General features: G+C 38.3%; 2 protein-coding genes, 8 non-coding genes and 1 pseudogene across 10 annotated transcripts; 1 reads left to right on the top strand and 10 right to left on the bottom strand.

Moving 5' to 3' along the window:
• Positions 1-24,781: 24,781 nt before the first annotated feature.
• On the bottom strand, positions 24,782-24,876 carry LOC141609919 (small nucleolar RNA snR60/Z15/Z230/Z193/J17). Its single transcript, XR_012527822.1, has one exon. It is a non-coding gene; the product is annotated as a small nucleolar RNA snR60/Z15/Z230/Z193/J17 (small nucleolar RNA).
• A 280-nt stretch (positions 24,877-25,156) lies between these two features.
• On the bottom strand, positions 25,157-25,241 carry LOC141609922 (small nucleolar RNA Z43). Its single transcript, XR_012527825.1, has one exon. It is a non-coding gene; the product is annotated as a small nucleolar RNA Z43 (small nucleolar RNA).
• Positions 25,242-26,073: 832 nt separating this feature from the next.
• LOC141609946 (small nucleolar RNA U31b) lies at positions 26,074-26,158 on the bottom strand. The gene has a single exon (XR_012527846.1). It is a non-coding gene; the product is annotated as a small nucleolar RNA U31b (small nucleolar RNA).
• A 33-nt stretch (positions 26,159-26,191) lies between these two features.
• On the bottom strand, positions 26,192-26,319 carry LOC141609941 (small nucleolar RNA snoR77). The gene has a single exon (XR_012527843.1). It is a non-coding gene; the product is annotated as a small nucleolar RNA snoR77 (small nucleolar RNA).
• A 128-nt stretch (positions 26,320-26,447) lies between these two features.
• Positions 26,448-26,550, bottom strand: LOC141609926 (small nucleolar RNA snoR1). The gene has a single exon (XR_012527829.1). It is a non-coding gene; the product is annotated as a small nucleolar RNA snoR1 (small nucleolar RNA).
• Positions 26,551-26,613: 63 nt separating this feature from the next.
• LOC141609917 (small nucleolar RNA snR60/Z15/Z230/Z193/J17) lies at positions 26,614-26,708 on the bottom strand. The gene has a single exon (XR_012527820.1). It is a non-coding gene; the product is annotated as a small nucleolar RNA snR60/Z15/Z230/Z193/J17 (small nucleolar RNA).
• A 73-nt stretch (positions 26,709-26,781) lies between these two features.
• LOC141609930 (small nucleolar RNA U83) lies at positions 26,782-26,864 on the bottom strand. The gene has a single exon (XR_012527832.1). It is a non-coding gene; the product is annotated as a small nucleolar RNA U83 (small nucleolar RNA).
• A 187-nt stretch (positions 26,865-27,051) lies between these two features.
• Positions 27,052-27,146, bottom strand: LOC141609920 (small nucleolar RNA Z43). The gene has a single exon (XR_012527823.1). It is a non-coding gene; the product is annotated as a small nucleolar RNA Z43 (small nucleolar RNA).
• Positions 27,147-44,962: 17,816 nt separating this feature from the next.
• LOC141605921 (rho guanine nucleotide exchange factor 8-like) lies at positions 44,963-47,223 on the top strand (annotated as a pseudogene).
• Positions 47,224-47,790: 567 nt separating this feature from the next.
• LOC141605920 (ferredoxin, chloroplastic-like) lies at positions 47,791-48,504 on the bottom strand. Its single transcript, XM_074424847.1, is given in 2 exon segments — positions 47,791-48,174; positions 48,176-48,504. Coding segments are annotated over 2 exon segments (444 nt in total). The 5' UTR covers positions 48,425-48,504; the 3' UTR covers positions 47,791-47,979.
• Positions 48,505-49,530: 1,026 nt separating this feature from the next.
• On the bottom strand, positions 49,531-66,557 carry LOC141605919 (putative N-acetylglucosaminyl-phosphatidylinositol de-N-acetylase). The gene is made up of 9 exons (XM_074424846.1): positions 66,538-66,557; positions 65,549-65,613; positions 65,103-65,173; positions 64,569-64,633; positions 64,280-64,324; positions 64,101-64,181; positions 50,691-50,739; positions 50,381-50,541; positions 49,531-49,803 (listed from the first exon to the last, which is right to left on the bottom strand). Exons 1-7 carry the CDS (start codon positions 66,538-66,540, stop codon positions 50,725-50,727), a joined length of 345 nt encoding a protein of 114 aa, XP_074280947.1. The 5' UTR covers positions 66,541-66,557; the 3' UTR covers positions 49,531-49,803; positions 50,381-50,541; positions 50,691-50,724.
• Between the last annotated feature and the right edge of the window lie 5,532 nt (positions 66,558-72,089).

Raw genomic sequence — 72,089 nt, 5'->3', positions numbered from 1 at the left:
AACACGAACACTCCGTCTGAAGGGTCCTTTTCCAGAACATTCACCTCGTCGTCAATTGGCAAGATGAGATGAGAGCAGTCTAGGGTCGGCTCATCGTCAGAGATGGCGTGAATTCCCAGGGGATTCGTTTTGTTGTTTGGCTTAGTTGGTGGGGGTATAGGCAAATCTCCCTTCACAATCATGTCTTAAATGAGGTGCTTAAGTTTGAAGCAATTTTCGGTATCATGCCCTTTCCCTCGATGATACTGGCAGTAGGCGCTGGGGTTCCAAAATCGGGATTTCTTGGCGTCGGTCGGGTCCGGGGTGGGCCCGATCGGTTGTAACTTCCCTTGGTCCATGAGCCTTTTCAAGGCACTTGCATAAGTCGACCCTATGTTGGTGAACACTCTCTGAGGGCATTCAGTTTTCTTGGCAGATGGTTCGACGAGGTTAACCTCATCAATCTTGTTTGTCTGACCGTAAGGCCGAGATCCGGTTGAGGTAGATCCCTGATAACCCCTGCCAGTGGTCTTTGCTAAGACACCCTTTCGGAGGTCGTCCTCAATACGTGTCCCCAGAATCTGCAGATCTTGAAAAGTTTTGATATTCTGATACCTCAGCAGGTTGGCATAAACCGGGCGGAGGTTGTTGACAAATTTTTCCACCAGAGTTGATTCACTCGCCATCGACCAACCGAGTACTCACCCTCCTCCAACGGGTTAGGAACTCAGTGAATCCTTCCTTGTCGTTTTGGGTTAGCACCTCGAGAGTACGGGTGTTGGCCTGGATTTCGACGTTGTCGGCATACTGTTTGGCAAACTCGACCGCAATCTCATCCCAAGTAGTAAGGTTTTTCGGGTCCAAGGAGTAGTACCATTGACGAGGAATCGGCTCCAAAGAGGATGGGAAGATCCGGGTAAAAGCTCTGTTTGACCCTCTTGATGGCCATGTAGTCTTTGAAAGCACGGATATGGTTGAGTGGGTCCTCCACTCCCTTGAACTTAGGAACATAAGTTAGGGTGAAGTTGTCAGGTAACTGGTCCCCAACAGGTTCGAACCTTCGGTTATTTTCAAGGTGGATGTTGTTACCCCGGGCTAGGAGTTGTTCTTCCAAGAGTTTCGGCCTCTTCTCGGTTTCAGTCAGAGGTGGGGTATTATGTTCCCCAATTTCCTTGGTCTCGAGGGCGTCGATACGGGTCTCGACGCGATCCAGGGTGACCTTAAGAGCGGTAAGCAGGCTGGCTAGCTGATCAGTTGTGACATCCCTGTTGTTGTCATTGTTGTTGGGGTTGTGAGATGAAGTTGAAGATGGGGCCATGGCTCTAAGGCGTAAAAACGGCTCAAATTACAACTCAATCGACACGGTTCCAAGATCGAACGCAGACGACACGAGGAAGAGGACGAGACAAAGATCGACTCAACAAGACGGGGTGACCGTGTGTGGTCCCTCGGTGCTGACCCAATTTATGACGTGACGGTGTTTGACCGAACCTTTGACGCGAGTCCAATCATGACGGCGTGACGCCATTGGACGGGTCTCGTGGTGAGACGGCTCATAAGTAAAGACCCATAAGTACGTTTGCTTTGACTCGATAGACACGAGGCGGAATTGGAATGGTGGACTGAAGTTTTCGAAAATAGAAACTTTCAAAAAGGTTCATTTGTCGCTTTAATGGGCGCTTAGAAGATAGAGATCTCCGCAAGTCAATCGGTTGAAAAGGGTTATCTTAAGTTTATTTGCAAAAGACGGTTTGAGTTTGAGTCGGCTCGGAAAACAGTGCATTGTTTCCCAAGACGGTTTTGAAATTCAAAATTGTATGTTTTGAAAATCGGATTTGAAATGTTTGAAAAAGTCTCGGGGACGGTGCATGGTCATCGGGATCTCGAAAGTGTCTCGAGAAAAGGGTGTGTGCTTTTTCTCGAGTTTTGAAAGAGCCATTGTCGGCGCGAAACGGGTTAAAGTCCGTGTCTAGACGCGGCGATTATAACGGCGTAAAAAGGTGGTTTGAAATGGTTATGCAAAAACCAGGTTTGAAAATCGTCATTACGACGGCCTAGAAAGGCGTGTTGAAATGGTTATACAAAACCGGGTTTGAAAATCGTCATTACGACGGCCAAAAAAGGCGTGCATCGGTCGGCGAAAGACCGTGGTTTTGAAATGGCCATTATAACGGCGCGAAAAGGGTGTTTCTGAAAGTTTGAAAATGACACGGAAGGACTTATGATCAGATAGCACATAAGCACTCACAGTTCATTATATTATGCATCATGCTGACACGGGTTTTGGCTTAGAAGGGTGGGTTACACACCAAGCAATCAAACCCCAATTTGCAGAAGGAATACCAATCCAAACAAAATGTGTAAGGAGGGTGCCCTAGCCTCGTGCTCGAAAGTGATGAAAGCTCTTTGACGAAACAGAAATGTGTGACGTCAATGGTATGCTTGACTCAATCAGGATTCAAAACACGGGGATGAGGAAACTCACGCCGACGAAATGAGCCAATTGGTCGAAAAGGGTTAGGTTGTGGGCCCGGACAAGGAACCCGACCGTGACCGTAATATCAATTAATGCATTCCAACCAAGACCTCGTTCGAGTCTCACCATCTAGGGATCAGAAAGACGTAAGTGTCCTAGTTTTCCCCAACGGAGTCGTCAATCTGTGGACATGGCCCACTTGCAAGCCCAGCCGATCTGTGGACATACAGCGGTCTTTTGAAAGCCACGCTCGGCAGCGTAAAAATGTCTTCGACCGGATCGTTTTAGATCGGTCGGTTTCATCTCGGTAAGGGTCTCGAAATGATTAGAGATATTCGGAGTCTCCACCAAGCATTTGTGGGATGCCTGGAACCCGTTCGAATTCCACTTTATACCTCGGTCAAATCGAAGCACAAAGCAGCGTTTGACATAGGTACTAAAGATAAGGAAATCGTCCCTCTTTAGCATCTTATCTCTAGAATGGCTCTCAAACGCCCGGATAAGGTCGTCCACTATCCAAAGTTTTTGAGTAAGAGGTGAAGGTACGTATTGGAAAGCCCTTTAATCAGACACCCAATCCCGCCCGCGTTTAGCGGCCTCTACTGATCGATCTTGGTTGGTTGAATGCAAAAGTTGTTAAAACGGTTTAAATGCATGAATGCGCATCCAATGATTTAAACCTAACATGTGAGCTTTCTAAGTCGGTTGATTTAATCCAAGTATCAAGTATAAGATGTCGAGTTGGATTAACGATTGATTTGCATGCAAGACGGAAATTAAACATCCATTTACCGTATTAGGTTTAGGGTGCATAACGTGATCCATTTGTCTTAGTAAGGCATTTTGCAAGTGTGGTTTTGAATAATCAGAATAGTCATCTGATCCGTCCTGTATCCAGGTTAACCGGAGTCGGGATCGTCCTAGACTAATGCTGGAAGGGAACAGGTCCTGTATCAGACAGCTATATGAGGCGCGAGCCAGCTGGCGATACAAGGGGCCTCCCCCTTGTTTTGGAAATGATAAATGAAGAGCCTGTTTAGGCGCGGGTTAGTCAACGGTTGATATGCCGTGTTCTGACTTTTTAGAAAACGTTATAAAACGTATTGAAAATGGGTATTTGAACCCGGTTTGATTTGAAGAGGTCGTTTTAGACCGCATTTGTTGATTTGAAGAACTCGAATCGAATAATCATCATTGTTTTGATAATATTCGGTGTCGGGTTCGGTTTGACAAACTTGACATGAATAGTTTTGAAAATGATTATGGACTAATTGTTTTAATTCCATTTCGAATGTAATTAGTCGATACTCCTCATCGTACCCGGGTTAAAATCCGGCATGGTATGTAGAACCAAGGATGATTTCGTGTTGGTGACTAATATGTTTGCTTGAAAATGTAAAGAAATGAAATAAAAGGCTTTAGAATACCTTTAAAATGTCATTAACCAAATATTATCACCGAAAAACGGATTTAACCGTCATGGTATGAAGAACCAAGGGTGAAAAATGCTTTATGGTTAAAACATGTGAAATGAAACAAAAGGTTTAGAAAATACTTGAAATGGTAAAAACCGATTACAAATATGAAAAATGGGTTGAGGGAAATGACGAGAACAAACACGGTTGATCTAAGTCCGAGCACCCCATTTAGCGCGAGCCATTTGGCGACCTAAGGGGCTTCCGCCTCGGACCAAAAATCGGTTTTGGCTCGTTTATCCCATGTTGTGGTTCATGTTATGCATGTTTTAGCATGTTAAAGTCATGAAATAAATGAAAACATAATAAAAGAGGATTTTTACACCCTCATACTTACATGCTTGGTTATGGCGAGTGACCGACGTAAGTGTAACAACTTGTTTGATCGGAAAAACTTGGTTTAAAACCGTTTTGGTAAGTAAAGAGTGTTTTAAAGGTTTAGTGATGGTGTAGTGGTCGAAGTGGTAGGTCAAGTGGTTTTAATGCACGATGACGGTACCAAACAATGTGTAAGGCTCGTGTTTACGATCGGTAGGGGTCGTAAACACGCGTCGGATTGTGACTTTAGAAGTCGAGTCGAGAATTTTAAGGGAGAAAAGGGGGGCGGACACTCGCGTAAGTCTCAAATGGGTGGCATTTGAGGGGTATTTATAGGAGAATGAGTGGTTGTGTGAGTTTTGAGCGACGTGGCCCACGGGCCGCTCAAAGAGGCGCGAGCCACGTCTCGGCACTTCGAGTTGTGTTGTCACTATCACAACAAACGCAATCATGATTTGTTCTATCCTAGGTTTTGTAGTCACATGTTTGGTACTTGACCAACATGAATCCGGAAAACTTAGCATAGAAGGCTTGAAGATATTTTGTTTTTGTGGTTGACTCGGTTTGACTCGTTGTTGAGCCTGGATTTGAATTTTCGAGTCGGTTTTGGTCCGTGTCGGTTTTGACTCTAGTTAGTGTCATTGAGACCCCGTCGCCGTGCATTAAACACTCCAGATATTTTTGAAATGTTTTGAAATGTTTTGTTTTCGAAATCGTTTTAAGTTTTCCGACGTAAAGTTGTACACAAACTGTCGATCAAACGCTACGATCCCAAAACATGTTGTAGTCCGATAATCATCGGGTGTTTGTTGGAGTCTCAGCAGATACTGGGTATCTACACCCCCACTGGTAGGGTTGGTCCAGTGGGGAGTCGATGACGGAGATTGATTGGAGTGGGTGTGATTGTGCGTGTGACTGGTTATGCTGTGTTGTGTCGATAAATGTTGTTGGTTTCGTTGTGTCTTATCTCAGTTACTGACCTTGTGTGGTTGTCTTGTTTGTTTTATGTGTCTGCCGTGATCCCTTATGGTGAGCAGTCAGTCTTGGCAGGTGTTGGTGTGGTTGATAGCTGGAGTCCTGGCAGGGATGAGTCTTCACGAGTTCTGATAGTAATAGAGTATAGCCGATGAGTTGTATCTTTATTTTGTTAAGTTGGTTGTAACGCTTGTAATATAACTATAATTGTTGTTTTATCGACTTTTGATGATTACTTACCTCGGGCAACCGAGATGGTAATGCCCTTATGTGCCAAGGAAGGCCTAGTTAAGGCTCCTCGGAATATGGGGGTGTTACACCACCCCTACCTCCCCTCCTCGGCCACCATCAGACCCACCTCCTTGACACCCGAACCACCCCTTCCTCATAAACCCTAATATTCATGATCCCTAATTTGATCAACCCCAATTTAATTTAACTTACTTAATTTAGTTCAAAAAAGTTGGTTTGTACGGAGTAATAATCAATCAAGTTATGAATCATTACTTGAACCAGAGTTAAGATCTATGATTATTGTAAATTTGATTAACTTTGAGATGGATAGTGAAACAGAGTTTTTTTTTTACTTTTCTCTTAGGAAAAGGGCAAAGTATGGAAAAGTTATGGCAAAATGTCCATGAATAAGTAAAACGTGTACATGAATGAGCAACTACGTTATTATATATATGTATTTGTGTATTCAAGTGGGCGTGTAATAGATTTAAATTAATACCCTCTATCCATTTCCGTGCACATATCGCTTTTGTCTATTGTTATTTTCAAGAAATTCTGCTTTTGTCTTATACATATTGTTTAATCTGAATTTGAACTAATCAAATATTTTCCAAGAGATGATTTGATGATAGATAGTTTTTGAGGACTTCCATTGAGTTTACTCTTTTTTTTTTTTGACAGGTGAGTTTACTCTTGAACTCATGTTAATTGGCCTTACAAAATGACTCCGCCCATGTCCATAGCTCTTATGTCATGGATTGTAGAAAATTTGAACTAAATACTATTTGTCATCGACAATTTTAATAAACTATACTAATTAAAACGAGGACTTACTAATAATATAAAATTATCGAAACTAACAACTAAGATCAAATTACTAAAAAATTAATCGTAACAAATTAATCATAACAACGAATTACTAATTTTGGATGGGTTATATTAGGGTTACGGATCAAGCTCGGTTACTCATTTTTGGTATCGGGTTAGGTATGGTCAGTATTCGACGGTCAATTTTGATAGGTCGGATTTTTATCGTCTCCGTCTCTTCCTCTAAATTTTAAAATTATAGTTCTCTTTCTAAATTGATTTGAAGAGTCTATTGATCCAAAATACTCAAGAGGGGGGGTGAATTGAGGATTTAAAACTTTTTGAAAGCTTTTTCGATTATGCTAATATAATTGATTATTTAAAGTTTATTGATTAAACTTTAACTAATCAACTAATGAAGGTAAACGTAATAAACATGAAACAAACGAACGAACGAAGAGACACAGTGGTTTTGAAGTGGTTCATTTCACAAGTCGAACCCTACGTCCACTATTCTCGATTAATAAATTTAGTACCTTTCTACGGATTACAAATTTACTAACCCAACTCGTACAACTAACTCTAGTTGTAACTCAATGAGTACCGTTAAATACTCGAGTGACTAACTTACGCTAATAAGAAAGCACTAATGATTCTAACAAAGGTTCACGTTAATGAAAAAGTAAGAAATCAATTATGCACTATTATCTTATAACGATAAACGAAGAACGAGTATGCGAGTTTTATGACACACGACCTTTCAAAATTGCAAATCGGTTTTCCGATTAAAACACACGGTTTGCTTTTTAAAGATGAAAACAATTTTTATGCTTAAGGTCACTATTTTAGATGTTGTAAATAGCAAAGTATTTATAGGAGGAGAAAGAGTAAGCTACACGGTTTTGTCAAACCCTAATAGCCGAAATATTAAGATATAAAGACAAATTATATCTTCTTATTATCTCTTTCCTAAAAGCCATAAAAGATAATAAAGAATATTCTAAAAGATAGAATATAATCTTTTCAAATATTATCTTTACTATAAATTCTAAGATTATGTTAAGATTTTCTAAAACATGAATATCTTTAATCATAAATAAATATATTAAGTAAGATATATAAGATATGTAAAGATATTATTGTAGAATAAAATCTTTACCTAATATCTCCTAGGCAACACGAGATATCACGGCCCATAAGCTCGTGAATCGTGCAAAGCCTAGTCTTAACATATAATTAGAATTTAGGTTTTAAGAGAGGCTATATAGAAACCCTAATTAGTAGTAAAGTCCAACTCATACGTTGATCCATCACAACTACCAATTAACGTTTACTATAAAACCGGACTTCTCACTAAACCGGGCTTTATTATATAAATACTTTTACTAAAACATTTAAAACAAACTTTAAACAATTATAAAATAATTTTCGAAACAATTATAAGTCGTGTATAAAAACTCAACATTTCAATGTTATAGTAGAAGAGCTATAACATTGAACTCTTTTACTAGTAATGTTATAGCTGCAAAGCTATAACTTTACTAATCAAGAAACTCATTCTTGATTACCATTATGAGATAATCACCTATACTATTCTAATCTACAACGAGATCTTCGAGTATAAGCTACGTCATCATCCAAGCTTGATTAATCTTTAGACGAACTTCGTCTTCACATAATACTTGAATGAATCTTGAATTGTTTGATCTTGAACGAAGGCTTGAACTTCTCATGCAATTGTCACAATCCTCTTTGTTGCTCGTAATAGGTTAGTTCTAAGATACTCAACAAACGATTACACGCAACAAGTATATAGAATGTAAAACACCTTGCATCATCAAAACATAAACATATAAGCTATATGGTCCAACAAATTCCCCTTTTTGATGATGGCAAGTCTCCTAAAATTGTGACTAATTAAAAAGCTAAGAACAAATCAAAAATGACTAGAATAATATAAGACGAGACAAGAGATAAAACGTCATAGGAAATAGTAATAACACGCAAAAACTATAAGCATCCAAAAGATAATTAGCATACAAACTAAGAATTAAACATGTTAAAGCCAAAGTGGGCCAAATTAACACATGTCTAATAGAACACTTGGGCCATAACCACAAGTGCATTGCCAAAATGGGCCGAATAAGGAGTTTGCTTAACACACCATTAAAAGAAATAAAAAGAAAGCTAATTAATGTAAGGGCTAATGATGGTAAGGCAGGAAAATCAAATGTTACGGGTCTTATACGGGTTCACATTAGTCGGGTCTAGTGCGGTGCTCCAAAGCATCCAGACGGTCAAACGAGCTCGAACCCAGGTGCGAAAGAGTACCAATGCTCCTCTCAAAATTAAGCACTTTCAAAGAAAGAGAGCCTTGTGGCCTCCAACGTGAGAGCTTGATCACCCGCCATTGCTTTCCCGTGCATCACCAAAGCTCCACCCTGACTCGTAAGGAAAGTGAGACGATCACCGTGTGGGAACACTTCCCAACGAATTGCCTTCAACTCCCTCTCAAAACCCGCTAACCTCTTGTCCACTTGCTCCATCCATGAGTACACCCGAGTATCATCCAAGCCCGAGTCTAAAGACCGAGATGGTCCAACCCGTGACAACACCGTAGCCAAATTACTCGAATGCTCCTCGAATTTCTCCATTAAACCACTCATAAACCCCTCCAACTTTGACTCGATAGCTCCTAAACCCGAATCAACCGGGGCTTTCTCAACATCTTTTGCAAGAAGCAACTCGGGTCCATCAACAACAAGACCCATTAGCTTGATCAACTTGTCACACATACAATCCCGAGCATTAACACCGTAATCGGCTGTGCCCTACAACTCGTTTTATTTCCAACAATCGAGATATCCACATACCATACGGCAAATCGATTGTGGTACTCAATTTCTCCTTAGTTACCGTAAGACTACAAATCCAATTATACGTGCAAGACAACACTACCCAAATTAACCTTCTGACCTTCCAACCAAGAATAAACCATTATAGCTTCATAACTCGACACCTTATCACGGCCTCCTCTCCTCGGCACCACTGTGTTCCACAAAAAGTTCAAGAGGAACTTGATTTTTGCCAAGAGAGGACGAACCACGATATTAACTCCCTCCGTCATCTCCTCAAAATACTTCTTTACTAACAACTCCTTTTCACTCACAACATTAGACCATTCAAGACTCGGATTTAATTCGATTCCTTCATCGGGAACCGAAAAAGCAGAGCAAAAATCCGAAACAGAGACGGTAACATCAACTCCATTAACAACCGCATGCAAGACATCTTTCTTGATTGAGACACTAGCAAAGAATTGTACCACCTCAACTGGGTAAATAGGACCCGAAAACTGACTAATCTGACTCCACCCTTGAAAATCAAGAAAATTAACAAAGAAAGCAAGAGCGGGAACACTAACCAACCAAGATTTCGGATAGTACTTACCACCATGAATGGAATACCTCAAAACTCGATTAACTAGGATGCTTTCATCATGAGTAAGCCGAACACGATTTAACCCTTCCTTGGTCGCGGCTTTTGAAGCATCCCTAAGCAAAGTACGAGCAACACCATTCCGAACTATCACCTCGGGTTCCTCCACAGCTTCACTATCATCAACAACTACTTTATTTTTACCTTTGAAAAGACGGCGTCTTTTGCCTTCGGACACCGATTCGCCCCGACTACGAAACAGGGGCGAGTTTGGGTTTGGTTGTGATGAAGCACAATTCATGGAATGAGGATCATGTGGTGGTAAAGGTGATGTTTGGTTAGGAAAGGGGCGGTTTTGGTGGTGACGGGTTGAGGATCGGGTATTTTTTGCATGAGATGGATTCATGATGATGGTGATTGTTGAAAAAGGAGGTGATGGTGATGATTTGAGTAAAGGAGATGAATTGTGATGATGGTAAAAATATGAGAGAGAAAGAAAGGTATGCAAGTGGGGTTTGATGGACGGGTAACACGCAAGGGGTAGATATAGGTGTAGGCTAGGGTTAACAAGTGGAGGTCAATTATGGTAAGTGTCTTTAATTAGGAATAGGTATTGTGATAAGTATAGGAATTTATGGTGATAAGACTAGAGTTAGGAAATTGATTTTATGTAGGAAGTATGATCCGTGTATATGAGAGCTATTTGGAAGATTTTTATGATTTGGAAAGATAAAAATATGGTGTGTTTTGTTTATTGTGATAAAGAATAAGTTTGTATATCAATTAAATTCTAAATAGCAAATAGAATCTTATGATAAAAATATTTCTATAAACGAAATTATTCATGCAACGTAATATACGGACTTATCATACAATCTTAACTTTACTAGTCATTATAAAAAGATTGAACAGATATAGAAGCTTAGGTACCACCAATTAAACCAATTTCCAACCGTAAAGTCTCAAATCGTTCTCTAGCTAATGATTTTGTCAAAATGTCTGCCCATTGTTTTTCAGTACTACAAAATTCAAGTTTTATATTCCCCTTCTCAACATGGTCTCGTATAAAATGGTGTCTTATTTCAATATGTTTGGTACGTGAATGTTGTGCGGGATTTTTAGAAATAATTATCGCACTAGTATTATCACATAAAATAGGAATACATCATACGTCAATACCATAGTCGCGTAATTGTTGCTTAAGCCATAAAAGTTGAGTACATACGATCTCCGCAACAATATATTCGGCAGTTGAGAGGGCAACCGAATTTTGTTTCTTGAACCCCACGTGATGATACATGGTCCGATAAAGGTGGCGACACCCGACGTGCTTTTCCTGTCTAGAGAACATCTTGCGTAGTCGGCATCGGAATAACCGACTAGATCAAAATTGCACTCCATTGGATACCATAGGTATAAGTTGGCCGTTCCAATCAAATAACGTAGAATTCATTTTACGGCCATCGTATGAGATTCTTTGGGAGATGATTGATATCTCGCACAAACAGAGATACGCTAAACATAATATCGGGTCTACTTGCGGTCAAATATAATAGTGACCCAATCATCCCACGGTAAGTAATTTCATCAATGATTTACTCGTTTTCATCCAATGTCAATTTCTTGTTCTCGACCATTGGAGTAGGCATAGCGTGTGAATTTTCCATTCCAAACTTCCGAATCAACTCTTTGATATATTTCTGTTGATGGATCTTAATGCCTTCATCTGTTTGTTGTATTTGCAGACCTAGGAAGAATTTCAATTCTCCCATCATACTCATTTCGAACTCGGAAGTCATCAACTCAGAAAAGTATTTGCATAGACTTCGTTTGGTCGATCCAAAGATGATATCATCGACATATATTTGAACAACCAAAAGGTCAGAATCCTCAGTTTTTAGGAATAGGGTTTTGTCGACGGATCCTCTACTGAATCCACTTTCAAGTAGAAACTTAGATAATCGATCATACCAAGCCCTAGGTGCTTGCTTTAATCCATATAGGGCTTTATCCAATTTGAACACGTGCACCTCAAATTTGATATTCTTAAAACCAGGGGTTGTTCAACGAAGACTTCCTCTTGTAAATAACCATTCAAGAATGTCGTCTTGACGTCCATCTGGAAGAGCTTCATTCCCTTGTGTGCGGCGAATGCTATCAGAAGTCTAATAGCTTCAAGATGAGCAACAGGTGCGAAAGTCTCGTCATAATCTATTCCTTCTTGTTGATTATACCTTTGGACCACCAATCTTGCTTTGTTTCTGACAATGACTCCGGCATCATCTAATTTGTTCATGATCTAGGAACTAAATGCCAAACCTTGTTTCTTTCGAACTGTTGAAGCTCTTCTTGCATAGCTATAATCCAATCTGATTCAGCGAGAGCTTCATTAATATTCTTTGGTTCGATCATGGATAGAAAAGAGTAGAAAGAACAGAAGTTGTTTAAGGAACGTCTTGTTTGAACAACCTTCTTAATATTTCCAATAATATTATCCATGAGGTGTGAATTCTTGTATTTCCACTTCGTTGAAGTGCTTGGTTCTTCATCGTTATTTGAGCTTGTCCCGACTTCATTTGGTTCAGAATTAGAGGAAGTTCCCCCTGAATCCAATTCGGGTGTTGTATTTGAGCCGATTATAACCTCGGACTCTACACCTTGATTTGGATTCAATGTTACAGTAACATCATCTATAACATTGGTTTGGGAGTTCTTGTCTTGAGTCAATGTTATAGTATCATCAACTATAACTTTGCCTTTCTCCTTTTTATCTTTTGAGGAACGAGTAAGTTCATCACTTATTCCCTCAATTTCGTTATCCTCTAATTCCAATTCCGGGGGTCGTCTCTTGAAAGACGAAAGTCGGGTTCATCCAAGTCTTCTTCCTCATCCGTAAGGTTTATCGAACACGTTATCTTCATCAAAAATAACGTGGACATTTTCTTCAATACAAAGAGTTCTTTTATTGAAGACTTTGTAAGCCTTGCTATGATCTGAGTATCCTATGAAAATCGCCTCATCACTTCTAGGGTCAAATTTGCTTAAACGGTTTTTACCGTTATTATGCACAAAGCACTTGCTCCCAAAGCAACGAAGATGGGAGATATTAGAATTTCGACCTCTAAGGAGTTCGTAGGGGGTTTTCTTAAGGATAGGTCGGATCATGGCACGATTATGGATGTAGCAAGAAGTACTAATGGCTTGAGCCCAAAAGTTACGAGGTAAACCACTACACAGAAGCATTGTACGTGCCATATCTTCTAAGGTTCTATTCATATGTTCAACGACACCGTTTTGTTGAGGAGTTCTTGGTGCAGAAAAGTTATGCCCTACACCATTAACTCTACAATATTCTATAAAAGTTTGGTTGTCAAATTCGGTGCCATGATCCGCACGGGATAGATACAAGATTAGTCTTATATTTGTTTTGAACACGTTTCATAAGACAATCAAATTCATCAAAAGTCTCGTCTTTTGAATGAAGGAAGATAGGCCATACATACCTCGAGTAGTCGTCTACAAGATCAAAGACGACCCGGATCCTCCTCTACTTCTTACCTTCATAGGTCCACATAAATCCATGTGTACCAGTTCCAAGGCTTGATTTGTGCTTATTACTCTTTTAGGTTTGAACGATGATTTTACTTGTTTGCACCTTGCACACGTGTCACACATCTTTTCTTGGTCGAACTTGATCATAGGTAACCCCTCAACCAAGTCCCACTTCTTGAGCTTGTTCAAGGTTAGTGAGCTAATGTGACCAAACCGTTTATGCCATAAACAAGGATCATCAAGTGTAACTTTCATACACGAAAAGGAGTTAGTAGGCACAGCATTTAAATCTACCATATAAACATTCCTTTTTCGGTGGCCTTCAAGAATAACGTTGCTAGTTCCTTCAATAATAATCGACAACTATCGATGAAAACTACTTTGTTACCTTTGTCGCATAGTTGAGATATGCTTAGCAAATTGTGTTTTAGACCATCCACGAGGTAAACGTCACTGATTGCGTGAGACTTGGAGATTCCGATTTTGCCGACGCCAATAACTTTTCCCTTTTTATTGTCCTCGAACGTTACTTTTCCTCCATTGAAGGGCTTGAGTGAAAGAAACAGATTCTTATCTCCGGTCATGTGTCTTGAACATCCACTGTCAAGATACCATTGATTGTTTTCTTTCACTTCTTCGATGAAAAGGATTAGATATGATTTTTAGGTACCCAAGCTAAATTGGGTCCCTTATGATTAGTTAATCTAAATACTAAGTCCTTTCGAACCCAAACATGTCTAATGACCGTTTTTCTAACTTTAGGTTTGTTTGGCTTGGGAGGAGTTCTAGGGTTAGGGTTTTCTCTAGGTCTAGGAATTTCTCTAGGTCTCTCTTGACTATTTGCCTTGTGAATAGGTTTACTGGGTTGAGATCCACAAGGGCTTTATGAAGTGCTAGGTTTCTTAGAGTAGTCAAATGCCATGTCGTAGAACCAACGAAATTTATTGTTCCTTTCTTCGTTAGGTTCGTTAGTGGGGATTTCCTTTTCCTCGACAACTGTGTCAACAGTTTTGGCATATTCGGCATTTTTTCGTAAATCATGAGCCTTTTTGACACAATTGATTTGGATATGACTGGTATGACCACATTAATTGCAAATCAAGTATTCAGGAAGATCAGCATACTTCCTTTTTCTAAAATCAAAATCCGAAGGTGTTGATTTGCATTTGGAGTGATCTCTACAGTAAAGAAGAGCACTCATGTCCTAACCCCATCTTCATATTATTGTCGATTGTTCGGTTAGGAAGTTTAGGACTTTTGTGCTACCTTCCCACTTGTCATGGACCTTTCTAGCGTGTAGAAGAAGGTCTTTTAGGGTTTTAATTTCCTCTTGACATTTCGTGTGATCTACATCATTGTCCTTTTTAAAGTTATCACGAAAGTCTTGGAATCGTTTATTGAGAATGAACACAACATCGGTGTGGTGTTTCTTAACATTAATCATATCGGTCTTAGATTCTTTCAATTGCTTTGAAAGAGAATCTATCTCTTTCTTTTGATCTAAGATCACTTCTTCATTAGATGTGACCTTAGTTTCCAAAAGTTCTTTGACTTTTCTAAGTTCTAAAGTTATAGCTTCATTAGCTATAACTTTGGCTTGAAGGTGCTTGATGTTAAGTTTTAGGTCAGAAGTTATAGCTTCATTAGCTATAACTTTGGACTCTAATTCCTTCTTTTCAGCCATAGTAGAATCTAATGTTGTAGCTTTCATGCAACTATAACTTTAGATTTCAACTTCTTAGCTTTAGTCTTGAGAGTATGATTCTCTTCCGCGATTTCGAGAATCTGTTCCTTTAGATCTTTCAATTCCAAATCGTGTTCGTGACACTTATCAAGAGATTGTTCAAAGAATTCAATTAAAGCACTTTTAGACAATTTCCTAACACGTTTTTTTAAGCTCAAGATAACTTACCTCTTCATCGTCGTCTTCGCCCCGATTCTCCAAGAAAGCAATAGTTTAAATGAGAATTTGTGCTTTCATCGTCCTGCATCGAAATTAGGTCAAGACTAACTGCTCCGAGACAAAGGTTTGCTACTTCGTCGTCTTCGATTCCTGTCATCTTCTCGAGTCAAGGTCTCCCCAACACGAAGCCATCATAACTTGCTTGAATTCTCTCTTTGTCTTCTCACGTTTCGTCTTGTCCTTTATCTTTTCCCATGTTGGACAATCCTTGATCATATGACCAGATTCTCCACACTTGAAGCAACCTCTATTTGCGAAAGACGACTTTGAGTCATTAACCTTTTGTTGAATGATTTGTTGGTATTGTTCTTATAGGATGATTTTGTTTGTTTATTTCGAAATATCTTATTTTTAAAGTGTCGTGCAAACAAGACAGTTTCATCCTCTAATTCAGAGTCAACTTCTTCGCTCTTTAAGGCCATACTCTTATTGCGACTTGGTTCAACGTCATCTTTGTTAAGAGTAATTTCATGGGCCATGAGAGCACCAATGAGTTCTTGATAGGATAGGGTTTCAAGATCTCGTGATTCCTCCATTGCAGTGACCTTATCACACCACCACTAGTCGGGCTCCTAAGAACCTTTCTAGCAATGTCCTCAATACAGAATTTCCTACCTAGGTTTTTCAGTTCATTTATGATGCTTGAAAACCTTGCGGACATACTATCTAGAGACTCATTAGGCTCCATGATGAATAGCTCATATTTTTACATAAGCAAATCAATTCGGTGCTTCCTAACAATGGAAGTACCTTCATAAGCTAATTCGAGCCCATCCCATATCTCCTTAGCCGTGGAGCATGAAGAGAACCGATCAAACTCAGTAGAAGTCATTCCGTTTTGCAGAAGACTTATTGCTTTGGAGTTCTTTTCGGCCTTCTTGTAGTCGGCCTCGACATAGTCCTCTTCTTTCTTTTCATAGGTAGTGCCTTCCTCAGATGCAACAAGAATTTTGTGCGGTCCATTTTGAATAATCCTCCAGCACTTCCAATCGTGTCCTTTCACATAGTGAGTCATCATGTTTTTCCACAATCCGTAATTCTTCCCATCAAAGACGGGACACTTGAGATATTTGGAATCCATTTATCACGTGATAGGCAGCGGAATATAAAACAATAAGATAAATGAAAAACAAGATGATCCGCCTTTCGATTAGCAATCAAGAGCACGAGGCTCGACATACCAATTGAAGAGTCTATTGATCCAAAATACTCAAGAGGGGGAGGGGTGAATTGAGGATTTAAAACTTTTTGAAAGCTTTTTCGATTATGCTAATGTAATTGATTATTTAAAGTTTATTGATTAAACTTTAACTAATAAACTAATGAAGGTAAACGTAATAAACGAAAGAACGAAGAGACACAGGGTTTTTGAAGTGGTTGGTTTGCCACAAGTCGAAACCTACGTCCACTATTCTCGATTAATAAATTTAGTACCTTTCTACGGATTACAAATTTACTAACCCAACTCGTACAACTAACTCTAGCTGTAACTCAATGAGTACCGTTAAATACTCGAGTGACTAACTTACACTAATAAGAAAGCACTAATGATTCTAACAAAGGTTCACGTTAATGAACAAGTAAGAAATCAATTATGCACTATTATCTTATAACGATAAACGAAGAACAGTATCGCGAGTTTATGACACACGGCCTTTCAAAATCACCAATGGTTTTCTTTTAAAACACACGGTTTGGTTTTTAAAGATGAAAAACAATTTTTATGCTTAAGGTCTCTATTTTAGATGTTGTTAATAGCAAAGTATTTATAGGAGGAGAAAGAGTAAGCTACACGGTTTTGTCACACCCTAATAGCCGAAATATTAAGATATAAAGACAAATTATATCTTCTTATTATCTCTTTCCTAAAGCCATAAAAGATAATAAAGAATATTCTAAAACATAGAATATAATCTTTCCAAATATTATCTTTACTATAAATTCTAAGATTATGATAAGATTTCCTAAAACATGAATATCTTTAATCATAAATAAATATATTAAGTAAGATATATAAGATATGTAAAGATATTATTATAGAATAAAATCTTTACCTAATATCTCCTAGGCAACACGAGATATCACGGCCCATAAGCTCGTGAATCGTGCAAACCCTAGTCTTAACATATAATTAGAATTTAGGTTTTAAAGAGAGGCTATATAGAAACCCTAATTAGTAGTAAAATCCAACTCATAAGTTGATCCATCACAACTACCAATTAACGTTTACTATAAAACCGGACTTCTCACTAAACCGGGCTTTATTATATAAATACTTTTACTAAAACATTTAAAACAAGCTTTAAACAATTATAAAACAATTTTCGAAACAATTATAAGTCGTGTATAAAAACTCAGCATTTCAATGTTATAGTAGAAGAGCTATAACATTGAACTCTTTTACTAGTAATGTTATAGTCGCAAAGTTCGCCTAACTTTACTAATCAAGAAACTCATTCTTGATTACCATTATGAGATAATCACCTATACTATTCTAATCTACAAGGAGATCTTGGTATAAGCTACGTCATCATCCAAGCTTGATTAATCTTTAGACGAACTTCGTCTTCCATAATACTTCAGAATGAATCTTGAATTGTTTTGATCTCGAGCGAAGGCTTGAACTTCTCATGCAATTGTCACAATCCTCTTTGTTGCTCGTAATAGATTAGTTCTAAGATACTCAACAAACGATTACACGCAACAAGTATATAAAATGTAAAACACCTTGCCATCATCAAAACATAAACATATAAGCTATGGAATAAGTGTCTAAGGGTACTTTGTGGATTATCGTCGTTTTGAATACGGCTTTAACTAGGTTTTGTGGGCGTCATTGGGGAAGGTGCGAGGTTATGTGGTTGTTCATCGAGTTGGGGATATTTATGCTATTTTATGCAGGTGATGATGATGATAGGCGAGACTTGCTGGAGAAGAGCCGCGTTGTTTTCCGTGGGCGCTATTATGGTTCTTGGTAGATGGTTTCTGAAACGGTTCCGTATATCATTCGTTTCGATTGCAGGTTTTATGGGTACATGTTTGCTTGGCCTTCCTTTGGTCTTGAACATGCATGTAGGGGAATGTGGTTTAGGGTCAATTGATTTCTAATCGATTTATGGTGGAACCTTTTGAATTCATCTAAAAATGACTACTTGCGTATTGTAGTGCGTTTACTTAAATGATCCTTTAGTTTCGGGCTTTTTCTCGTACGCAAGGATGGCTTTCTCGTCAGGTGCAATTTAAGTACGAGGAGGTTTAAATATTATACGAAAGTGCTGGCGCATTGGTCATAAGTATTCCCGAGTGCTGAGAAAATCTATTTAATATTCGATCTTCAATAAATCTTGCTGGATAATGTGGTAGATAAAGGATTTGTTGTCTATCAAACTTCACGTGATTATTCTATGTTTAATCTTGACTTGCGTGCTTTGCCATCTACTACTAAATATACGACATCAAGAGTTAAGTTGGGTCCAAATGTGGGGCGTGCTGTTCCTGCCGACTCGATCGAAGTGGTTGTTCACTTCGATCTCGGGTATTACGGTGGGGCGGGGGTTGACTCGGGATAGATTTAACTTTGGAGCAACAACCATTCTCAGTCCCGTAATTTATTCACAAGAAATTTGATAATAACATGCATGATCCTGCCATGCATGGTCTAATCTTAAATACTAATGATAATGTTCCTCAATGCACTCTAACCGATTGGGATAGCAATCATCATGTAGAATCTATCCGCATCTAATGTATCGGGCCCGATCTTGGTATCTTTTTTACTCTCTGCAAGCAAATGACGGATAGTGGAGGGCGATCATTTGTTAATCCTTTAATCCCAGTGATTATGGAGGAGGTGGAGCAGCCATCAAATCCCGGTCCAAAGTGCTTTTTCCTCGGGTAGGTGAGGTGTATGGGCATACGAAACGTAGACACGGTGGATATTCACGATGGATGGTAATTTGAATGGAGTGCAGAACAATCTACAACACATGTCTCAGGTGCTACTAATTTAGATAATGACATTGAGCTCAACATACTAATGTTCCTTTTCAAAGTTATGACGATCCTTATATTTCGGTTTGTTAGGGATGCGGATGATATGGGTAATGAAAGAGTTGATTATGATTTGGAAATCCAAGAATCAATTTTTAATAGGTTACAAAGTAATAGGACTAGGCACGAGCGATGACGAAGCTAATGGCTACAATCAATCCTTCCCCATTCCGATGATATGCCTCTTATTTACAATGAACCTCCCGTGGGTCCCAATGAAGAAAAACTATTATCAAGGTGAGATGACTCTGATTTTTCGTCTCCGTCTCCGTGCTTTCTCCTCGTGGTGTGCTAAGTCGTTAGGAAGTTCATCCGAGGATGATTCAGGAATTTGTGGATGCAAATGTTGATTTCAATATGGTTAATGAGGAGGTTGATAATTTGAATGTCACTGTTATCTCCCGAATATATTGCCCGACTCTTCTCGGGTCAAGGTATTAATCTACCAATACTGATTGAGGGGTTGGGTTCGTTGCTTTTCAAGGACAAGATTACGCGTCTGTAGTGTAGCACCCGGTCGTCTTTTGATGATCTACACACCAGTGGGGTGTCGATGTGCTTCCATTTCGACTTATGGAAGCTTGTGTTATCTTCGGGGTTAAGGAGACACATACCGAAGTTGGGCGGCAACAAGGATTGTTGGGGTGCAGCGTAAGCGGCGGATCGGATTCCGTAATTTTACCTCGATGATGTTATAGCTACCAGGGAGGAGTCAAAGTGGGTTACTTAAGATGTATGGGTAGAGACACAAGGGAGCTGAATCCGTCTGTCCTCGAGATGACCAAGAGGTGCGATCCGTGTTCAGAGACAAGTAATGACCTGTACTCGAGGGGTCTTGCTATTTTAGGTGATGGAGATCACCATGGAAGATTCGGTGGTGAGAGGGTTATTGGGAGATCTACTTTTAGGATGGCTGTTACATGATAATGATTTTGATTCATCATCCTCTAGTCACACGGAGCGGGTGTTGCGGAGGTCGACCTTTCTCAACCTCCATTGGCTTTTACGAAGGACTTTGTTGGAATTGTAAAGGGTTTTAAATGATCCAAAACTTCTACAATTCCCCAAAAGCCAGAGCGATCTTATCTAGTTCTTACTTTGATTTCTTTTTTCTCACCGAAACTAAGTGTCCCGTCTCGTTGTCGATCCTTTGTTTTTTTCGTCCAGGTTTCACTCACGGTTTGGGGGTTAATGCCAATGGTACTAAAGGGAGGGTTTGCGGTAGGTTTTAGGGATAACTGTTTGTTTTCTAGTGTCTATGTTTGTAATAATTTTATTTTGTTAAAGGTTAATCAATGTAAGGGTCGTATTTGGTATTTGTTTTTTTCGTTTCCATGGAGTAGAATCTAAAACTCACTACAGGGGAGGTCAAGGATGAGTTATCGGTTTGGATGAATACTGCAAAGATCCATTTTCTTCAGGACTTCAATTCCAGGTTGATTATTTCGATAAGTGTGAAATTGGGTACAGATTGGTGTGATTACTCAATTTGTTTTAATCCCGGTGGAAGAATGCTCATAATTTAATGGATCTCCCTTTCAAAGGCCCAAAGTATACTTGGCAGCAGGTGCAATATCAGGAGAATGGTGATCGAATTTATGAACGTTTGGATAAAGGCTACGGTTTCACCATGTTGGCCTCAAATTTACCCGGATAATGGGTATTTTCCATTTTCCAATTCAAATATCTCGATCATGCTCCAATTATTTTGGATACTAACTGCTAGTGGGAATGACGGGAAGCGACCTTATAAGGTCGAAGCATGGAATTTTAACTATCAAGAATGTTTAGGTCTCATTCGACATAATTGGATCAAGTCTTAGGTTGTTACCATAAATTAATTTTTCGGCCAAGTTATCTTCTGCTAGTAGCTCTTTTAAAGAATGGTCTTTGACGAGGAAAGATGGAATGGGCAATGGATGGATTTTGATGCTAGATCTTTTATTATTTATGGACGTCTATTTTTCAAATGATCATGAGGATTTCGATTCTATTTTAGAAGTAATGTTTGATTACATCAAAAAATTTAGCGATTTATTGGAAAACAAAGAGCTAAGTTAAAATGGATTCTTTGAGGGAGATACTTGCTCAAAATATTTTTTTAATCGGCAAAATCAAGGGTCGCCACAAATTTTATTAAGGGATCAAAGCATCTGACGAGAATGGATTTTTGAGAGACAAGTGGAATCGAGAATGCCTTTCTAGAGCTATACAATGGTATCTTTCAAGGCTTATCAGACAACTACTCCTTTTGACGACTACGAGGTTGCGTTTAATGAACGATTTTAAAGTTGAAAAAAACATTCTTATCGAAGACGACAAAGATCATCTATCTAAGGATTTACAAAACAAGAAGGAGGAAGGGCTGTTTTTCAATTAGGCTCCTTAAAATCACCTGGTCCGAGATGGTTTTCCGAGCCATATTTTACGAAACGTTGTTGGCATTTTTATTCGGAAGATCGTTATTACGCCGTCTTGCATGCTCGAATACAGGAGAGATACCATCTAAAATGAACAAGACCTTTATTACGTTGGTGCCAAAGTGTGTTTCACCGTAGCGGGCGGATCAATCCCGGCCTTTGGCTTATGTAATGTTATCATGAAGATTGTCACAAAGTGTATGGCAAGTTGGATACGAAAATATACGGACAAATTGGGCGGGACCCTATCGAATGCCTTTGTTCCGGCCGAAGTATTGGCGATAATATTCTTATTGCCCTTGAATTAATACACAACATTTCTAATGCAAGATGGAAAAAGGGGTCGAATGGCATTCAAGGTGATATGAGTAACATATGATCGCTCGGATCGGAATTATATAAGCAACATTGAGAAGTTATGGGATTTCCTATGTCTTTGATCGTAGGATTATTATGAGCTCTATTACGACGATTACGTATCAAATCCTTATTAATGGTCTTCCTTCAACTGTGATTATTCCGAATGAATTCGGCAAGGTGATCCTTTATCGCCATATATTTTTATAAGTTATGTCTTAGCTACTATCCATTAATCTTGGAAGCGGAATGAATCGCATAGGATTCGAGGTCTACAAGTATCACGTGATGTGGGTAGTCTATCGTGATTTGTTATTTTGTGATGATTCAATTTTTCATTAATGGTAAAGCTAATTTACGCCTTACATGCAACCATGCTCAACGAGTACTTGTCAAGCGTCGGTGGGTAATCAATCATGAAAAATCAACTCTTCTTATATCTCCTAACTCCATGCGGCTTTTGCTTCTTCATATTTCTCTTTTCAAGGCACCAATGTCTAATTCCTTAGCACGTATTTGGGTTTTACCTACCGATGTCGCACCTTCATTCTGAAAACTACAAAAAAATGTCTCGTTAATTTTCTTACGTAAATGGTCCAAAAAAGAGTCTCCTCGTGGAATGGTCTTCTGTTATCATCAATTTTGACGATTAACGCTTATTTCTTCTATTCTATCTTCCATTTTATTTACTTTACATCGGTGTTTAAAATGCCGCAAGTGTGACTAACAAATTGATTCTTTGTTGTCATATTTTTGGTGGTCCGGTAGTCGAATGAGCAAATCTATTAGTTGGTGTAGCACTGCTTGAAGTCGTCCAAAGTCTCAGGGGTTTGGGAATTAGAAATACAAAATGTATGAGCCCGAGGCTGTTGTGAAAAATTCCACGGAAAATTATAACTCAACTACGCCTCTCGATCGTTGCATTTGGGTGCTAAGTATGGAATACGTAAATTAGCCGATGATCGGTTGATTTCTCCTTCCTCCAATGTGTCATGGGGGAAGAAGTATTTTACGGGTATGGATCTTATTCAACCATCATTGTGCTGGGAAGGTATATCTTCGTCTCATCTTAATGTTTGAATAATAAATGGGTTGAGGGGAGGCGTCCAACCCCAAAAGATCAAAACCTACTTGAAGGTAATCCAAATTTGAGTCATTTACAAATTAATCATCTAATTTCCGACAATCGGATAGTGCGAATGAAAATCTTATTTTGAGTTACTTTGATTCGAAACTAAGCATTTAATTATAATGGGTATGTCAATAAAGAAATGGATACGGGGATTTTGTTTATCGGGGAAGTTGATGTGCGGGTTTATATTCGGTCAAAAGGATATGGTGTTGCAGTAATCAATGGTCACTAATTGCTACTGAGAAAGATAACTCTGCATTAGGGCATGCGTTTGAAGGTTTCGTTAAGAAAACCTGGCAATTACTCGTGTCCGAAAGTGTGGAGGATTTTGGTTGGAAAATCATTGCGACACTTTTGCTCCGTTGGGTTAGAATTCCAAAAAGGGGACCGGATAATATCAAACATCTCGTTGCCTCTCGCAATCTTGTTCCTCAATTGAAACTTTAAATCATTTGTTTCGAGATTGTGAGGTCAGTAAGAAGACTATGGTAGGGAAGTTATGCGGGTATTAACTCCAGACTGCGGATTCATTGGATGTAAAAACTTGGATCAGAATTTGGGGTTCTTTATCTCCTTAAATTAAATGACTCTAATGCGGATTCTTTCTTTTTGTCCACTCTATGGACAATTTGGAAAGTTAGGAACAACAATGCTTTTAATGACTCTTTTTCGTAATATTTATGGAGCTATTAAACTGTATTTAAGCCCAATTTAATCGAGGTTTATGGATGCCGCGAGGCGAGAATGATGACTTGGTCCCACCGGTTTTGATATTCGGCATGATGGCGGGCTCTCTACTTCCAATTGTTCAACAATTAAAAGGTGAGAATGAATTATTGATGTATGGGAATATAAGCGGTTGCCTCCGCATGTTGTTTATGTAGATGCTTCTTGGACTCGTGATGGACATACCGGTATTGGTTGGGTGTGTTTTTCAACTCTTTGGACAAGGGGAACATCGACATGTCGACATTTGCGCAAAGTCTTGAGCAGCACGTGCGCCATTAAGGCCGTGCAGTGCTCGTTGGGCCATCAAGAAACGATTCTACACATGTCCATCGCGTTTCCGATCGCATACGAATATCGACACAAATTCCTCGATGGAAAGTGATAAACCATTTAACAACTTCACTATTAAGGGATATTTCACAAGTCGCGAATTTTCATTGTATTAGTTTTTACGTTTATTTAGGACACGTAATACTATTGCTCATGATCGGCTAATAGGGCTAGAATGTGGTGAATCCACTTGTCAAAAAAAAAAAAAAAAAAACTATCCTATTTATACTACACAAAACACTATTGAAATAGTGGCTTTCCCACATACAAACACTAGGTTGCATATGACTTAACTTGCCATCTAAAGCTGAGTAGCCTGCAAAACTAGAAAAGCTAAGCAAAATGTTTTACCACTTATTTTCCATGAGCTTATTAGTGATAGGCAAGCCATTAATATTGACTAGCATGAATATCTATAAGTCATGGACAGAGAGGAGATAGTAATTGAATTTATAAATAGGTTTAAGCACTCAATCATCCTATGCATTTATAATAAAAAAATTAATTTTCATAATAACATTTTAAAACTACTACAAATTGAATGTAAGAGATCATCAGATAGGAGTGAAAGACTAATTTCTTTATCTTAATCATAGATTAATCATATGAACTATGCGTTATTATAGCATCACGCAACCTCTTTCTCAATAAATTAACAAAATAGATCATAAATCTAATTAAAACGATTAAAATTGAAAGAACTAAAGATCATCACAGAAGGAAGGCAGTAGTGAGATCATAATCACAAAAAATTTCATACAATTTTACATCAACTAGACGCATCAATGCCAAACGAACCTCAAATAGTCAAAATTGATTAATGTCTACGGAGTACAAATTACCTAAAATAAGAACATTTTTTTTAAAATATACATACACATTTAAAACTAAAAAAACAAAAAAAGAGAGAAAAACAGGGATGGACTCAGTGATATAGGATTTGTCGGCAAGGCAATGAAGATTACCGATTACGACGAACGAGACCTGATATAACTCGTCATAGTCCTCAACTTCAAATACAAACAATTCTCAATTGTTGAGTTGAACTTCAATTTGATACAATTAGGGATATTCCGCAATAACAATTGTAAAAAAACTTATTTTATTAAGATTTATTAAGTAAATGAAGGTATGATTTCACAATTAACAATGGTGTAAGATAGCTTTTTGGCAACATTTGCTGTTTTAACCTCGCAGATTTCATTTAAATCAGTTTGACACAAATTTATTTGTTTAAATCCCAAGTCTTTGAATTTTGATTTGTTTAAAATTCAGGAGTCCAGAATGAAATTGGGCTCTTAGAAAATTCATAATTTCATTCGGTCAAATGAATTTAGAATAATGCCCAAATTTGAGGTAATTTAATCCAACGGCGAGATTGTCAAACAATAAATTATCTAAAATCTGATTTTTAAATAAATACGGCTCCCAAACAGATCAGAAAGCACTTTTGGACAGGATTAATCTTGCAAATTTTGTACAGCTCCTCCTATGTCCAATTTAGTTAGGTTACTTTTACATTTGAAAAGTCACCATTTGTTAGTTGTTACTAGTGCTTTGATGGATAATTTAGGTTTCATAACCGTGAGTATGAATTTCTGGTTAATTTAGGGTTTCATAAATTTGGGAAAGACTGGAGTATGAATTTCAGGTTTAAGCTAATATCCTCTCCGTCCCAAACATCAGTTATTTATTTAGTCTATTTTCGGGTGCATAAATCAGTTGTTCAACATTATAATTTCGGAATGTCTTTATATTTAATAATTAGAGCTAATTACATCTAATACGGAGTAATTGTAAGCTAGTCTCTACAATTTTCACAATTCAAACCAGGAGAGTAATCAGATTAAAAAGGTCAATCACCATATAACACCACTCAGGGTGTTAATAAGTCTGGGGCGACAAACTATATTCATCACTTTCTCCACTATTAACCACGGAACAAGAATCACAAAGAATTTACTTCAGAATTACTAGACCTGCTTCAATGATTAATATCTCAGCAGGTCTGAAGAACCGAAGACATTCATTTCCGAGCAGATTAACACCTCCCTTATCAATTGATTTTTGTTAGGGGGTTGCCTGAATAACTACTCGTATTTAAACTAATACCATTACAATCATTTATTTAACTTTAATTAAAATATTATCACAAAGAAACATTAAATAATGATCGGGACGGAGAAACACTATTGGAATAAGATTATAAAATGGCTCAGAAAAGTTGCATTATCTGCTCAATGAAGAACTATTGATAATAGTCTTCTCATACAAGAGGTGTCAGAAATAAGTTTAAGCACTCGATCATCTTCGCCATTTATAAACAATAATTTAACTATCAAAATCAAATTTTAAAAAATACTTAGAAATTGAATTACAGAGGTCATCAGATAGGAGCGAAAGACTAATTTCTTTATATTAATCACAGATTAATCATATGAACTATGCGTTATTATCTCATCATACGACCTCTTTTATCACAATTAACAAATTGAATCAGATATTTGAATCGAAAAATTAAAATTGAAATAATTAAAAGATTGAATTGTCTCAGAAGGAAGGCAGTAGTGAGATCGAAATCACTAAAATATTTTCATACAATTTTAAATCACTAATTGCATCATTGACAAATTCAAAAGAAAATTAATCAAAATAATTAACATAAAATTGATTTGAAATTTAAAAAAAAAAAAAAAAAAATTAGGCCTCATAGAGAAGATTAGGCTAACATCATGATTTAATCAGACATATGCTTGTCTATTAAAAATATTTAAATCATCGGCCAAATAAATAAAATAAAATAAGGAAAAAGAAAAGGACTCAGGTTATGGGTGGTGATATAAGAATGGTCGGCAAGGCGAAGAAGATCGCCATTACGACGAACGAGACCTGATACAACTCGTCATTGTCCTCTTTTTTTGGAAATTGAACTAATTAAGATTGATAAATTGCAGAAAGTTGAAGAGATTTGAAGAAATAAATGAGGGATTTGGGGAGAAGGATTAAGAAGAACCTAGGATTAGATTGGGGATGAATAGTGTGATGGAAGATGATGGGGAAGGGAAGGTTGGAGAGGTGTTTATAAAGGAGAAAATTAATTAGGGTTTTGTGAGATTCGGGCTTCTTTTGAACAGCAAGTCTTTAGCTGATGTGAGACATGTTTCAGAATGAAGACGCAAGTCAAATATTGGTAAAATGAAAATGTAACAATTTTAAGCGTAAATAATTTTTAAAGCCTATAATAAGTTAATTATTAAAATGAGAATATTTATCGAATTAAAATAAGCGACGTTAGCGTCTTTCAACCAAGACCAACATTGAATATGTCATCAAATTTGGTAATTAATGTCTTTTGAATTGGTTGTGTTTTAAAGTGGAAGGCAGCCCATTTGATTCGTCACTTTTTCCGTTTTTCGTACATGTACAGTACTCGCCACTCGGTGCTCCGTATCACCTTATGTTAGGAAAATTTTCATTTTTTTTTTTTTTCTGAGATTAGGTAAGAAAACTAAATTGATCATTTAGGGTAGGATCAACCTATCTTATCCTTTCGAAATGAGGAAGGTAAGTTGAACCTAGCTATCAAACCACCTTGAAAAAGTTGGACATGAATGTCCAATGTATTGACTTAGTCAAAGAACCTTGAGGCTTCACGAAAGAATTTGTATTCTCTAATACGCACTAATTCCGTTTGATCCTACTTTTTAAAAATCCCACATGTATCCTCTAACTTAATTATTCTCATTTATACCTTTTTTAAGTATAGTAAATGAAAGAATGTCGAGGATGAAATGGGAAGACAGGTAAAAGGTAAATCTTCAAGATTGGTGGAATCATATAAATGAATTTGAGGAAAAACGATATTTTTTGGAGAAAAAAACAAATTTCAATTAGGTAGTCTTCTTCATATTGTTTACATGTATTTCCAAGATCTTACTTGACGATACTTAACACTTTTTCCCCCACTTCATAATTCCATGCTTAATTCATTTAACAACTTAATTATCCGTGCTTAGTATTACGGTCACAATTCATATGTAACTGTGGATGTTTGGTTTGCTGCTTTCCTTAAAAGTCGTGGGTATGTTGGTGAATTACTTTATCTTCGAGGTATAATCAAGGAGAATAATTATGAATGGGGTACAAGTGAACTTTTAAACAGGGGATACAATAGGATTAACCTATACCCGAAGGGTACAAATCGAGAATTTCCCTTGATAATAAGTTGTCTTGGGTAGTATTTGGAAATTGAAAACGTAGTTGTTCTTTTATTAGAGAAACTAACTTAGCTATAGAACGAGGAATAACGTCTTAAAGGTGTCTTCAAGAAAAATAGGCGTAGGCTAAGAGGTGGATAATCTAGAAGGACTAGGAACGATGCATTGAGTTTGAGACTATTTTATCACTTCGAGTCTTCTTTGGGGCCGATACAAGATTGATTGTCCATATGTATGATTAGCTTACGTTATACTGATTATTTTGCACGCTCCAAACCGGCTAATAAAGTCAATAGCTCGGTTTTCAGGAGGAGCAACTCCACACGAGAAATAGAATGTTGACGTAAAAAATTACCCGACTCATTTCCTAAAAATTCCTCCACTCCTCGTCAGATCCGGATTACTCTACGTACACGTGATTAAGGAGAGTCCAACCATGTGGAGAAGGAAAACCCACTTTTATAAAAACTTTTGTCGACGCAGAAGGCGGAATAGGTCAAAAAAATCGAGAACTTATCAAAGCTCTCTTGGTCGTGTTGAACCGATCGAATAAAAAAAAAAAAGCATCTAGGAAAATCTCACCATCACGACCAAAACCACATAATTACGCCAACGCCATATCCACCACCAGAATAGCGAAAAACATCGCCACTAACTAGCCCATCTCGAACATTATTACTAGCATTTTTAGAAATCCAATCTGAAAACGAGGTTAGGTAAAATGAGGGACCAGGAATACGATCACCTATCTTCGTCCTGGACATGCCGAGACACGAGGCACAAACTAAGCAAATAATCCATAGTTTCTTTCTCCACATGACATCTAGGACACAATGGATCATCTCCCATATTTCTTAGGACACGATCGCCATTCACCATCAACCATGCGCAATTTAACCAAATAAACATTAAGATCCTTTGTTGGACCGGGAGGCGCCATATAACACGCCAAATAGATAGCTGGGATCAATATTGACATCTAGATTCCTTAAATAACCTAAAGCCAATTTAATATAAAATTCACCCACGATACCCTTCCGATCCAAAAAGTCCCATTTTCACCAAGAATGTTCAAATCACATCTCAATTACGGTTGGTCCCAAAATATCATCAGGAATAAGTGTCATAATGGCATTAGACAAACAGTTCCACGACCCAAGGATGATCTTGAATAAGGTTCTTCTCGTTACCACTACGACCTAAGAGCCAAAAATAATTGTTTTTGCTTTTGAAGAGATTCGCGCCCATACGTTTGACATGCTTTGCTTAAATTTGAACATATCTATATCACGACGACCGCTACAAAACTTGAATCGAAGCACACGAGACCGTAGACTATGCGGGTTCCGCTAATATTCTCCATCCTAATTTTTCGAGAAAAGCCACAATGGCATGTCGCGCGGATGTAATACCAAGTCTCCCATAAGCCACCGGTTTGTCACTTGTGTAGACGATTTTCGGTAAGATTGAATGGTCACTTATGCACATTACATGATATTTTGTCGATTTGCAGTGTGATTGTTCTTACTTGCTAAATTGTGATCTATCCCCATTTGAAATTAAATGATTTTTGAACTTATTTTTTAATTTTTCAAACATTGGTTGGATTATCGCTCAATTCCCTCGTATCTCGCCACTCTTTAGACATTTTGTTCTTGAGGTTTTACTTGAGACGAGTAAAGTCCTAAGACAGCATCAGCTTGATAAGTGCATATTTACCTTATCTATCTATATTTATATATATTTATAAAAGAGGTTTTTTTTCGAATGAAATTTGTCACATCATAAAAATCAATTTAGGAAAGTTTTATGAATAATAATTTTTGATGTAAAGAATAGAGTGGATAATCTTTTAATTATTATAATATAGTATATATTTCCTAACTTATATTCAAGTCATATTTCTATTTTTTACATGAAAACTTTTACATTTTTATTTGACAAAAACCATTATTTAAAAAATTATGAAAATAATATAAATAGAGATGGAAAAAATGTTATCATTAGATTATAAATTTCATATAATTTGCACATGTTAAAAATTGTGTATTTTCATAATAGTACTATATGTCCAACATTGAAAAATAATGTTGGTGAAGTAAATATACTACGTATAAATAATAATAATCGTCGCGATCGAAAGATTAAAGATAAAGTGGTAGGTCTATGATTATAAATAGGAGGCATCATTTAACTTAGAGATTAATCCAAAATCTTTCGAGTCTCTTAAGTATTGTCTTAGAGAGCTCTTAAGAGTTTGTATGTTATCTCAAAATGAAATATATTTTCTATATTATATTTAAGTAAAGTTTATAATTTTTATATAAAACTTACATCATTTGACAAAAAAGCATCGTAGTAAAAAAGTATGAAAATTATATAATTAGATTCGTGGTAAAAATGTTATTATTAGAGTTAATGGTTTCCATACCATTTGCACATATTTTAATTGTAATCAAAAAAATAGAAAAAAAACGTACGAATGTTAATAGATGGTATAGTATTTGCTTATTATTAAATCGAGTAGGATGTCAAAATGGGTTAGTATAGTGTATTTCTAAGTATATCATTCGTTCCACATTGAAAAATAATGGAGGTGTTATGAATATACCACGTACAAATGTGTTTATCTACATTGAGAAAATTATTATAAGATGGGGTGATGCGTGTTTATAAATATGATTCATCATTGAAACTTTTTTATTTATCAACCCAAAATATTTTGAGTCTCTCAAATATTGTCTTAGAGAGCTCTTATATATTTTAAGTCTCTCAAGTATTGTCTTAGATAGCTCCTATAAGAGTTTGTAATGTGACACGCCTCGATTACAACAATAACATACAAATATTAATCACGTAAATAATTATAAAGGCAATTACATATTAGTGATATTATAATATGATTATTTTAAGACAATCGATAGTATAAATAACTTCATTTATGTCAAAATCACAACTTAAATAAAATGATGCTAAATATACATTAAATTGGTTATTAATTTATCATAAATAATGATAATCTCTACACTAAGATAAAATTTTTTATCAAATATAACAAAATCAGGTGTTATATAAAGGGTGTGAATACACAAACAAATCAATATTTAGCTTTTACTTTGATAAGTCGTAAACAAATCTTTTTTAACTTTCAAATATAGGTAATTATTATGCCTGCAACATTTGAGTAAAGACTAAAAACAGCGTTATTTTTAACCATTTATCGAGAAATGCCTTTGGAAAAAAAAAAAACCATTTACATTTATTTATACATTTTATTGATTTCTCCTTTACGTATTAAAATTCGTATTTAGGAAAAAATAAAATATATAATTTAAACAATTAGATTAGTGAAAATACTTATTCTATATTCTCAAAGATCAATAATTACATAAGCTAGGTGGGTGATCCTATAATATAGTTAAAAAAAATTATGAAAATAATATAATTAAATTCATGGTAAAAAAATGTTATCATTAAAGTATAGGTTTTGTATTATTTGCACATATTAAAGATGATATACTTCTTAGTATGTTATATATCCAAATTGAGCATTGTAAATAATAGGGTATCACATTGAAAGATTAGCATAAGATGGATGATCCAATGATTATAAATAGAATGAATCCTTGAAACTTAGGTATCAATAAAAATATTTTGAGTCTCCAGTATTGTCTTAGAGGCTCTTCTGATATGATATAAAAAGGAAAATGATAAATACGTCCCTAAGATTTTATTATTTAAGGTGCCAAAAAAGGAATGAAAACCTTAAATCAAGCATTAATGACATCAATTTCGCGTTGTGTCATAAATTCCTAATTTAATTCCGTTTTGGAAAGTAATTTAGTTCTTCATACGATGGCCAAAAATTTGTATTTATCATTCATAAGTATAAAATAATGTGGAGAATGTTTTAATTGTTATAATACACATTTCTATATTATATTTAAGTGATGTTTTTATAATTTTATATAAACACTTAGACATTTCTTTTGACAAAAAGTATCGTAAAAAAAATGGAAATTATATAATTAGATTAGTAGGTAAAAAAAATGCTACCATTAAAGCATATATTTTTAATTATTTGCACATATTTTAATTATGATAAAAAATAGAAAAACAAAATGTCACGAACATAGTATGTTATTTGTCCCACATTGAAAAATAATATAGATATGGTTAATATATAAAGTATAAAGAGTCGAATTAGGGTGATCCTATATTCCTATGATTATAAATATGAGTCATCTTTGAACTTACGTGTCAGCAACCAAAAATCTTTTGAGTTTCTTAAGTATTGTCTTAGATGTCTCTTTACTAGATGTTTCTATTATTATCTCTACAATAGAGAAATTTATTTATTATTTGTTTTTCTCGCATAAATATTAATAAACGGTAGGTGTGTATGTATTTATCTTCTATTTTCATTGAAATAAATATTGTAATCATATATAAACAAATAATTATATGCCAAAAATCAAAATATTATAATATTTTTTCATTATAACTAAGTTAATTACCCGGAAATTACCTTTGCAGACTTCAACCTAATTATATTATATAGTTATCTCCCCAAATATTATGCAAGTTTGAGCATTTTTAATACGTTTCATGTTGTATGTTATTCTTTACGTTTTATTACGGGTTTATTTAATTATTTGCAGGAAGATGATTTAAAGCTAAAGTATGTCGGCGATAAAGACAATTTGAGAAATAAAACTTAGACTTTAAAAGGCAGATTTGAAGATAAGTGTAACACCCCGCACACGAACGCCTTAAGCGAGGACCATTCCGATTGTATGGCTGGTGTCACCGTCTCGGTTTTAGAAGTAGACCAAATTAGACAATGAAGAACAATTATAGAATAATAATATACCTTATACAATATGACTAAATACAAACTCTTTATAATAAAGATACATCTACAACACTCGTGACTTTGTATCTCTACACAGGTAGCGTGATGACGATCCCTCAGTCCTATGACCCCGATCTTGATTTCTGCTAAGCGTTGCTCACCATCCCAGATGGATCATGGAACAAAACAGCAAAAGTCGATCTTGACTAATCAAATGTAAGACAGGTCAACAATGTAAGCGGTGATCATCCTCTATCCCATCCCTTTACCTCGCCGGTAACGAGGCTACACACCCCTTGGTGTAGTCTGCCCAGCAATACCCACCGCCATGACGAGTAATCCTCGCGCCGGTGGGTGGCCTGGCCCGTCCCACCTAGTCAGCTCATCAGCAGCGGCGGTAATCCCCTGTCCTTAATGTACACATCCCTCCCAGTAGCCCAGGAGGTTCACGAGGGGCGGAACTGGAAGTGTGAAGCCACTCCTGAGTGTTCAGCTTATGATCACGCACACTTTGACATGCAGTGTCACTTTGCACCAGTCACAGTCACAGCACAACCCACACCAACACCATCACCACAATACCCGACCTCAGATGATCGTGAGATAACAACAATTATAAAGTATATGCAATCATAGACCACCACACCACGTCAAGTAACGATGCGGTAGGGCTACACACCGTGCATAAAGCATATAAGACCTCCATACGATATACACACGACTTCAATAAGCATCTAACAATGATAACCATCTCCTATTACACAGTATGCTCGAAGAATCACTCAAACAACAAAGTGAGAGACTTACACTAACATTACACAGGCGGTGACGACCACCACGCGCACGTCATCCTTTCCCAAAAGTCGAAGTCCTTCCATGGTGGGGTTTGGCTAAATACATTAGAGTGTGAAGATATGGGGTGATAGGAGAGGGGAGATAGGCTAGGAGTTAGAGAAAAGCATCGAAATGAGAAAATGAAAATGAATCGTGAGGCTTGCGTTTATATTCGCATTAATCGACGGCCATACTCGGTCGATGCGGGTACTCGGGTAAACTCTGTCGGTCAGTATAGGTGATACCGGTGAGTAGCCTCGGTAGGTGCGGTAAGCAATCTATAAAACTCGTATTCTGATTTGATCCCTCACTTCATTCATCCCTAAAGGAGTGCGTTTGGTCAGATAAATTCGGCGACGTTCATAAATATCTGGGTATTCAGTCTTCCCCCTTAAAAGAACCGTCCCACAGGATTCAGCCCTGCCTTCCCCTCCACTCGGGGTTACCTTGACATGACACTAACCACTTACACAAGGCGCACCACTCACCATCTTGACATCACCGTCTTACCATTACTCGAACAACAATCACTATCACATCTACTCTTCCAAGTTCAATAATCACCAACTTTTCATATACTTACGGAAATTGTGAATTCTTATGCACTCTTTGTAAGCGACACACGATTAGCAACCATACACAAATGCAAAACAATACTAAAAAACAAAGCGGTGCTGACCACCACATTCCAGGTACCTATACGAATATCACATGGAATTGAATTGAAACATCAGTTAAAGTATAATCTTCATTATTGAGTACGATGGATACAACTTCAAGGAAACATAAATGTAATTCCGAATGCTAACATGCATAACATACATACTGATTCCAAATATATAGGCATAATTAAATCGTGTTTTCATGACATTACTCTTCCCTCTTAAAGGAACCCCCGTCCCGGTTCTGTGCTCACTTTCCGTGCCCAAAGCCAACACACACATGACATTACTCATAAGCTCTTGTAGCGCAACACTTTATGACATTACGCTTGCGACTTGTAAAGACGAATATTTGACAACTAACACTACTTGCAAATCCGGCTTCTAACGCCCCTTTAACAGCGATTATTCACGAAAATCACAATAGGCGTTGTAGAATGTATGGCGCGAATTTTACTAAAATCAATTACAACGGGTATGTTTATAAAAACCGTTGTTATTAGTTTCTTCTTGGGTCACACATGAACAAACCGTTGTTAATAATTTAGCAAAAATTAGCGCAAAGTTAGTAAAATAATCGGTTATTTTTGAAACCAGTTGTTAAAACTTATTTAATAGCGGGTGTTTTTCTGGCGTTGTTAAAACATATTTCTGACGGTTGTTGTTTAATAAGCGGGTGTCAATACCTTCCATACTAAACCACCTGGCAGAAGTCTGCTGCGTACAAAACCTGGCTGGCCAATACCTGGCTTAACGTGAGACAAACAAACACACAAAACACTCTCTTTTTCTCTCTTTCTCTCTTTCTCTAGTAAGCTTTATCTTCTGCCGTCCTTTGATTTCATCGTCTATTCGTTATTGTATTTATCAAATTAAATCTAAGCGAAATCCTTATTAGTTTCATAGGTATTATTTTATTTTTCTATTTATTTCTTTTGCATGTATGTGTTTTTATGAAGCCATTATATTTATTTGTTTTAAGTATTGTTGCATAATTTAGTTAGTAAAACAATGAAGAAGAAAGATGAAGAAGTAAGATAAACATAATTAATATATATATATATATATATATTTATAAATACATAAATTAAAAAAATTACATATGTAAAAATGCAATTCTTATATTTTTAGAAGGATCTTATTTTCTATCGTGTCAGTCACCCTCATCGCCCCTTGGCTATTTGGAGAGTTGTTCGTGATTGCTATATCTCTGGTGCATAGCTGCTGCTTTGCTCCCGTCAAGCCATCTTCTTTGCGTGCTTGATCCCGAGCATCAGTAGCCATCTTTCTTTGGGCGTGCGGATGGATGCGGATCCCGATCATGGTAAGAGTCTTAAGGAAAATCATTCATTTTGTTGGAGGCAGAGGATGGAAAGTTGTTAAGTAGAGTTTGTTTGCAGATTAGAGGGTTTGGAGATGATATATTGAGATAATGGAAATGTTAGTTGAGATAATGTAATGTATTTATACTAAACGATGTGTAGGTTGAGTTGCTTTATTAATATATGTTAGGAAGTGTGCCATAATCATCATCATATCTCTCAATAATCTTTGCGAATCTTATTACTAACCCTTCGTTCCTATTATCCCGTTCATATACGGTGATGAGGTAATAATGCATGCGTCCGAATTCAGGCGTAATTATACATGCATCTAGTAATATTTAATTTAATTTTTTTTATTTTTTAAGAACAAACATAACAGTTATTTACAAACAACCGTTGTCTTTGTTATAACAGCGGTTTTGTATATTAAAACCCGTTGTTATAACTTTCCCCCAAATTAGTCACTTTCACGGGTTTTTATAAAGCGTTTGTTAATATTTACCCAACAACGGTTTCCTTAGAAAACCAACCGTTGTTAAAACCTTAGCAGACTGGCTTTAACAACGTCCAGCTTTTTCTATGTAACAGCGGTTTTTAGTTTTCTTTGTTATGCTTTATATCTAGTAAGTAAGTGTAAGTATATATAATAAAAAAAAAATATGGGAGTTAACAAAGATAGCGACTTCTTCCATTAAATCTGGTGAAGTGATTTATAAAGTAACCAAACATATCATATAAAGTGAGTGACGGCTAACCGCTTGTATAGGTATTGTATTATCTTTTACACATTATTTAAAGACATAGGTGTTCCCCACTGAACAATTAAATTCTGGATAACAACCAATGTTATATAACGAAACATTCCAAATTAATAATTATCTCGGCAATCACGTACCTTGTGACAATCATGTGTGATCTTTTGAACAACTTATGTTATGCAAAATAGAAAAAATAAGGCACTAACAAACTCCTTCCTCAATTATTCACATAACTCAATACGATTTACGTGGCTATTGCATTGGTGTCTGCGTAGCCGGCGATAATGGTAGGATGAGGCTACAGGTGATGAGTAAACTCTAGTGAAGTATATTTGTATTACTGCCGAGTAAGCCTCTTACTCGGTCGTAGCAGAATTATGCTCTGGCTGAGTTATGACAATGATAGCGTTTGACGACATCACATAGAGCATTCACAATCAACTCCGCATCAAAGTCTTCCAAAGAATATCAAACACAACTAATCTCTAACATAACGAAATCCAACCTGCCTCCACACGATAAATAAGTAATTAACGGCCTTATGGCTTTAGCACAAATATCCAACAAAGAGATAATAAACTTCCTCAAAGCAACATTCCATAGAGAAGTAACAAATCCAACACAAACGAAATAAACCAACATCAAAGAAATCAAACCCAACAACACAAGATCAATAACGAGGACCCTCCTCCATGTCATCACCACCACCCGCGCCAGAAGTACCCGCACCTAAACTGCTGCTGTTCTTTCTTTGAAGTAATCCCCTCTGGCCAGTGCGGGGTTGGCTCCCCAGTCCCGCGGACGAGGCTCGATCTCCTCAGGAAGGTCTCGACAAGGTCAACTCCATGTTATGGGTACTCCATTATCCACTCTGGTCCCTCCACGGACGATTACATTTGTGCGGCTGTGTTCCTATACTGGTTAAGGGTAAATCTAATCCGTTGCGGAGCACAGTAGAGGAGATCGCTCGGCCCCAGTGTCACTCGGGCGCATCCTGGGAGCAGCACTTTGTGGGAGTGGGCGAATCTTTGAAGTAAGGAGTGGTAAGGGATAGGGAGTTAGGGCGGTAAGAACTCGGTACAACGGAGTACATCCCATTTGCCTTTCGCTCCTGGCTCCAGGGTGGGGAGGTGCCTCTAACATCCCCTCGAGGCGCGTGGAGCTCGGTGGAGTCAAGAGAATCCATGGGTATTCAATCGGAGAGTGCGGGAGCTCGGGTACAAGAATGCTGCACAGAGTCTCCCACTCGGCAGACTGATCACAATAGGAGATGGGGTTTGAGTTGGAAGTACCATCCCATGCAGATCCCTCGCCCTCCCAGGGCGCATAGGGCCAGTCATCACGTCTTCTCGGCCATCTGTTAGCGCTAATCCCGGGCGTCCATGGTAACACAATGTCTCATCTCATTTCCCCTCGGAGGTGGGGCCTCAAAATCGCCCGGGGCCAGGCTAGGCGGGTCGCTGGCCCATGACATGTCGGGTCTCGGGTCTTCGTCGCTCAAGACTGAGGCCACCTCTGCAAATAACTGTAGTAGATAGTTTACGGTGTAAGTTGGATAAGACCTAAGCAACATGACCTCGTAAAATTAAGCTTGGCGTCATCTACAAAAGTACAACAAGCAGTCAAAGCATCCAAGAGAGGGGAACATACGAAGGAAATGTGTTTGACACATCATTGTCAGCATGCTTTGGCACTGGGCAGGTGCAGCCAGGTCAAATCTGGAAGGTAAAGAGGTGCACCACCGTTTGTTCTTGGACACATCTAAGGTACCCCCTCCCCTCGGCCTCTGGGACAAAATGATCAAAGAACTCATCAGGGCAGCTCGTGATCTTCGTTCCTTGGGGACAGAAAACCAGTCTTTCCTTCCTCACTTAAAACAAAGGCTCCAAAACTCCAAGGTCAAGTGGGGTAGGATTTCTTTCCCGGATGATAGCCCCTCCATTCAAAATCTGAAGATATGAAAATATGTCCCCTTTGATCCCTAAGTCTCGAGGATGCGGGATGCACAACGGGTGGGTGAAAGGGTGGCTTGGCCAAGGGCCACAAAAAGCCTTACGATGATTGAATGAGAGATGTTACGATGTATGTGCCTCCACCGGGCGAACTACAGGGTCCTTGCTTAGGCGGCCGGTCTCAGGTGGACATTAGCATGATTCTTTTGTTGGGTAAACCTCTGGTTTCACCATCTTTTGCAAGAGAACAATCTTTACTTGATTGACAAAAAATTTTAAGCGCATAAAAGGTAATTTTTTTCAATTGTATATGATTTTGGAGCAATCTTTTTAAGACAAATTATCAAAAAAATCACCAATTACGCCTGACTTATGGTTATAAGCTTTAAGTTGTTTCAATGCAAGAATAACCATCAATGATTGAGAGTTTTGTTTTGTAACCTAGAATTGATTGAATTTTTAAACCAGAATTTACTTGTAGGCATACCTGAGGGTCTACATATAGTTAAATCCACCGAATCGATGCATTGGGAGCTAAATTTCGGTTGTTTTACAAAGAAATTCGAATTATGGCATGAGAATTATCACCATAACTTTGAAAACAAATGAAAATTGAGTTTAATTCCTTAAGTGATTTGGGCGAAGCAAGAGCAAGTGGAACACCAGGTTTTACCCAAGCTTGAGAAATGAGGATATGGAACTTTAGAGAAGGAGATGTGAAGGTGGGAGGCGGAAATAAGAAAAGAAATGAAGCGAAAATAGGGTTTTGTATAGCTTAAATTAGATAAAGCACCGGTCAGTATAGGTCATGCTGGCCGAGTGTAAACTACTCGGTCAGTGTTTAGGCATGCTCGAAAGGTGTAGACTACTCGGTCAGTATCTTTCTTGCTCAAATTGAATTTTTGAAACGAAGCGATTATTATTTTCACCAAGCGGATACTCGGTTGCGTAGCTGATACTCGGCAGTATGGTCTACTCGGTCGAAATGCAGTCATCTACTCGGTCGAGTTTCCAAAGTGAAAAGCAAATCATAAATTTTCATTGTTCTGCCAAAATAAATACTATGGTTCGGAGTTAGTACCATGGCTCGTCACTATTAAACTGAATTCTACCACTCAACACATATCATGCGTATTTTTGTACATACTACCAATACTATCCTCATTACTACATTCATTCCTCACTGTACCCTTGGAAACTATTACACTTTTATCCATATAGCACACTCGGCAATTAATTACGGTACGCAGTTAGCTCTTATATCACGTCATCTCAATTAACTACTCACCATATATACACCTTAATCACATTTGCGACAACTCAACACAACATTCATCGTGAAACAACTTGATTATCTTACCTTTGGTCGCGCCATACAATTCCATCACCCTTAGCCAAACTTTTCCACACATACACCTTGACAATGTCATCACAAACATAGATACACTGACAATCATCACTAAGCAATCAACGACTCTCACTAGCTACCCTTTTTCTGTAATGCGGCTTAAGTCAGTAGGGGCCATGATTTTGAAATGGTAGCCTACTCACCCAAAATCTAGCATGGTGGGGCTCCCAGCATACATCACCAGGTTCATTTTAATGGACACTTTATATTCATTAGATTCATTGGTTCGGGTTCCAAAATCGTCGGCTCAGATACCCCCCACTTTGTAACACTCCGCACGGAGCGTCTTACCAAGGACCATTCCGGTGGTATAGCGGTGTCACCATTCGGTTTTAAGTAGACAAATTAGACAATAGAAGAACAATTATAGAATAATAATATACCTTATACAATATGACTAAATACAAACTCTTTATAATAAAGATACATCTACAACACTCATGACCACTTTGTATCTCTAGGCGGTAGCGTGATGACCCGATCCCTCAATCTAGCGCCACAATCATGCGGTAGCTTTAAGCTGCTCACATCCCGAATGGATCACGTGGAACACCACAAAACAACACGGGGTCGATGCTGACTAATCAAATGTAAGGCAGGAGTCAACAATGTAGCATCTGATCATCACACCCCTTGAGCACGATGGCAGGCTTCGCCCGGGAGTGTAGTCTGCCAATTACCCTTCGCAAGAGTAATCCCCTCGCCGCCGGTGGGTGACCGCGGCCGATCCACACCTAGTCCGGCTCATCGTGGCGACAATAATCCTTGTCCCTTAATGTACATCCATCGTGACGGGTTTCGGAGGAAGCGAACTAGAGTGTGAAGGCCACTCAAGTGACTCCCACCACAATCACACACACGGACATCACAGTGTCACAACACCACAACCGTCACTACACAACCACACCAACACGAGTCACCTGATATGACCTGACCTCAGATGATCGTGAGATAACAAAATTATAAAGTATATGCAATCACTGAGCCACCACACACGTCAGTTACTTGATGCGTAGGGAGAAACCCTACCTCGTCGCAAAGCATATAAGACCTCCATTACAAGCCACGCCCACGACTCAATAAGCATCTAACAATGATAACCATCTCCTATTACCTGACTATACTAAAGAATCACTCAAAAGAACACAGCGGAGAGCTTACCTAGCATTACACATCGGTGACATGAGCCAACCACCACACGTCATCCTTTCCCAGCGAGATCCCGTCCTTCCCATGGTGGAGTTTAGGCTAAATACATTAGAGTGTGAAGATATGGGGTGATAGGAGAGGAGATAGGATAGGGTTAGAGAAGAAAGCGTCATCGGTGAGAAAATGAAATGAATCTCGCGAACTTGCGTTTATATTAACGTGTCGACGGCCATGCACAAATTAAAATGCGGGAGAATTTTCGGGTAAGGCTCTACCGATCAGTATAGGTGATACTCGGTAAAAGTAGGCAATTGCGTCGAGTAAACAATCTATAAAACTAAGTGTACAAGCGATCCTCACCCATTCATCCCTAAGGTCTGTTTGGTCAACAAGATCGGTCAACAGCGTTCTTAAATATCTGGAAGTATTCAATGGGGCTTAAGACTAAAAGCCTAGAGAAGCTAATTGGGGCGGTGAAGGGTGGGCCATTAAACCTACTTAGCTAGTGGATATAAGCAAGGTATAGTAGATTTCTAATTTGGATTAACAAGAAATTTGTACAAGTAAAATAAGACACGTAAACTTTGAAAATATCTAGAAGTGGGTTTAAAAAGCCAAACCGTATGTGACTTAAGAATTGTTTTGAGCGAGGAGAATCTTATCTATATTAATACAAACGATACAATCAATCCTCAGTAGCGTCTTGGCGTTGTCGGCCTTTTTTTTTTTGGAAGCTTCATGTTATGGTAGGACCCGTTAGTGTACGATATATTTATTTCTTGATTTTCGTCTTTTCAAACATGCGATAAATTCCGTCTGCAACAAATTCTATGAAATAATATTATGAAAAATTCTATGAATTAATATTATGAAATAATTTTATACATTCCGTGTAAATAAAATTAATAACATATCATGAGAATGAATTACAAATGGGAGTAAATGAAATTGAATTACATAATTTTAAAACAAAATTAAATAATAATAAAATTACATAATTACGAGAAGAAATTACATTTATATACGGGATAGAACATAAGCATGGAAATGAATTACATACATATTTTTAAAACTACATGGTACAATAACTTTTGTTTAAAAAATAATTCTTGTGGAGAATATTTACTTGGAGTATAAAATATTCATGTATTATGGTTAATATTATTGTACCAACAAACAACAACATAACAACATAATTTTTAAAACTACATGGTAAAAAAATTTGTTTAAAAATCAATCATAAAGTATTTACTTGTAATATAAAAGTTCGGCAACTTATCTATCGGCCTTCTTTTCGAAAATGGTAGGTGACAATGATAGGCAATAGGGTTAATTTAGTCTTCAACTAGCATTTAAAGCAGAATTTTGAGTTTTTTTACTCTAAAACAAATAAATTTTAATTTAATTTACAAGTGATTAAAATTTTTTTTAATAATTTTTTTAATTTTAATAAATAATTCACAATTGTTGTAATAAATATTTTTAATAATAACTTAACACGATAAGTTAGCGTTCGAAAAACTTTAAAATATGTTGTTTTAGAAATGCAAAAACAAATATATATCCAAAAACATTATCTTGGCCCAAATACATACCGTGCAATTTTGCATAAGTTTTAACTAGTTAGTTTTAATAGAAATCATTGGAGGAGTTTAGTTTTTCTTACGAGCATTAGGGATGACTAATTACTATTACTTACTTTGCCCGATTTCGGCCAAGATTATTTTCGTATTATTGTTTTATCTTTAATTCCAAGATTAAGTTTTTTTTTTCTTCTCTTTATTTTAGTTATGCATTCAATTATTATTTGTATTTGTTTATTTGATTTTTAGTAATAATTTATAATCTTGGGTGAGAGGAAATCTAGCTAGGTAGAAAAGGCGTAGTAGGGCTTAAAGCTGGGGCCACTGAGGCATTAAGAGGAAGGAGGCGGGCTTGCCAATTATAACTTTTTGAAAAATGTGAATATAAAAGTATTTTTGAATTAACTAGAATATCTTAAAAATTTGACATAGTATTTTTTTGTCGTATTTTAATAACATGAAAATATGAATGAATAAAATTCAAACATAGACATGTCAAGGACATAAATTTCAATTTAGGAAATTATAATTTTATAATCTTCAAACATTTTGTCTTTTGTGCAATCACAGTACAGATTCACATCACCAAAACTCCAAAAGACACATTAATACAAATATTAGTTTAATTAATATAGAACATATTAATCAAAGATTAAAGAACCATTAGTTTAGAATGAGATGCGAAGAACCTTTTGCTAACCCTAAATACAATATTACTCAAATATTACTCGTGATTTGGACAGCTCTACCAAACTGAATTGTCTTTGAACATACAACACTTTTGCAATCCAATAAAAATGTAAATACATGCCGTGATACTGATTGTTGCATGCTTACATGTGTAGCAGTTTGTAAGGTAATATTAGTCATTAGTGTAATACGTTTGACCAATAACACACTTATAAAATAGTCTATCTTATGAGGACTAAAGTTTCAAATTTTCAATGCAATGGACGGTTCATCATCTTGTACCCTCCTAAGTCCTAACTATGGTTAACTGATAACAGTGACATAACCACGACGGATTCACAATTCCGAGTTAAGAGTAAGACATGAATTAGTTGATATTCTAGGTGACTAGTCATGTAAGGTAACTAAAAGTCAAAATGATTTAGAAGAGTTAGTGGCGGAGTTACGATTTAACGTTAGGAAGCGAGAAATTCCAATAGGGGTGAACTACTAATGTAAATATGTAATAGAGTAAGCTAGGAAAAAAAATCGCAAAATTCAACTATAAAATTTCAATTTTTTCATTGCTGTTTAGCAGAGTGATTGCTGCTGCTATCTCCGCAGCTCCGTTATTGTTGTGTATAGATACGGATGTAACACCTATTAACAACTAAACTTCCTCAGCTCTTCGGAGTATAGTAGTCTAGTCTTCAAACTTAAGAGGAATATCTTTTTCACCCGACCGATGATACAAACAAAATCTCGTACAAATAATTACTCCGTAAAATTTTTCTGTAATTACTGATTCAGTTAATCAGAAGCACTTAAAACCCCAGAATAGTAAAGAGGCGGCACTAAACAATTCATAAATGACCTGTCATCTGATGACACAACCGAGAAATTAGCCTGCAAAATTGAAGACACAGCTGAATATATTACCAAACATCCTTCAATTTACTTAATATAAATATAAAATAAAAAAAATCAGTTGAAATTTCTTCCCTAAATTCTCTCATTTTCAACTTTTCTCAAAGACATGCACCCACGTCTTATTGCTATTAACACCTACAAGAAAAAAATTCTACCTCTAAAAACATCATTACAATTTACAACATTTAGATACATCAAAACAACCTAACACATTGCTTCTTTTCAAACCAAAACTCAACAACATCATCTACATTTGCTAAATCTTTTCTTTATTCTCGGTCACTCCCCGAAAAATCACGTAACTATTGTTAGGAAGTGTAAAAGGAAATTTAATAGCCTATCAAGCGACAAAACCGAACAACCATGTTTTTTTCTCTCTTCTTTAATCACATTAAGAAGAGGAAGACATACAGTACAATGGTATTATCATTCGATAGAAGTCGATCATCGTCATTCAATTTGAAAAAAATATTTGATAAGCAAAACCATTCTAGTCCAGACCTAACAACAGCAGGTGAAACAAAGAGTATTAGTGGAAGTTCTATGGAGTCGCACCCCGTTGGGTCAACCTGGGTTCCTTCTCCTAATAAGGCTCCTGTTTCGCGCTTAAGCAAAGATGGCAAGGCACACTCATCAGGTAAATTTTCATATATTTAAGTTATTTCTTGATTTCGGTTTTTATGTTTAAGTCATCTTAACAATGTTAATGTGGAATGTGATTTTCCTCAGACATAGAGTTGATGAAGGAAAGATTCGCAAAGCTTCTATTGGGAGAAGACATGTCAGGAGGCGGTAAAGGTGTTTCGTCAGCCTTGGCTTTATCAAATGCCATCACTAATCTAGCAGGTTTGTAAATGTTTCAGACAATTATTTCTGTTAACCGATACCAAGTTAATATCCGGGCTAATGCTTTGTTGTTGTTACAGCTTGGTTTTGGAGAAACGAAGAGATTAGAGCCAATGCCAGCGGAAAGGAAATCAAGGTGGAGAAAAGAGGTTGATTGGCTGTTATCTGTCACTGATCACATTGTCGAACTCGTCCCTTCACAACAAACAGCACCTGATGGTTCCATAATGGAGGTAACAAATCTCCTTCCTACCTGTTCTCCATTCTTCTCCGAAAAAATCATCACAACCAAAAATCTGAAATTGACAGCTGATTTCTGTATGTGTGCACAGATAATGGTGACAAAACAACGAAGCGATCTGCTAGTTAACATCGGCTTCGCAAGCTAGATGCCATGCTTCTTGTAAGAATCTCATATAGCTAATCTTCCTAAGTCTAGTGCTGTTAACCCTAAAGCAATGTCAATGATGATTAATGAGCTAAAAAATAGTTGTAATGAAACAGGACTGCTTAGAGAATTTCAGAGATCAGAAGCGGTTCACATCGTCGATTTCAAAGATGCAAGCGAGGCAGAAGGCCGGTCAAAGAAATAATGACAAGTGGTGGATACCGACTGTCAAGATTCCATCTGGCGGTCTATCTGACATATCGAAGAAATGGCTGCAACATCAGAAAGATGCTGTCAACCAGGTTTTGAAAGCTTCTATGGCTATCAATGCTCAGATACTATCAGAAATGGAGATACCAGAAAGCTACATTGAGTCCCTACCCAAGGTATGTCAACAAGTTCCAAAACAACATTCATCTTTCCTCAACTTCGTACTATTATTAAGCTTGCGGGATAATGGGTGTATGGAGTCAGTTTGCAGTCTACTTCTATTCAGCTTCTTAGATGAATGATGTTTTTGAATGACAGAATGGAAGAGCAAGCAGGAGATGCAGTCTATAAAAACATACAGATGAATATTTTGATCCAGATTCGCTGCTGTCAGCCATAGACTTGACATCAGAGCACAAAGTACTCGATCTGAAGAACAGGATAGAGGCCTCTGTTGTGATTTGGAAGAGGAAGATGAACCAGAAAGGCGGGGAAAGCGTCGTGGGCTCAGCTGTAAGCATGGAAGCGAGAACTCTTTGAAGAAAGTAGGAGACTATGCTACTCATGTAAAACATAACTTCCCACGGACTTCCTCAGTCTTAGCTAAACATATCCAAGATACAGTTCAACAAGGTAAGATATGAAACAGTCAATTAAGGCTATTCAGAAACAACCTTTGTGTTTTTTCTGACAAAGAAACATTGCATTGCCTAATTTTAGTTATTTGACGTGTATTGAAATTTTGCAGGATGTGGGACATGCGGTTCTTGAGGCTACTCGAGTACTAGAAAGTCTGGCAGCTGCGATATTGAATGCATTGATGATGTCATCTATGCTGATTCGATAGCCTCAAAATCGTCACCAAGGGCATCTAGTGAGAGTCTCTCAGCACCACGGTTTGACGATTCAGAAAGGCCATCATCAATGACACTATTGGATTTCATGGGTTGGAATAATGACCAAGGAGACGAGACAAAGAAAACTCAAGGCGAATTTGTGAGTACTTGGCGAGCGGTGAACGAGAAACTTATGGCTAAGACTCCTCCGGAAAACAAGATGATTTCTTATTTAGAAAAGCTTGAGCATTGGGGTGGCATAAGAAGTCCAACAGCCAGGCATTAGAGATTAGGAGAAAGTCATACATTACGGGACTAAGAAAGAACATCGAGTCTTGTATGAGTTTGCCTCATACGTGACACAAACGCAAATCCTTATGTATTCCTCATTTCATCAAACGGTCACCATGTTGGTCTATCGGATAAGATAAGGCCGTCTGACATAAGAATGAGGTGCAAAGAGGTAGCTGAGAACGGCTATAAGGCTAAAGCGAAAGCCTAACATTGGGTGTGTGTAAATATTTAAGAAACTGGAGATTCATGTTGGGCTAGCCATTCTAGGAGTTCTTCCTTCCTTTGTAAGGACAGGGAAGTTTCAGTATCCTGATTCACAAGAAGTTGATGTTTCTAGATAAGAGTTTTATGGCTTCTTGTTTGTAGCTCTAGTCTACTATGATTTCTAACAATCCTCACGTGCTTATGTAAGAGGTTTTTTTCCCCTCTTTCAACACAACCACCACCACACCACTAGAGGTTTAGCCCAAAACAATTTCGTGTCAGCTAACATGTATCATAATTTGCATCCAATGATGGGTGCGGAAATATTTCCATGGTTTGAGGTATGGACAATGAAAAGCAAAACAATTCGTCCATTAACCGAGTTTTATGTTACACTGTTGTAATTAAGGTCATAAGGACAATACAATAACAACGGAAGAAGAAGATTCAAATCGTGAACCCATACAATTTACGACATACAATTCAAAGTTATTAAACAAAACCTTTAACATAGAAAACCCGCATTTGAAACAGATTAACATTCATATATAATAGACAAACAAATATCCATGGTTTTTAGTACTCTCCCTAAAGAAAATACAACAAAATTAATTAAAACTTAATTTAAGCAGTAAGTTCCTCCTCCTTGTGAGTCTCAATGGTAACATCAGCAGACGGGTAAGCGGCACAAGTCAGAACCCAACCAGCTTCAATCTGGTCATCATCAAGGAAACTCTGGTCTGACTGGTCAACGCTACCGGCAACCACCTTTCCAGCACACGAGGAGCATGGCCCCGCCAAAGCTTACGAGTATGGTAAGGTCAATTCCCTCCTCCTCAGCCTGGTCAAGCACGTACACGTCATCCGGGCAGTCAAATGTAACAGTTCCTGACTCCTTGGTAATCAAGGTAACCTTGTATGTGGCCATTGCAGTCACTCTGCCACGAGAACCGGCTTTCAGTCCAAACAAGGCTTGGCCCATGTTGGTTGGTAGCGATGAGGCGACCATCGGTTGTTGCTTTGGCAACAACGATGCGCTCACCGAGAGGGTAGAGAGTGTAGAAGCCATACTAGTTTTTTTAGAGGTTTTTTGTTGGTGGGATTTAGGCTAAGTGGTATATGGTGTGCAAGTAAGGTGAAGAGAGTTTAAGGTGATCATATAAAGAAGGAAGGGTTTGTTTGTTGCACCCTATCTGCCACGTGGCAAGTTTTGTGTGGAGAAGTTGCTATCTAATTGCTTATCCTTGCTAAGTTATGGGGTTATGACCGTTGGTTTTTATTGGTGTGTTAGCCACACGATCATATCTAGCATCTAGCTATTATTCTTACGTGGACGATTTTGTGATGCCAAATTGTCTGTACTTTTTCTATAAGCTGTCTCTGTGCACACAATGGCCCATCAATACACATATCTAGATTCTAGACCTGTTAAAAACCGACTCGGGAAAAAACCAACCGAGAGCGGTTTAATTAATGAAGACATAGTTTTACCCCAATGACCCGAAACCAAAACAATCCTCTTTAGTTTGGAATCTTGCTAGAGTATCAGACTTGACCCAATGGACTACACGGCCGTGAGTTGGGTCGACCTGAACTTGAATGGCTAAAAACTTAAAAATCGCAAATTCAGGATTTGCTGAATACAAAAAACTTTTACTTATACATTACAGTGAATAGTTTCATTTGTTTTTATTTTAAAAGGAAAAATAAAGTAAATGTAAGCGAGTTTGGGGGAGAATATATGAAAAAGGTTGGCCATTGTCTTGAAACTAGTTGCATCTAGACTCTAGCCAAGGTATAGTGATGTCCATATATTGCATAGGTGAATGGTTCGAAAAATTCTCAATACAAACGTCGTTGATTGAAGTCAATAATCCATCTCAACATTGTCAAAGTTAGTATAGTGGATGAGATTTTGTGGTATCTATGAGTTTCCAAATTGAACAAGAACATTAAATTATCCAGAAACTTGCAGAACTAAACATCATATCAGAAGCTAAACAAACTATCTCATTATCCCAAATACTCGTACTCTAAAGGCATAACATCATCCTTGAGCTTCAGAGTTTCCTGTCTATGGCAAGGTGAAGGTATAGACGCGACCTTACCACTATGCTTGGAAACTAGAAGCGAAATGATTTTATATAAAATAACAATCCTAACAATCTCGCAGCATAAAGAGAATCATATGTCACATAGTTGGCCTTTTAAAAACACAAAACAATGAGGATACAACATTAGATCGTGCAAAATTCAAGTGTTACTAAAGATGAACAGTGTCCCAGAAGGCTCACAAATGGCTAAAGCTGACTCCAAAAGTAAACTAGTGTAAAGTTGAATCGAGATTTACCTGACTTAATACATCATAAAGCTAAAAACTATAGCTCAATCCTTCGAAGTGTGTTCACATACGTGTAACTGGAAAATGCTACAAAAAGCTTCCGGAACCTGCAAATTACGGGAAGATCATTAGAAAGAGGAGCAAAGATTTATCTGAAAAAAATAAACCAAAAGAGACCACATATACTGCCTCCTAGACTCCTAGTGCTATAGCCTAAGCTATGTTGCTCTAACTCGGCTGCAAGTGTCAGGAACAGCAACGTTGACGGTCAGACACGGTTATTTTGTGAAAAAGTTTCATGTTTTTGGTTTGAAATAAAGTGATGGGAGTGTCCTGTCTATATCGGAAGGTAGGAGAGTAGGGCACGCGACGCAACTGAAGTGAAATGTTGGAAGTAACATAGAGCATAAGGCAGAGGGGTCAACTATATGCAGGTTGCCCTTGCGAGCAAAAAAAGTGTTTTTTTCATTTGACATGAAGCAAAAATAGAAATGGATACAGAAAACATATGAGAGTCGGACAACGGGAGAGACATTATTCTAGGGCATTCCTCATCCCGCATGCTATGAGCTGATTACCATATAAACACATCGCTAAAGAATAACAATTGCATTTTTGCATGCAGGAATGCAGCTATCTTTCAAACTCACATATCACATTTGGATTGGAGAATTGAATACTTACCAAACCCACTGGCTCATGTGTTGTGTCATTGCATAAAAGCTCTTAAGTGGATGTTCATTAATTAGACAAAGAATTTTCCTATCGGAGTGATGCCAGGAAACCAAGCTCGAAAACCAGACATCTAAAGGTCCACTATACTTCCGCAATACATTGGTACTGATCTGAGAGGACATAAGCATGTGTAGAATGTGAGTAGCAGGTAAACGTATATAGCTTTATCTTATAATATTCTTCAGTTACAACATACAAGTAGCAGCGCCATCACAAACATAGACTGCGCACTGCGAGTACAAAGGAAAGCGGAACTTACAAGTTCCCAAGCTTCAATACTACTCTGTGGAGAATCAAGCAGAATCTTTCTGCAGTACAAAGGGAAATCTCAATTAATGATGGACCAATTAATCATCTAAATTCATCACAATAAATGATTGAAGACCCAAAAAAGTGGAAAAAAATTAATCACAAACTCTCAAATAAGAGCGTTGTACACTTGTACGGCATAATGGCATACAGCAGGTCTTATAATAGCTTATACCTCATTTTTTAAGGTCGTACAATGGTCAGTACAGCGGTCTTAAAGAGACTTTCCAAAAATTATTATTGATCAATTCTATTGTTATAAAATCAAAGCGATTATATATACAAATGTCATGTCGACTTTATAATAAGAATTTTTATCTTCTTAAGGTTTGAGCTAATTCCCTCGACATCTTAAAGTTTCTTTAAGAAATGATGGACCAATTTCACTTTGGTAACCCGAGATTTCCATTTAATTTAGGGTAATGCTGTTTCCACTGGGTAAAAGGCTAATTCATACATAAATCTGAACTTCTCAAGTAACAGGATAGTAAGAATATCTTGCCATAACCGTCTGGGTTCCGATAAAACAAATTCCGTATCACTAATCAGCTGACAAACTAATAGGCAATATTATTTTAATCTACAAAATTGGTCACCAGTAGAAAGTTTGTAGAAATTAAGGTGTAACAAACAAGTCAACACGGTCACAAATTCACAATTATGAATTATGATCGAGGACTGGAAATTCACAATTACTATATTGGATTGAGGGATTTGGAGGGAAAGGGAATTGGGAGGATGAGAAATCCGTTGTTTGGTTAGCAAAATGAAGGTGCGGGGATTATTGCTGCCTGAAGGCAAATTATTTTCCCAACAGGAAGATTTGGAGGGAAAATCACCTCCTCGTCCCCCCTCTTTTTCCTGCCCCAAACAAGGCCCAAGGGGTGTGTTTGGATAGGAAAAAAGGAGGAAAAGGGGAGGAGGGAAGAGGAAGAAGGATGGGAGGAGAATGGAGGAGAGGTGATTTTCCTCAAATCTGTCTATGTTGATGGTGAAATAATTTGCGCTTATGGAGAAGAAATGGAGGATGGTTTTTCCCTCATCCCAATCCTTCTACCTTCATTTTGCTAAATATTTCAATTTTACGGGGCAAGGAAAATTACATGAAAAGGCGAAAGGAAGCTATGAATCGCAAAAATAGGAGCGGAAAATAAAGGCTTCTTCTCTAGATACTACACTGATAATCAAATTCATGGAGTTGATGAAAGAGGTCACCTTACACCATGATTTACATCTTGATGATTGCAATGCCTAGAAACTCCATCGATCAAAAGTAATTGTAAAAGTTTCACAAGTGAATGTACGAGTGAACTAATCTATTACTGAAGAAAGTGTAGAGCATCGGCTTCAGAAATAAAGTACCATGTAATGCGTAGAAGAAGACAATACACTGTAAACCCACGGCTGCTGGTGGTCCGTTTGGTATTTCACGATTGAATGGGATGTTGTTGGGTCACGATAAGATCAAAACTGATTTCTGCTTCACGAAACAACTCTACGATTAGTAAAGGCAAGTAAAAGGTCGGATCGAAGGTAGGTGAGATGAGATTTCTATTGAAACTAGTGGTGTCTTAGGGTGTCACAATTTGGGTTGATGTAGAAGGTCACTAAACTAAATAGCAGTGAAAGTAAATAAGCAAGATGAATTGAAAAGGGTTGTAAACAATTGATAAAAGCACTAGGGTGTCATGGGGTCATAGGGGAATTGATCATACAAACATGTTCTCAAATTATAAGCAAGCAATTATTGTTGTGATGGATTGAGTTGGGTTATATCTTACGATCCTAGGAAAGTTTGGGTCCCGGGCGAGATCGATTAGATTGTATGACACCTCAAGTCGAGCTTAGTCTTTCTGCTGACAACGTGTGGTCTAATGGACTCGAGGTTGGTTTATGTCTTCTGAAGTCTCATTGAAAAGATAGGTGATGGGTAAAAATGCAAGGATTCATAGGCTCGCATTTCATCAAACATAACATGTGCATGAGTTGAGATCAAAACAAGCAACAAATAAACCATGAAAGCATATTAATTTAAGCATGAATCATTCCCCATGTTGGTTTCCCTAATTACCCATTAACCCTAGCTAGGTGACTACTCACTCATTATCATGTTGATCATGCTAGCAAGGTTGTCAATCATACCAACAAAATGAAACATGATGAATAAATGAAAGTAATTAACAATAATTAAAAGGGATTAAAGAGAATTATACTCTTAATGATTCAATAATAAAGCAAAGAATAAAGAAGTACTTGATGCTTGATTGAGAGGTTGTCGATCTCAATAATACTTAAATAATCTTGATTTTTGAAAATAAAGGATGAAAAAGAGATTAAAGGAAATAAAACTTGTATTAAAAACTTGATTAATTGTTGATTCTGAAACTAAAAAGTGATTTGATTGATATTAACTACTCTAATAATTGATAAGAAGAACCCCTCTTTCTAATTAGACTAATGGGGTATTTATAGTGGAAATTAGGTGGATGCATTAGGGTTAACTAAGGACTAAACTAGTAATTACACTTTTAGATTGGGAGGCGTGGGGTATTTTTGAAGGAAAACCTTTCTTTGTAGCTTGGAGAAAGCAGAAATTTATTTATTGGAGATAGTGCGTATTGGTGTAAGAGACGGGCGGATTGAGGGCGGGGAAGCACGGGCGTCTTGAGGAATCGGGGCGGCCCCGTCTTCTTGTCCAGGCGTCTTTGAAGGAAGGAAGGCGGTTATCTTGTGGAAGGGCAAAGCGTCTTCGGTCAATCACGCTCGGATTTTGGTTTCAACATTATTTCTTCTTCTTTTCTTCCCTTTTCTTCATAAAATCCTTGGGGATTTCAGTCAAAGATCCTTTCTCGTCATTGCTCTTCTACTATAATATGTACAAAGGCCTTCTAATCTTGTCTCTCCTTGATGTTTGGTCATTGAATTTAATCAATTTAGTCTCGTTTTGCCATGAAAATGCAAGATTTTACTCCTTTCTACCAAGGGATCAAAATCTCAAAAGAATATGCAAAACAAAGAACTAAAGACAATAAATGACCCAAATATGCACTAAAAAGCATGGAACAAGGCTAATTCGGGGGCTAAATATGCGCTAATTATGGTCACATCAAATATCCCCAAACCGAACCTTTGCTCGTCCCGAGTAAAGAGGTGACAAAGCTAGGACCATTATTTAAACTAACCTAATAACATAGCCGATATGAGACAATTAGCGGGTCTCACTCCGCCCCTTCAACTCACAACAAGACAGACCAGTGGGTAGGATGCCTTCTTGCAAGCGAGGTGGGTCTTGTAAAATGGCGACATCATCAAACTTTAAGCACACAAAATCACATAATGGATGCATCTACAAAAAGAATAGCCACTTCCTCATCAAGTGGCGGAGGCACTAAAGAGGAACAAATTTTCAAATGCTTTCGAGAGAGGCGATCGGATGGTGGTGGAATGGTAGATCACCATGATCTTTGGTAGCGTATCGGCATAATGATCTCAAGATTCTCTCTGAAAAGTAAAAAATTAAACCTTGGATCGTCTGAGCTACAAATGAAAGTGAAAGCAGACAAAAGGCTTTCAGGAATGAAATGCTCAAATAGATTATAAACAAAGGGTGGATATGACTATTATTCAAAAATTGACCTCAATTTGACTTTAACGTTTCAAAAATTTAGATGGGGTTTGTCCCTTCGAGGCTAGTATCCTTTGCTTTAAGCATTAGCTTATTAATGATAGGTTAACCTCTAGGCAATGGCTTTTGGGTGATCACTCGTCTCTGGTGGTCCATGACCGTGTGGTCGATTCAATGGATCCTGCTCCAAAGCGCATCGAGTGATGTGACCTCCGTCAAAGCGATTAATTTCTCGACATTTAAATGCGTTTCGCTAGTGGAGGTTTCATGAATTTAAATTGCTTCAGCAACAAAATTTGAAATGAAGGCATGACTTATTGATGAAAGTATTTTGGTTGCCTTACCTGGTCAGTCAGTCACCTGGGCAAGTTAGCGAGTCACATCGCGTCAAGGGTTGGATAGGTGGCTGTCACGAACCACCCTTGACTAGGCTTTGGGTGGCGTTGAAGACACTAGTATGACGCGATCTGGGTGTTTTACAACCGTTAGTATGTCATGCGGTCTTCGCAGTCCTCGTGTTTCGGATGTGGCGTCGTCGATCAGTATGAACAAGGATCGACAACACAATATATAAAATAATATATACGGAGACTACACATGGAAATAAACATGTTTTTGGGTTTTCAATTTTCAAATTTTTTGGATTTTGAAATTTTGATTTTTGGATTTTTGAATAAAAGTTAAGTTGAATTCCCGTCACTCATTTAATATGGGCATTGTCCTCGATGGCGAAATGATGAAGTGTGCGGCATGATCGTGATTTCACACTAAATCACGATCTACATAATCTACACTACATGATGCATGTTTTTTTGTTTATGATGGAGAGGATAATTTAGATTACCTCCTGTTGTGTATGCATTAACTTCCCCCCAAAATCGAGTTGACGCTATTGCTAATGTCCAAGGATGGGTGTAGTTCATACACACACTTTTGATACGATACGTGAAACTAATTTGTCATTTTGGGATTTTGAAAATGGGAACAATAAATGAGAACACTCGATGGGATGAGGTGTGAGTCTCTTCCATGGTGCTAGGACTACACTCCAATCATTGATCAAGAAAATAATTAAAGAGAAATAGACATGAACCATGGAGGGTAGGAGCCTCTCAAAGCTTGCTAATCTTCCATCATATCATCATCATCATCATCTTCCTCTCGTTAGTTTAAGTGGACTCGTTGCCACTTCCCTCTTCCTTCTTTCACCTGCTTCATCTTGCTCACGTCTCTTCCTCTTTCGCCTGCTACCATTGATGTTATCGTGAGCCTCTTATTAAAAAATGACCTCATTATCACTCGGAACAACCTAGATGCACTGGAAGAGGACTTCTCTATCCATGACTAGGTGAAAGGACATGAAGGATCAGTAGTCATGCCTAGCTAAGTGTAGGAGGGTGGATATTGAGCTAAGTAAGCATTCCCAGATCCCGAAGGCTTGCTTGTGCATTGCTTGCATGGGAGGAAAGTCAAATAATCATTTCTTGCTTGACGCCGTCGGGCTTGAACTCTTGGTACTCGAAAGGGGTAGGGTGGTGTGAAATGGAAGGAGGGCATTTCAAATTCCCTTTTGTTGTCGGATAATGTACTGACCTCTTTAGAAAGGAGAAGTAGAGTGAATTCAGTGGGCTTAAGCGACAAATCTTGAAGCCAAGCGATCTAGCCTCGTTTTATTAAGCCGTCCATACTTGGTGTCGAGAGGTTATGGGTAACCGCAGCCTTGTGTATCATAGTATGAATATCGACGGGATGACCCTCTCTTTGCTCAATACTTGTTATCTTTGTTGAAGTTAGGATGAAGTATTTAGCTAGGATAGTGATTTTCAGCCGCCATTGACGATAACGGTAGTGCCTTTCTCACAATCGATGTTTAGCCATCTATCATCAAAGCCTTAAGAGTTGAAAGGCTTGGTGTGTTCTTCGATGTTGGTCGATTCAGAAGATCAAAATCAGTTTGGTGAAATGGTTGGTGTCTTTTCTTGCATTGATGGTGTTTCTGTGACCTTGTGCCATACTCTTATGCCGCAGGATGGTGGTAAAGAGCACGACTAGCGTAGAAGTCTTCAAATTTCCTTCCCGAAATCAGCCTCCCAAAGAGGTCGGTCAAACTTCATAATTCTGTAAATAACTCGGTTCATCATTTCGGCGGTGGTCTCCCAGGGAAAGCACCGTTTCCCTCAGGAGATCGCTCTCAACAGTAAGCTAGTTAACTCAAAACTCGAAGGTCTGAGGGCATGTCGATTTCTTGTTAACTTCTGAAGAACTAAAAATTAAGATAAGGGAGGTATGTCAATTCTTTTAGTTCAAACAATTTCTCATTTATGGCTTTAAAGAAGACTCTAGTTTGCTCAAGGACTTTGACTTATCTAAGGTATCTTCCTGAAATAAACTTGGTGGATAGAAATGATTTTCTGTGAAACTTGAGTGTCACTATGGGTTTTGGAAATGAAATTGCCTCTGGATAATTGGTTGATTTAGGAGTAGTAGATGTTATTGCTCATTGGAAGGTTATTGTATCGTTGCACTTCAAGTTTAGGTTTGCTACCATCCAATGTTATCTTTGCTTGAAGACTTTTTGCCTTAATGAAAGTGTCTTTGCCTTTGGATGCCTTTGCCTTTGTTGCCTTTGTTTATCCAGTCTTACCCGTTTGATGAATAAACGAAGAAAGGGTGAAAATCTTCAATTTGTAGTGTACTCGATCGATTTAAAAGGTGAAGGCTTTGCCTTTATGAATTAATCGACTCGAGGTTGAAGATTTTGTTTGGTTGATTTTTATTGAAAAGAGTGATTGATTTGTTGTTAAAGGATGTTTTTGTTTTGATTTTGGTGAATGTTGTTGAGGAATCTTGTTTTTGTGATGGAGAGGATGAGGGTTTTGAAGTTTAGAATGAGTGTTATGAATGAAGAGATGAAGAAATGAATGTGGGAGGAATCTTCTTGGTCGGCTTTGAACATTGGAAGGGGAACACTTTGAAACCTTTCCGACTCTACCAAGGCTTTTGGTGGATAGGATGGCTAAACATTGATTGTGGGAAAAGGCACTGGTTATTGTGAATGGCGGCAAACTCCTATCTGACTAAATGCTTTTGATCCTAACTGCTCATAAGATAATAAGTGAGAAGCGAAAGAGAGTGGTCATCCGTTAATGTGCATACTATGTGATTGGCGGATTCAAGTGGACGCCGATAACCTCTTGATACAAGTATGGATGGCTCACTAGTGAAGCCAGATCGTTACTTTGCATTTCTTCAAAGATTTGTCGTTTAGCGTCCATAAGGACCATTAATAGCCTAAAGAGGTAAGTACATTATCCCCAACAAAAGGGTGAACTTGAAATGCCCTCCTTCCATTGTCATACCACCTACCCTTGGTAAAAATGTTATTAGTGGCGTTGTGTAAATGATTATTTGACAAAAATGCAAGCAATGCAAAAGCAAGCCTTTGAGGATCGGAAAAATGCTTACTTGGCTCAATATCCACCTCCTCACACTTAGCTAGGCAAGGACTACTTGGGGCCCCATGTCCAGGTGTTAGTTGAGTGGATAGAGAAGTCCTATTTCCTAGTGCATCTAGGGTTGTTAGGGTGATAATGAGATTGTTGGTAATGAAGAAGTTAATATAACATTGATGAGGGGGGCCAGTGAAAGAAGGGATGATGAAGTGAAAGTGAAGAAGAAGCAAAGTGAAGAGGAAGTGGCGATAGGTCCGACAATAAGAAGATAATGATAGTGTTGATATGATGGAAAGATGCTTGGCTTTAGACTCACACACTCTCTAAAGAGTTTATCCACATTTCTCTTTATTTAATTATTTTTCTTGATCATTGTTGGAGTAGTCTGGCCACCGTGGGGACTGCCAGCCTCGGTCCCGTTGGTGTTCTCATTTTATTGTTCCCGTTTTGAAAATCAAAATGACAAATGAATTTAAAGTGCGTTGCGTAGTGTGTGCGTGAACTACGCCCGTCCTTAGGACATTAGCGATAATGCAGATCGGATTTGGAAATCGATGCATTACCGGGAGGTAATCTAATTATCTCAAAATGTGAAAGCAAAAAAACACCACGTTATGTAGTGTAAGATTAGTGTAGTTTTGCATTTAGTATAGAAATCATCATTAATGTTGCATAATTTCCCGTCATTTTTGGCCATTGAGGACAATGCCCGTATTAGTGTGGGGATGGGGAATTCTAACTTAACTTTTATTCAAAAATCCAAAAAATTGAAAAATTTGAAAATCATAAAAATTTGAAAATTGAAAAACCCGAAAAACATTTTTATTTAGTGTAGTGTTGTATATATTATTGTATATATTGTGTTTGTTATCCTTGTTTCACATTGATGAAACCTACCTTGTATCCGAACGTGAGATTGAAGACGCGTGGTATGGTCTTTCCAAATCTCTTTTTCTCTTTTATATTATTATTTATGTGGCTTTGTTTTGATTGATGCGGTAACATGATGTGAACTTAGGACTTGCATTTAGTTATATATGTATTAGTTGATAGAATCACTTGCATTAGGATGTATATAATAGTTGCATCGTAGCATGTAGTTGCGTTTAGATAAAATATTTTTGAAAGTGCCTAATTGAGAACTTTGACAAAGGCGACTAAGCCATTCAAATACTTTTCAACTTAAGACTTTACTCTTAGAATGGTTGTAAAACACCACTAGATTGTGTAATCTAGTGTCTTTTAACCCAGACCCAGCTTTAGTGAAGTTTTGCTGTGAGTCACCTCCAGCCCCCGTGATGCGATTTGGACTTGGTTAACTTGCAGGTGACCTTGATTGACCTTGTGGTAAAGTGACCAAAAATTTACATAAAGTGAAGTGCTCATTTCGAAAATTTTGTTATGTGGAAGTAATTTAATGCGAAAACCTCGAATGTTGTAAATGATGAAATGTTGAAATTTAATCGTTTTGATGGGCGTACCGCCGATGATGTGCTGGAGAGGGATCCATTGAATTGGGTCCCCTTTTGTGTGGTTGTAGGCAGAAGGAGGTGACTATACTTCGAAAAGCTACCTTTGCAGGGTTAACGGTTTGCACAATAAGCGATTAGCGAAGCAAAGGACACTGGCCGGAAGAAAGAGCCCGGTCTTAAATTTTTGAAATGTGAAAGCTAAATGAATTGATTTTTGAATATAGTCATATCCCTTCCACTTTGTTTATAACGATTTGAAGCGTTTCATTCCCAAAAAAGCCTTTTTGTCAAGCCACTTTGTGACAGGACGATCCGTGACCTTTACTTTTGTAGAAGTGCAGACTTGTCATGTCATATGCATACACTAGCATCATAGGGATTATGTGCAAGTCTGACCCGGCCAGTGACCGAACAGACCCGACCCGATATTGACCCGACCCCGATACTGACCCGATTAAATTGATGACTGATAATTATTAATTTTGATCAAATGAAAGTGATTTTGTGTTTAGATTGATATGTTTGACTTACTAATAAATTATTTAATCGAATAATAGGTTAAAAAATAAATTTAATGGTAAAAAATTATAGTAATGCGATTAAGTTACCGGACCCGATATTGACCCGACCCAAACCCGATGAGCAAGGCGATACATCATTCGACTGGTAGCCCGATAACGACCCAACCGACCCGACTCGACCCAGAATGCTATAAACCGATTGAACGATGGCCCAGGACCGACGTGACCCGGCCAAACCCGACCCGACTGGCCGATTGCCACCTCGTTATTAGGGATCATCATTCCACACCATCCGATCGCCCTTGGCGAAAGCATTTGGAAATTGAGGGACGAAAGTAGTCTAGTTTAACACCGTTTGAGGTGATTTAGTATCATCCTCTTTAGCCTTAATAATTTGTTAGACTAGTATTTTGTGAAAGGGATTATATGCTCTTAAATTTGTTCTCTTTTTAGTTATCTGCCACTTGATGAGGAAGTGGCTATTCCTTTTGTAGATGCATTCATTATTTGATTTTGTGTGCTTAATGTTTGGATGTGTCGCCATTTGGCAAGACCCACCTTGCCTTGCAAAGAAGCATCCTACCTGTGGATGGTTGTCTTTTGTGAGTTGAGGGGCGGAGTGAGACCCATTAATTGTCTCATATCAGCTATATTATTAAGTTGGTTTAAATAATGAGTCTAATCTTTTATCACCTCTTTACTAAGGACGAGCAAAAGTTCATTTGAGGATATTTGATGACCATAATTAGCGCATGTTAGCTTGAATTAGCCTTGTTCATGCTTTTTAGTGCATATTTGGGTCATTTATTGTCTTTAGTTCTTTGTTTGCATATTCTTTGAGATTTTGATCCATGGTAGGAAAGAGTAAGAATCTTGCGTTTTTTGTAACCAGACTAAATTGATTAATTCAATGACCAAGCATCAAGAGAGACAAGATTGAAGGCCTTTGTATATTATTATAGTAGTTGGGCAAATGGCGAAGGATCCTTGCATCAAGAGAAATCCCCGAGGATTTTATAAAGAAAAAGGAAGAAAGAAGAAGAAATAATCTTTGAGCTACAATCCGGCGGATTGTCCACGAATCCGGAAATCCTCCTGGCAAGCCGCAATCGTCGTCTTCCTTCAAAACGCAGGGGACATGAACCGTAATCCGCGCCGGATTCCCTTGAAAGGCGGCTTCGTCTTCCCCGCTTTGAATCGTCCAATCCAAAATCGCCGAGTTCGGATTCAGTGCAGCGAAATTTCGTCTTCTCAGCTAAGAAAGAAGCCCTTCCTTCGAAAAATACCGGCGTCTCCTTGCTCAATCTAAAAGTGTAATTCTAGTTTGCCCTTAGTTAACCTAATAACATCCCCTAATTTCATTTTATAAATACCCCGTTAGTCTAATTAGAAGAGCATGTTCTTCTTATCAATTATTAGAGTAGTTAATATCAATCAAATCCTTCTTTAGTTTTGTAATCAACAATTAATCAAGTTTTAATACAAGTTTTATTTCCTTAATCTCTCTTTTGTTCATCCTTTATTTTGGGTAATTGAAGATTATTTGGGTTATTATTGGGAGATTGACAACCTCTCGATCAAGCATCAAGTACTTCTTTTATTCTTTGCTTTATTATTGGAATCATTAGTAGGTATAATTCTCTTAATCCCTTTTTAATTATTGTTAATTACTTTCATTTGTTCATCATGTTTCATTTTTTTGGTATGATTGACAACCTTGCTAACATGATCAACATGATAATGAGTGAGTAGTGTCTGCAGCTAGGGTTAATGGGTAATTAGGGAAACTTGACATGGGAATGATTCATGCTTAAATTAATATCTTTCATGTTTTATTTGTTTTGCTTGTTTTGATCTCAACTCATGCACATGTTATGTTTGATGAAATGTGAGCCTATGAATCTTGCGTTTTTACCCATCACCTATCTTTTATTGAGACTTGTAAGGCTTAAACCAACTCAAAGTCTCGTTTAGACCATGCGTATTTGTTGTTGAGTAGGGAAGATTAAGTCGACTTATAGGTGTTGTACAATCTAATCGATTCGCTCAGGACCCAAACTTTCTAGGATTGTAAGATATAACTTGACTCGATCCATCCTGATGACAATAATTGCTTGCTTATAATTTGAGAACATGTTTGTATGATCGATTCCCATGATTCCCTATGACCCATGTATGACACCTAGTGCTTTTTATCAATTGTTTACAACCCTTTTCATTCATCTTGCTTATTTACTTGCATTTCTTTATTTTAGTTAGTGACCTTCTACATTGACCCAATTGCTGACACCCCAAGACACATAGTTTATTAGAAATCTCGTCTCGATTCCCGTCACTTGGGATCAGGCCTTTGTTGCCTCTTTACTAATTGTAGAGTTGTTTGTAAAGCTATAAATTGTGTTTGATTGGACGTGACCCAGCGGACAACATCTATTCCCGATTGTGAACGCGAAGCGGACCCGATGCCACCACCATAAGATGATAAGAATAAGGAGCAGGATGTCAAGAATATTAATTTCGATTAAGTATCGAATACTCACTCCTTCGCCATGATCTTCGGCATTGATATTCGCGATCTCGATCGTTACTTTGACCATATTTTTCGATATTTTTATATTGCTCGTTTTGCTTGAAATATTATTTTTATGAAAGATTCAATTACAACAAATGTAAGTATCTTAAAATTACATTATAATCAAATAAATAAATCATTTTTATGGTCAAAGTTTTAAAATATGGACCCTAAAAAATGAATGTGGAAGATCATTAAGAAAGCGGCACTACTAACTGAATTAGAACTCGGATGTGACAAATCTGTCACTTAAATCACTTGTAACACAATGTAGCATGAATTTATTATCAAGTATATAAAAGAATTAGGGTAACTTGATAAACAATACCTACTTTGTCCCCACTTTTCACAATCACTACCACGGTTGTAAAACTTTCAAAATCACTACCACCTTACTTACTCCGACCTACTATCGCTACCAGTGGCACTTTACCTTGAAATTATTTAATAAACTGACCAGATTTCCCTGCCTTTACTAAACCCCTTCAGCTCCTTCTCTCCCTTGTTATTTCAACAAATCCTTCATCCCTTAATCCCTAAATTTTCCCCTTTCCTCTGAATATCCATTTTGGTAGTACACTTTGTTTTCCATGATGATGTTATCCATGGAGCAGAAAAAACTACTCCATAACAAATTAAACAACAGCGACATACTAGCGGATTAAACCACAGTAATGCAAATCAACTACACTATATGTTCAATTATCATCATCATCATGTGCCAAAAAACAACCAAATTAAACAAGGGCAACACAATAACCGATTAAAGCACAGCAATGCAGATCAACTACAAGGAGATTGAGTGGGCCCAATATTGCCGCCAGGCACTTGCAACAACAGGAATTTGATGAAAGCACGGGGGCCGTACAGGAAGTAAGTCCTTCACTATGGTTTCTGGACAGGAATATTTTATCCAATAGCTGATACAGAACAATACAAAAATTTGTTGTCATCCTCAGTTATCGAATAAGTATCAGATTAACATTCTCTGAGTGCTTGATATTGTGTCTCACGATTTGGGTCACTACTGATAATTCAAAAATAAGATGGTGGAGCTGAAAAAGGCAGACTGAAAAGAAGAAGAATGACGTTGTAACTTGTAAGTGATAAGCTACCTAAGGGTGAGGGGAAACTAAAGCCAAAGACGGGGCGGAAGTAAGGGGGAGGGCAGGAACTGAGAAAGGTAAGGGAAGAAGCAAAAACGAAGAAAAGCAAGGGAGATGCTTTGATGGGAGTGAGGTTCAATGGGAGGAGTGTAGTGGGAGAGACTGACTTTTAGTTAACAAGGAGCAGTAGATTGAATAAAAATGAAGATTTTAGGTGGGAAATTTGAAAATGAAGATTTTAATGAGATTTTCCGGCCATCAGGTAGGGATAGTAGGTCGGAGTAAGGAAGGTGGTAGTGATTTTGAAAGTTTTAAAGCTTTGGTAGTGATTGTGAAAGTGGGGACAAAAGTAGTTAGTGTTTATTAATTTACCCAAATAATTATACAAGTAAACCGTATGAACGTCTTCATAGCAGTATGATAAAAAGAGAGATCACGGACAACAAAGCACAAAAACAACCTTGCCTGTTGTATGGACTACACAACTACTCATTTAAGTACAAGTGAAAGACATGAAGAATGAATTCTAATCATGTTGAGTTTGGTAAAAAACCTACAATAGAAGAAAAAGAAGGAACAAGATATCATGCAATTCGGAGACCAAGATCTCACCGTATCAACGCCATTAGATCGGATACTATCTTCAACAAGTTTAGCAATTAAGGAGTGGTTCCAACGTTGGCCAAAACCATCCTGATCAGTATCAGAATATAGTTTCAATTACCGCCAGACTCTAAGTAGTACTCTGTATTATCATAAGCAATATCTTGTGGGAGTTGTGATTAACAGACCTGCAGCTGGGGGTGGTCAACAATTGCCACTTGGTTTAGCGGAACCTGAATTAAAAGTAATGAATTAACAGTGAGCCATCAAAACATGTCTTCTAAAGGTTCACGATTGACACAATGCACAATTGTTTCAACAATGTTCATGGCACCATTATAAACCTTAGGAGGTAGTGAATCCTCATTTATAACATATACGATGCTACAGTACCAACAGAAGTTACCAGTTTCTGCTGTCACAGTATGAACTCATAAGTCATAACCATGTTGTCACCATCACAAATTAAATGCTCACCTTAAGCGTTGCACAAGCCTTGTAGAGCTCATCTTTCCTAATACTACCCATGCCGTCCGCATTACCTGTTCGGAAAAAAAAAAAAAAAAAAAAAAAGCAAAAGACAAAGATTAGGTGAAGAGGCAAAATACTGTATTTAGTATAATCAACAAAACATGTTGTGCAGTGTGGACATATTGATGATTAACCATTATACAATTGTACAATCAATCTTATGCAGAAGACAAAAAAATAATGTATAATCCTAATCACAAAGCAAATAAGTTGCACGGTTTAGCGAGGCAGGTGAATTACAAGAATGCCAGACAAGTTTGGTAAAGATAGGGGCAAAGCACACAAATCCACAGCAGGATCAGTAGCCCCAGCACTCCACTCAAGATCAAGGCAAGCGATAACAGTTGATATGTCTCATAATTTTTGTATTTTTTACGAATGCAAGAATGACTGCTTACTAAGAATGTCAAAAGATATATTTGTGTATACGCTTGTGTATCTAAGCCATAGGCCATAGCAAAGGACATTTTGTTTCATTACCCATTGACAAGCATAAGATGTGAACATTATGCCCTCTTGATGTCAGGTAATTAATAGTTGGAGCAAAAAACCTGAGACAACCGCAAATAAAAATCTATAAAGGTAAAGTCATTGGAGGAATGTATACACGACAATAAACAGACAAGTTGATGGTCTAAACCCAGAGGTTTTTACCATGCAGAAAGATGAAAGCAAAATCAGAAAAACATAGCGGTTATTAGGATAAATAGATGTGCATAAACACAATGCATATATAGAGATCAATGAAACATCTCATGCGCTCCTAATGGTGCAATATTTATGAAAACAGACTACCTTGACCAAACTATGTCGGTATCATCCCAAGAGAATAAAGACAAGTTGTTTTGCCATGATTTATAATGTGTCTCGAGGTTAATAGAACTATTATTACGACCAAGTAGATAAATAAGTCTGGAGTAGCTCACATGGACTCGTCATCAGGATGAGCGATCACAAGCAGAACGACCTTCTTGCGCAAAGTATCACCTGTCTTAAACCAAATAATACATGTAACTAAAAAATTAACTAAATAATTTAACAAACATGTTCCAAACCAGCTAGTCTCGCATAAGATGGACTTAATGTAAGAGACGCCAAATTAACCACATTAAATAGTAAAACCAGCCCTGAAGTAGACAGTTTGAGGTCTATCTCATAATTTGAAATTGGTCATACAAGGATTTGTGCTTATGCACTGAAATACATCTTTCTTCAAAGGGACCCAGTACCAAAATATATCGACACGGGTTTTGAACCTTGGGCATCACCCCTTTCGACATTTTTACCACATATTAACAGCTCCCAGTTCATTAGACTACACCATCCTATTTACATTGTCTATTTGATGTAGAATACGATCAATATTTATCACAATATATAAAGTTATATACGGAGTAACAATTTTCAAAAATGAGTATAAAAATAGTCTGCTTGTAAATCCGAAATCACAAAATTACATTCGATAGATACGTAGCATACACCAGATAGATTGATAGTCAAGATCAACATCATTTCACCACTAAAATCAAATGGAGACGATGTATAGCAGACAACACAAATAAACACAAATTCTTGTTTATGACGAGATAATAACTCAGCTTTAACAAAAAAGAAATTACACCTTCCGCGTCTCTGACCAGCCAAATTTATAATTCAAATTAGCAACAAAATCAAATGGAGACGATGTATAGCAGACAACACAAATAAACACAAATTCTTGTTTATGACGAGATAATAACTCAGCTTTAACAAAAAAAAAAAAAAAAAATTACACCTTCCGCGTCTCCTGACCAAATTATAATTCAAATTAGCAACAAAATTTCAAAAACTACCCAAACTATAACAATGGAATAGTCATAGAAATGACAATAATAACTAGTAATACATAAAATCATATAAAATGCAGAGTACCCACCATTGTTAAAATGTTGAATTGTAGAGAAATTAGAAGCATGATTTTGCAGAAGAGACAACCCATAACGCTACGCCAGAAAGAACAATTAGAAACCAATCCATGTATCATTTACCTGCAATTTTTTTATCAATAAAAACCCAAACTTTTTGTACAAAATACCATAAATTTGGAAGAGAATTAATTTACCTTTGATTTGAGCTGGGTAAGCGGGTACTGTTCTTAGTTTGACTGTGAAGCTCAATGTGAGTCGTTTTGAAGGTAATTCGAGGCAATTAAGATCCAACCCTTTATTTCATGTTATAATTTGAACCGTTAAAAGAAATGGACTCGAGGATCTTGAGTCAATTCGAGGATAGTTTCAAATTTGATATATCTGCCTTTTTTATTTATTCTTTTTTTTCAAAATTTATATTTTAGTAATACATCATATCCATTCAAATCAACTTTTGTAAAAATTAATTATCATTTTATCGTAAAGGTTTTTTTAGGCGGTTTTATAATAACTTTTTACTAGATTTGGTATTTAGCTTCCGGACTATCTCTGTTTCTTATTTAAATTTTATTTATATGAAGTATAATTAAGTAGACTTTTTTAACACATCATTTTACAATTTATATAATATATTATTATATGATATATCTTGAAATTATGATGAGATGTAAAATTTATTTATAAACAAATTAACAAACTATGAGACCGCATTTATCTACTAAATGATATTAATATTACTTTCAAGACATCCCTGTTAATATTATTATTGATGGGGTATCTGCCGTGACGAGTCAACGTAGCAAAAGTCAAAGATATCTCCAGTAAGTCAATGACTTAGGCAAGACCCTAAGCCTTGGCTGTCTCTGGAGTCTCGGTAGACACGACTAGTCAGTAGGAGCCGCATATCCAGCGTACTCATATCCAAGACCCTCGGCATGGAGTCAGCGAGGCCACCGTGCCATGGATCCCTCGGCAGGGGAGTAGATCGTCTTTCACATTTAGCTGGCCTTAGCGCTACGTGACATGGTGAAAGTATAAATCTCACTCGACCCGCCATTGAGAAAAGGATCATAATCTGACCTAAAACTTTATTAAATACAGTATCATGTCTCACTTATCTCTCTACTATATACTTTGTCAAGTAACACTCTGACTTAATCCCTTTAAGTTCCTTGACCCAAGCGTCGGGTAAATCTGCTCAGTGTGGCCAAGCCCTCGGTTGTTCACTTAGATTTCGGGAGAGGCAGGAGGAAGAAGTCGAGGCAGGAAAGACATCCGTTCACGAAACTGCGAGTAAACAACAAGCTCACGGAATTACACTTTTTAGGAACAATTGCGGCAGGTCGTGGGGAGAGATACTGTGGTAGTCGAATCCGCACAAAAAAAAACACTGAAAACCCGCTGACGAGCTAAGAAGATGTCGAAACAACCGAGAAAGCGGTGCTTGTGAAGCTGAATTCTACGAAGATGACACGTTTCCACAACTACGGAAATCGGGCGGTCCCCGCCGTAGTCAACGTCTGGCAGACGGGATGAAGGAGGATACTGATTGCGGCGGCTGCCGTACGACCAAGTCCTATCATAGGACATGTGGTTGATGCGACTAAGTGACCTCCTGGAACTAATGGGTAGCACAGGCTCCACTTTCCATCACAGCAAAGCGGTGGCACCCCACAGGAGATCGGGGTCAAAAGTGACTCAGAAACTTGAGGCGAAGCATTGGAGGAAAGGCGGCCATGTCGAGGCGGGGGAGCCAGTGCAAGTGGTAGACACGAGTCCTTCCGCGCTCGCGGGAGGACAATGTCGCCCGCTGTGCAAGCGAGGCTGCTTGGAGGAGTGAAGAAGTCAGGCTCACGGAGTCGGGAAGAAATCCAGGCTCACCGAGTCGGAGAAGAAGGACTCGGAGTCGGAAGAAGCCCTTCCCGCACGGGAGAGGGGCGGGACTAAGGATGCGGGCGTCGCGTGTCATTCGACACGTGGTCGGAGCTGACCCCTCGGCCCCCTATGTCCTAGAGGTCCGGTCTGGAAACTAAGCTAAAGTTCCGCCCATATCATCTAAAGAAGCGAACCCAGCGACCATCCGGGGCTTTCGAGTCTTACATGCTCGGTATGGGAAGCGGCTGATGAGGTTTAGTCAAGAGTCTTCCCAGCGACTACTGCGTGGGATGGCCTGAGTTAGTTTGAGGGCTGCAGTGGGTGATATCTTTATTATGGCGACCTAAGGGACATATTTTTATTGATATTCTTGCTGATAGAGAAGGGCCGTGAGACATGGATCTCTAACTATCTCAGCGGGAGAGAGGCGAGTCTCTCCCAGAAGTTATGTGAAAGGTTGGCCTTGAGAGTTCGTGATTCGTGGTGAGCAGTGGCTAGCGACCTTGGCTTGATGAAAGGCCTCCCAAGGGGGACTTAAAAAAGCAGGCTCATCAAGTGCGGAGGCTGAACCTAGACTCACTTGGGAAGATGGCCCGACCAAGCCGTAAAGGTGGAGGACTATCCAAAACACAGGTAGGCCCCATGCGAGGTGACACTCGAGTAAGAGCCCTTGGAGGACAACCGGATGAAGGGCGAAAGTGTGATAATAGGTCATGGTCGAGAATCCAGGAAAGCAGGAACTCGGCGGGCGTAGGGGAGTTGAGGCCGTCTACCAAAGCGGTACTGATGGTCGCCCCCGCAGTAAGTATCTCTGCCGTGTCTTCTCCACGAGCAAGAGCAGGTCGAAGTGGGAAAGGCCTCCCAAAGGCGAGGGGGCAGTGACACGAGCGATCTTGTGAGTACCCACAGCCCCGTATGGTCATAGCCGACAAGCTATAGGCATCTGAAGAATGTCATTGAAGAGGCGTCGGAAGGGGAGCCTCAGCAAATATATTAGGAGGCAGACTAATCTGGCGGCTCGAATAAAAAGTAGTCTTTGAGCGGATAGGAGTAATCCATGTTGTCATCGGGCAACGGCGAAGCAGTTAGGTCCGCTCGCGGCATAAACGGCTTTGAGCGAGCTATATCGGGGCCGTCAACTTTGTACCCCGAAAACAGCGATCCCGCTTCAACATCCCTGATATGACTGTGGGAAGAAGAAGGACTACGAAGTCATCGCCCGCCCCGCTGACCAGCTTGTAGTCGGCGGGCCTAGCTTGACCACACGGTGAGAGGTGTCCGATTGACACTGGCGCTACGAACATTATGTTCGAAGTGCTTTCTCGATCTTGGTGCGAAGATTGAGGACTTGAACCCTGCGCTGATCCGATTATACGATTTTAAAGTAAGGCACTGGTACCCACAGGAGTCAATCAGTGCCGGTGATGTTGCCCGAGGAATGCGGCTAAGAATGTCTATCTGAGTTCGTGGTCATTGGCGGCTCGTCACTTTACAACGTTCTCATAAGTAAGTCTTTCTGGCGAGGCCGTCACGATAATGTCATCAGGAGACTGTGGCGATGTATGTCTCGGACCAGGGGAAGCGCATAAACTGCTCGTCTCAAAGGACGAAAAAGGCGAAGTAGTCAGCGTCCAAATATACGCGGAGGGTGCAACATGCGATCCCTCGAAGTGGCGAAGAAGTCGAGAGGGGAAAAGCCCGTCCTTCTGACGGGAGGCGACCTCATGGATCCCCGGCATAGTCGAAGGACGGAAGGCAAAGAGAAAGTGGAAATTGACCCGGGCGCACGAAGTGCAGCCGGTGTCACACAGAGCCAAAATCAGGGCAGCTCTCCTGAACCTGTGAGGAAGAGACAAAGAACGTCTTCGCACTCGGCGAGATGCGGCGTGGCGGGGAGGTAATTGTTCACAAAGTGACGTACTCTCACACATTCGCATACATCCAAAAGCGGAGAAGATGAGAACTCCTCGGCCAAAGAGAGGATGAGGCCATCAAGCAGGAGGTAGATAAATTACTGACGGCGGGCTTTATCATGCCTTGTACTTATCTAGTGGTTAGCTAATGTTGTAATGGTGAAGAAATCATTGGGGGCGTGGAGGATGTGTGTAGATTTTACCAATCTTAATAAAGCGTGCCCCAAGTTGCTATCCTTACTCGAATAGATAGATTTAATCGGCATACGGCGAGCTACACTATCTTGAACTTTGTTGGGCGCGCTTCTCGAGGGGTATCGTAATTATTCATGAAGAAGACATGCCTAAATGGCATTCATCACCGTGTAACCTTGTCCACATGCTATAAAATGATGCCGTTCGGTTTGAAGAACATGAGCGTAACCTTTAAAGCGGTGGACAAAGTGTTCCAAATCGAGAAGAGGCGAAACATTGAAGCAAGTCGAGCGTCTTTTCTTCTGTAAAAAGCAAGTGCGGACACTGCTTGATTTACGAGACATTTTGTTCACTAAGGAAATCAAGATGAAACTTAACTTGATGAAATGCAACCCGATTGTCCCAGGTCGGGTAAGTTCCTCGGCGTGCTTATCGTGAGAGTTGATGCCAATCGAGAAAAAGTCAAGCAATGGACCTGGGAGGTAGAATCGAAAAGAGGTTATGATGTTGGCCCAGGGAGGATGGCGGCTCTCGTGTTTCATCTCATTCAGTAAGCACGAAACACCCCATTCCAGTGTTGAGAGAAATAAAGACTTGGTGGGGAGGCTTGACGCGGCTTACCAGCCAATGGCTTCGTCTTCAAACTCAGCCACAGTCCCGGCCCCGTCTTTGAGACTATATACATACACTCGCGATTACCTCGGCCACAGTCGGTCACAAGTGATCATCGAAGAAAAGAAAATAAGCAGCCTTCCAATCTACTTCATCGGCCATTACATTGTTGTTGCCAGCAGAAAAATTACCGCGATTAAGAAAAAGCGACTTTCGCCAATAAATGGGTGCCGCAAGCGAAAGCCTTAACTTGACGCACATCACGTCAGTAGCCCGGTCTTAGGACCAACCATTGGAAAGCATTGGAAAAATTTGAGCAATCAGCGGAGCTCGTCAAATGGTAAGCGTCATTATCCGGCCGGCATTCAATACAAGCGAGGCCCTCGATAAAAGAAGGCGCGCGATTTCCTGGCGAGTGCACATCAAAGAAGAGCAAAACCGGATATGGGGAGTATCACCTTGCGACAGGTCCTCCTGACAAACGACTCGGGAAGCTAGAAAAGCGTCACCTCCCCATGGTAGCAGGGACGAAGTTTAATCATGCCATTACCTTCTCGGCCTCAAACAGGTGATCCGAATACGGGGCGGTGATAATGAGTCGAGCTAGCTAGCCTGTATAGTGAACACGTCATTTGTGATTCACTTTTGGTGGCCTAATCAAATCGTCGGAGACTGAGGAGCGGCGGGATGGTAAGATACGGAAAGGGTAAGTGGCGCACTTCAAAATTGGAAATCTTTCGGATAATGCATTCCCGGTGCGAGAACAACCAGGCAGCGCTCTCAGCTTGCGGTTCACGAGCCATCAGAATGTATCGATTGACCGTCTTGGTGGCATCGGGAATGCAGCATTACTGAGACCGTCGGCATGCGGGCGACATAGAAACCGAGACAACGTGGATGACTCCGATAATGAAGTACTGGCGATGAATGAATTACAGGAGGACCGTGAGTCTCCCCGCGAAGAT

This window comes from Silene latifolia, chromosome 10 (assembly GCF_048544455.1).
Source record: "Silene latifolia isolate original U9 population chromosome 10, ASM4854445v1, whole genome shotgun sequence".
Taxonomy (NCBI): domain Eukaryota; kingdom Viridiplantae; phylum Streptophyta; class Magnoliopsida; order Caryophyllales; family Caryophyllaceae; genus Silene; species Silene latifolia.
Note: the sequence above shows the minus strand (reverse complement) of the source record. Positions and strands in the feature narration are given on the sequence as shown.

Excerpts from the sequence above, each read along its gene's own strand:
- LOC141605919 (XM_074424846.1), bottom strand. Across the intron at positions 65,174-65,548 it reads CATCCTGATGACGAGTCCAT|GTTTTTTGCTCCAACTATTA; the intron begins GTGAGCTACTCC and ends CGGTTGTCTCAG. Across the intron at positions 64,182-64,279 it reads TTGACCACCCCCAGCTGCAG|GATGGTTTTGGCCAACGTTG; the intron begins GTCTGTTAATCA and ends GATACTGATCAG.